Raw genomic sequence first — 72,089 nt, forward strand, 5'->3', positions numbered from 1 at the left:
AATATTCAGGGTAACTTAAGTCTGTCTTCCAGCCTGCAGTTCTCAACCTGGGCCCAAATAAACTGTACTTATGTTAATTTTGCCTCAGTTTCTTCCCTTAGGTTGACAATACCATGTGATTTTAATGTACAAAAATTTTAAAGCCACTGATATAAGACAAGGTTAGAAAGGTAGGCAAGGACTATGTCAGACAGAACTTTTGAGGACAAGATAAATACTTTTAATTTTCTTCTCAGTACAATGGAAGGCCATTGAAGGATCTTAAGAAGGCAGTAATAGGATTCAATTTATTTTTAATTTTTATATATGTGATGTCTGTCTGGAAAGCAGCCAGCCATTTTTAATATAACGAGAATGGTTTATGAGACATAGATGTAACCTGGCAGCCAAGGATAGTGGACTGTAGTGCTCATGCATGAACAATGACGACCTCACTGTTCTAGCCAGTGGGGCGCTAGACGCCGTTGAGTGAGCATGAGTACTGTGTGGCTACTGCATTCAAAACGACTGAGTGAGTACAGCAACAATTTGACATCAAATTTTGCATTAAGCTTGAACGTTCCTCTGTGTAAACTATTCAGATGATTCAGAAGGCTTTGGGGGACAATGCAATGAGTGCAGCACAAATAAAAGTATGGCACAAATGCTTCAAAGACGGTTGAGAATCAGTTTAAAGTGATCCACGTTCTGGAAGGCCTGTAACAAGCAGAACACCTGAGAATGTTGAATGTGTACGGGTTAGGATAAGAGAAGCTAGAACTGTGTGAGGTCCCCAGGTGCCTACCTTGAAGGGGACTGAGGCATCATTGTGCTCTGTAGGATGTTTCTTGTATTTTGTATCTTCTTCAGTAAATGTTTCTATTTTTCATATTACATGGCTGGATACTTTCTAGACATATATATAAATATATGTATGTGTCTGTGTATATATGTGTGTGTGTGTGTGTGTGTGTGTATCTACATATATGACTACTCTATGACACAAGATGAATGAGTATGGGAGAATAAAACCAATTAGGAGGGTTCTAAGAGTAAAACTCTGAAAACTTGCTTTATATCTCTTAAAGCTTAGGGAATATAGGAGACTTATGTCTAACCTAGACATGAGGAATTTAAAGACTTAAAGGTAGGTAAAGTGGATAATGGCAGCAGCAGAGAATATGGCTTCTGTGGAATAAAAATAAAAATCCTAAGCCTCCCAACCTCTTGGCCAAAGAGAAAATAGGAGGTTGGTCACACCTTAGTACATCCCCTTCCTCACTAACCATAACCAGACTTTTTTCCAAAGAGTTAGATAGAAACCAGCCATGGAAAAGAAAGTACAGAAGGCCCCTCGGCCTTTGACCAACCACCTGATGCCACAACCAGATTGCTCTCCCGTTTTGAGATTTCAACAATGCACTCCTTTCTGGTAAATGACCACTGACCATGGACTGGTTCTGGCCAATTTATAGAAGCTGTTCCCAAAGCACATTTGCATCCTTTGTTTCACCTTTTGACATATAGAGTCTAATTTTACTCCATTTTAAGATTGTCTCTATTCCAATGTGAACATGGGAAGTATGTATATATGTTCACCGCACATGTGTACAAACCCTCCTCATGAATATTCATAGTTCCACCTATAACATGTTAAATAGATATATTTAGCCAACTTGTTTATGCATACAACTCCTGTCTCGCCCACCCTCTGCTGAATCACCTGCTTTTGGTTTCAGCTAGGAGGCTCTGCTTCCCAGCCTGTAGGTTGCAACCCTTCATAAAAAAAAAAGTTCTCCTTTTAAAATTTATGGATATTATGATTTTAAGTCAGCACATCAATCTGGGATGTAACTCATTCTACAGACAAGTCAAATGTATGGGTTTCCTCTCAACTAAGAGAAAAGTGGGCTTGCATCAGATTTCAATTATCTAAAATTTCTTTGTCCAGGAACTGTAGTAGAGACCTTGGTGTAAGTAGACAATTAGGAGTTGTAAATAGTTGGTGGGAAAACATCAACAAATAGCCAATGAGCAATACACAGTAATGGAGGGACTAGCCAAAGTCCCTATGGAACATACCACAAGAGAAAATATCCATTTTAAAAGACTAGACAAACCAGAAAGTATTATGTCTACTCACAGTAGCACTAGTAAAGTAAGAACTTTCCTGCCCCTGACTTTTCCTTTCTCTTCCCTATTCTATCTGGGAGGATTGGTGGCAGCTTACCCTGATTTTAAGGCTTTCAGGGAAGAGAGGTAGGGACAGAAATATGAGGCAATAAAATAAAAAACTGACTGCATCTCCTATCCCGAGCAGACGCAAGCTGGGAGAGAGGTGTGGAACATAGTACTCATGCTCACCAATAGCACTGTATTTCCTTTTTCAGATTATGAAAGACTTATACTTTCCAGGCCCTTTCAGTTAGGTAGAGCATGTGGCTACTTGCTCTATTGAAATGTGGGTAGAAATGATGTGCGTCACTTCCAGGCTACAGCACTGAGAAGTCCCTAGACGACTCTTTGCTTTTCCCTCTTTCATAGGAACAAGGAGGCCCCATGGTAAGAAGACAGTACCCCAAGAGCAAAGTGGCTTTGATTGCTCAGTTATTACAGGAGGAAGTTACTGCCTTGGAGTAATTTGGTCCCTGGTCCTGAGAGGATTTAGGGTAAATAAATAACAACAACAACAAAAAAAATCAAGACTTATTTAGGGTTTTCTATAACCACAACATAACCTTATCTATCCTGATCAATGCAAGGAGAGAAGATTTACCCCAGAATAAAGTTTGGAGTTTTTATTACTACTTGGTACTGAACATGCTAATTATTAAACTAAAACTATTTTAGGGGTTAGAAAGCCTAGAGGATTTCTATTACCTATAGAACTTCTTTGAGGTTTCATCCAAGGGCAGGGAAAGAACTAGCCACATGAGAAGATTTGAGGAAAAATTTATATTGCTTTATTATTTCAGCTTCAAAATCGACTTTTCTTTTATTATGTTGATTATGGAACTTTCCTGAAAATGCTCAGTAGCCTAGGGAAACCTATTTAAGATGACTTCATGTAACAAAGAAATAAATGGTAGTATAGCAAAAAAGAAAAGTTCATTGCCTCTGATAAGGGTCATGATAAGGGATAAGGGTGATTCACAAAAGAATAGCAAGAACTGCCACCCTTCAGCAGCTAAGATTTTATGTCTCTGGAAGATTTTTATAACCTGAATGGACTATAATGCTATCAACTAATTAGAAAGGCAATTTTTACTACCTTGGATTACTACTGGTTGTCCCTGCCACGGCTTTCAGTAGAGAGCACCAACATTGCCTTCGAAATACAGCTATGCTATCTGAGCAATCTTATGTATACTTTAATTTTGGTAGATTGCAAAATGGTCACAGTACTTTGCCTTTTTCTCCAGCAAGAGGTGAGATGTTTCTCTGTCCTTTCAATCTGGCCTCGTCTTTTGACTTGCTTTAGCCAACAGACAAGGTGGAAGGAGCAGAATGCAGGTCCTGAGCCTGGGCCTAGTCTGGCTTCTTGGAATACTGGAATTGCCATATGAACAAGTCCAAGCCAGCCTCCTATAGCGTGAGAGACATGAAGCACAACCACCTTTGTTGTCCCTACTAATCACCAAATATGCTTCAGAAACAGATCTGCCAAGCCGGTGTTCAGATGACCACCAACCCATGAGGGAGACCAGCTAAGTACAGAAGAATTAGAAGACTAGAAGAACTTCCCAGCTAAGATCAGCATGCTGATCAACAAAATTCTGAGCGAAATAAATGGAAGTTGTTTTAATTCACTAAGTTTTGGAGTAATTAGTTAAATGGCAAAGGCTAATTAATAAAATAATGATAAAATAAGGAAGAAATGTTGATTGTAATAAACTATGCTAATGATATTGCTGATAGTGACAGAGAAGAAAAGGCCATTATTATGGAGCAGATAGCAGGCATCATAAATGTTGCATTTAGCCAGAGATGTTCAGCTTTTATAGCTATGCACTTTTAGTTCTTGTATTAGTCAGCTCAGGCTACTATAACAAAATATCATAGACCAGGTGGCTCAAATAACAAATTTATGTTGTCACAGTTCTTCTCACAGTTCTTGGCTTCTAAGTCCAAGATCAAGGTACAGCCAGTTTGGTTCCTGGTGAGGGCTCTCTTCCTGGCTTGCAGACAGCCACCTTCTCATTGTCCTCATATGGAGGAAAAAGCGAGAGCTCAAGTATCTCTTCCTCTTCATATAAAAACACCACTCCTATTGGGTTAGGGTCCCACCCTTACGACTTCATTTAACATTTATCACTCTTCACAGGGCCTATCTCTAAATATTGTCACATAGAGGATTAGGGTTTCAACATATGAACTGGAAAGGAGACACAAACATTAAGTCCATAACAGCTCTAAAAACATGATTACGGTTGAAATTCCTTAAAGTAAAATTCACTTTGTTATTGCAAGATTGAAACTCCCTAGTCTTTATCCTCCCTTTCCCCAATTAAAAATTGTTTTTGATGACACACAGTTTCTTAAGAATGCAACTTTTGTATCATTAATCTGCACATATTATAAAAATAATTATCTCTAAAATTTTTGCTACAAAGCCCAATATTTTATGAAGAAATAACTTGAACTCTGGTAGTCTTTTATAAGCGAAGGTAATCATTAAACCAAGTGAGTCATATTTGATGTTTTACTCCTTAGAAAATTCCCAAAGGTGCACAAACATCTCATTTGCCATTTTTATTATTTCTCATTCTTCCCACATATTTTTATTTTTAAATTTTAACAATAAAATGTCAACTTGTGATATTACTTGAATAATAAAATAGAAACCATTATATTAAGTAAAAAAACAAAGAGTGCTTAAAGATAAGCACTTAAAGATAAGCACAGGTATTTATATAAGTTTACCACTATGCATATAAAAAGGGATTTTTACAAATTTTGTATTTCTCACTAGACAACACAAAGAAAATATTGCTGCTATACTATTTTATATTTGAAGTACTTCATATTTTCTTAAGAAAAAAATGCTAAAGTATACCACATAGTGGCTGTATTTTAAAAAAAAAAGAACAACATTTAATTCAGTGATTATTATTATGTCTATTACAGTTTTTCCTTTCTTTATCTTCCAACTTGAAGTCTGTAGATATATATTATTCCTTACTCTGACATAATGAAGATATTTTTATGTGTTATCTTTAAAAACTTGACAGTTTTGCCTTTTCACATTTAGGTCTTTAAGTCAACCCGGATTGATTTTATGTATGATGTAAGGTAGGATTTCAGTTTGTCATTCATATATTCATGTGCTAACAATATTTATAGAAGAAACTTCACTAATCTGTCATGTCACCTCTGTCATATATATATACATATATATGTGTGTGTGTGTGTGTGTGTGTGTGTGTGTGTGTCTGTGTCTGTGTGTGGGTGCGTGTGCATTTTCTCCTGGGCTCTCCATTTTATTTCATTAACCTATCTCTGTGCCCATCCCACATTATCCATTATCTTAATTTTTAGAGCTTTGTAATAATTCTTGATATTCAATAGAGCAATTCTTTGCAACTAATTTTCCAGTTTCAAGACTGTCTTTAGTTATATGTACCCTCTTGAATTTACATGGAAGTTTTAGAATCAGCTTATCAATTTCTATGAAAAGAACATGCTGTGATTTTGACTAGGATTGTATTAAATCTAAAAGCATTTGGAGGTAAAATAAGTTAACCTAATTTATCTTTCCATTCATTTATGTATTGTTTAATGTCTTTCAGAAAATTTTTTAAATTTCCTCACAGAGTTCTTGAACATATTTTACTAGATATGTTTTTATATAGTTTGTATGTTTCGTGCTATTATAACTTATTTCTTTATATTTTTTGGTGTGTGTTCTTACTACTTATTACTGCTACATAGTGACATAACTATTTTACTGTGGAGGCTTTTATCCAGAAACTTTGCCTTACCCTTTAATTAATTCAAATAATTTATTTGTAGGTGCTTTTGGTTATTCCTTGTACACAACCATATCATGTTCAAATAATATTTTTTTTATTACTTTGTTTTCTCTACTCCTGATACACCTATTTCTTTTACTTGTCATACCTCACTATCTAAGACAAACACTAGTAAAATATTAAATAAAAGAAGTGGTGTGGGACGTTGATCTTCTTCCTAAACTTAGGAACTTCTGAGTATTGTCACTACATTTAAAATTCATTGTTGGTTTGGAGTCTCTCCTGTTTCTAATTTTCCAAGAATATCAATATCAATGAATATTACATTTTATCAAGTGTTTTATCTGCAATTGTTGAGGCAATCATATTATATGCTTTACCTATGGAAAATTATATTAATTTAATTTTTGAGATTAAAACAACCTTACCTCCTCAGATAAACCTTACTTTGCCATGGTAGAGTATAACATTATCATTTATATATGTTCTAAATTCTTCTTGTTACCATATTATTTATAATCTTTGTATCTATGTTTCATAAATCAAATATACCTATGTTTTTCTTTCCTTACTATCTTGCTGAATTTTAGTATTAAAATTATACTAGTCTTATAAATAAATGTTTAGTGTCCTGAAAGAATATGATTAAGATTAAAATTATTTGTTCCTTGAATGTAAATTTGAACTTGATAGGGAAGCTGTGCTTGGATTTTCCTTAGTGGGAATATCTCTGACTACTAATTTAAATTTAGTAATTATAGGATAATTCAGATCTACTAATTCTTCTTCAGGTAGATTTACTAATATATATACTTCTGGGAATTTGTCAATTTAGTTGAAATTTTTTAATTTTTAGCATAAAATTTTATAAAATTGTCATGTTAAAAATAAATAAATAAATACATAATGAGTTAAAAACATGTCCACACAAAAACCTGCTCATAAATGTTTACTGCAGCTTTATTTATAACTGCTAAAACTTGGAAGCAACCAAGACGTCCTTCGGTAGGTGAGTGAACAAATAAATTATGGTACATCTATACAGTGGAATGTTATTTGGCAATAAATAGAAATGAGTTTAGAAGTAAAAAGTAGAACAGAGGATACTACAGGTTAGGAAGGGTAAAAGGAAGGAGGAGATAGGGAGAGATTCGTTAAAGAATGCAAAATTACAGCTAGATAAGAGGATAAAAGGGCTACATACTATATGATTCCAACTATATGCCATCTGGAAAAAGGGAAACTATAGGGACAATAAAAAGATCAGTGATTGCAGGGGCTTTGGAAAAGGAATGGAGGGATGAATGGGGTTACAGGGCATTTTTAGGACAATTAAACTACTCAGTATGATACTGTAATGGTAGATACATGTCATTCTACATTTGTCAAAGCTGGTAGAATGTACCACATGAAGAGTAAACCCTAATATAATCTACAGACTTGAGTTCATAATAATGTATCACTATTGGTTCATCAATTGTAACAAATGTATCACATTAATGCAAGATGTTTATAATAAGGGAATCTATATGTAGGGGAAAGAGAAGTCATATGGGAATGTTGTGTACTTTGCATTTGATTTTCTGTAATCCTACAATTACTCTAAAACTATTCTATTAGTTTAAATAAATGAATAATCCTTATATTAATTTACTCCTTCTCATATAAAATTTTAAAGTTTCTGTTATAGTTCTGTCACCTTTAAACATATTTTTCCATTACTACATTTTTATAATGATGGAATACAAAACTGTCTAAGTCCTAGACCTACTTTCTTATTTTATAAACTATGTATCATTAAAACATTACATTTTTTCCTAATTGACTCATTTTCACACGCAGCTAATATTAGTTTGATAGACAATTTTGATAAATGCGCTCATTAATGTTGGCTTTCTTCCTGAAAATCTTTTTTTTAATTAGAGATCCATTGTTGTTGGCAAATTGTGATTTTTTTCAAGGTCAATAAAATTTGCTAAGTAATAGCTGCACTGACTCAGAGAGATAATTTTGGTTTTACCTCAATGCACATTTGCCTGAAATTGTCAATTTAATAAATTTATTTATTTATATTAACATAGTGGTCACATAAACCTGTCAGAGTAGATATTCCACAATTTTAGATAAGCTCCATGACCCTGACTGATTGATGATATTTTCCCAATAATCATGGAAAACAGAAAAAGAGCAGTTAAAACAATTAAACAAAGACATATGTCTCAGAACACACTGACTATTCCACGGTCTCTTGCAAGTTAAATGTAACCATCTACATAAAAATGAAAGCTTATACATGTTCCCTTATAATTGCCTAAGAGAATTTGGTTATGTTTTATTTAAGATGTTAGGTGAATATCATTTTCCTAAACTTCAGAATTAAATTTATCTTTTTTTTAATTTGGGAAGCTTTTCCTCCCTTGAACTACAGGTGATCTACAACATCAAAGAAAGTAATACGTTTGATTCTTGGTTCTTTTGCATTGACTTAAGCAGAAACTTGAAAATACCTATACCTCGCATATTTCATGAGATTCTCTATGATTAAGCAGAAAATTTATTTGTTGCTGCTATTAGCTGTACTTTTTAAAATTTTCGTTAGTATCTTAGTCCATGCAGGCTGCTATAATAAAAAAGGTCACTTATAAACAATACAAATTTATTTCTCACAGTTCTGAAAGCTGGAAAGCCCAAGATCAAGACACTAGATTTGATGTCTGGTGAGAGCCAATTTCCTGGTTCATAGAAAGCAACTTCTCACTGTCTTCACGTGGTACAAAGGGACAAGGCAGACCTCTGAGGCCTCTTTTTATTTTATTTATTTTTTTATTTTTTAATTTATTTCATCATATTATGGAGGTACAAATATTGTTAGGGTTACAAATATTGCCCCTGCCCCCCTCCTTCCCCCCATGTGTCCAATCCCCCGGTGGTGTGCATCACACACATTATGGAAGCATACACCCCTTTCCTCCTCCCCCCTCCCACCTGCCCACCACCCGATAAAAAGTTGGGTTTTGATTTTTTTTTTTTTTTACATTTTGGTTACATTTTATGTCTTTGCCTCTCCCTAAGAAAGGTTAGAGTTATGCCCTTCCCCTCCAAAATACTCACCACCACCCTAAGATTGGGCCCCCCCCAAATCCCTGGTGAGCATTGCCACCATTTGAAAACCATAGTTTTAATCAGTCAGTATCAATTTGATGGCGAGTAGATGTAGAGGCAAAGATGTAGAAGGCAAAGAAATAACCTGGCTCCCCTCTCCTAGTCCTCCACAAACCTGGTTTTGCCTCCCATTAGCCATATCTATGGAGAAAACAATTGGCAAAAGGAGCATAGAAAATCAAGTTTGCAAATGTTGGAGCCCTGAGACATTGACCAGAAGAGTAGGAAATAGATCTTTTCTCAGTGAAGTAGTCATGAGTTGGGGCATTTGGCTAAGGAGATAACTATATGTAGATTTATAGATAAAGTGAGGGGTAGGGGAAACATGAACTCTGTCATTTTTACTTTAGACTAAATTAGATAGGTATTTGGTTGAATATTTAACCATAAAAGACTTCATTAATTAATTCTTAACATCTGGCACACAATGTATAGTGTGGTGTGTGTGTGTGTGTTTAGAAGGGAGGGATACAGCAGGCTATTCCAGAATTCTTTTTCAAAATTGCATAAATCAGTGGTATTCTAGAGCCTCTTTTTTAACAGCCATCAGAATAATAAAATATATGTTATATATTAATTAATTTTTTTATTAGAGACAGGGTCTCACTATGTCGCCCAGGTTGGACTCAAATTCCTGAGCTTGAACAATCCACCCACCTCAGCCTCCCAAAATGCTGGGATTATAGGTGCAATCCACTGCACCTGGCAGACTAATGAAATGTAATTATTATGTATTCCTATATAATGCTACCTAGCTTATATTTGAAATGTTTCTCAAGAAAATGTACCTCAAAAACATAGTAAAGAATAGAGTAGCATTCTTCAGTTGCATTCATTGGGCATTAAAATATATTTTCTGTTGAACTGGGGCCAGCATCGCATTGAGTAAAGAGTGTTAGTCAGGGATTCAGGCTTCCCATCTGTGTTTTTCCTTTCCTCCTTAACCTTGGATGTGTCACTTAGCCTCTCTTGTTCATGGTTATTTCTCCATAGTGTGAGGCAGTTAATTCCTGCATTTCCAAACTCAAATACATGTGAGTGTAAAATGAGATGGTTGATGTTACAGAACTTTGCAAAATATAAAATTCTATATACATCTAAGTTATCATAAAATTTTTCTGAGTTATTATATGCTGGTCTAGATATATACACACATACACTTTCATACACACACAAGCACACACATATACAAGCAAAGGCCTGAGAACTAAGTGCTACACCATGTACGTGATGAACACTATGCACAGATCAAGAAAGCTATTGTAGGAATGGGGAAGGAAGACCCAACTGCTTGATAGACTGCAACAATTGCTTGGCCTCTGTCTTACTGGTAATCCCTCTTAGTATGTTAAGTGAATAGAACAGAAAGGGTAGAGTGTTACGCTATGTACTGCCAGGAAACGCATTTGTGATAGAAAATAAATTAAATCATCAAATTACCTTGTGGTCCTCTAAAGGTTTTTCTTGGTAGGATTGGAAAAAAACATTATCATCTCATCTCAATTTAGAAGAATCTGGGCTGGTACTTTGTCAGATAAATTACAAAAAGAACTTTCCCATGATTGACATCCAGAAAAATAATAAGAAATGACAAAATCTAACATAAAGAACAGAAATGCATTCACTATTATTTTAAACATTTCTCTATGCAAGAGAATTCTCCTAAGGAAAAGTGGAGAAATGTGAAATATTTTAGTTGGGGGATTTAATTTCAGCCTTTTTAACCAACACAAAAACTTAAAATGCCTTATCTTTGTGGTTGAATTACTGAACTATCTTTTCTGCTGCTGTTGCCAAACAACTTTATCATTACTAATTTTTCTTGTTTACTAGGTTTTTCTTCTTTTTAAACATGCTAGAGATCAGTCTTTCTTTTCTTTTTTTTTTTTTTTATTTCTTGGGCAAGAAATAGAGATCAGTCTTTCTGATTGTCTTTATTTCTGAAACTACTTGAAGGAAAATTGCAATCCCACTAATTTCTGTGTTCCGTGTTTTCTTAATTTTATTCCTGACTTTCTTAATGTTTGTTATTCAATCTTTTTCCTAAATTCTGAAATAAAATGTCACATACCAAGTAACTGGCACAGTGCCAGAATAAAAACTGCATGTGAATATACTTAAAATCTTGGACTTCAGAACGTCTTTTCTGCATAATATAGAAACAAAACTTAATAGATTTGGCCACAAGAATATAATAACTACTGATTTTGAGGTGCTGATTATCATATTTTATTCTGGCATATTTCCTAAAGCAGCAGAGGGTTGCATTTTTCTTTTGTAATCATCCTGAATTTGTCTTATAAATAAAAACTCACAAATCTTTGTGCAAAATAGCATTATTTATTTGGTACTTCTCCCAGGTTTCTTGATAGCGGGGCTGGGAGGTTAGGGACTGGTAACAGGGTGGGAGAAGAATTGAACATCTTTTAGTTTCAGATCACCAAGACTTCTGGGTTCACTGTGAAGCACAGATAAACTTGTACTAAAAACAGCTCTGTTCTCTAGGTAATTAGTAGAAAAAATGTTCACAGATCATAAGAATAATTTGTCAATTTTTATTTTAGGTATTTTTGTTTCAATCTTTTTAATATCTTCATATACATTTGTGTTGTTAAAATAATGACTAAGTTTAGATTCAAAGAAAAATTACAAGGCCGGGCGCGGTGGCTCACGCCTGTAATCCTAGCACTCCGGGAGGCCGAAGCGGGCGGATTGCTCGAGGTCAGGAGTTCGAAACCAGCCTGAGCAAGAGCAAGACCCCGTCTCTACTATAAATAGAAAGAAAATAATTGGCCAACTAATATATAGAGAAAAAATTAGCCGGGCATGGTGGCGCATGCCTGTAGTCCCAGCTACTCGGTAGGCTGAGGCAGTAGGATCGCTTGAGCCCAGGAGTTTGAGGTTGCTGTGAGCTAGGCTGACGCCACGGCACTCACTCTAGCCTGGGCAACAAAGTAAGACCCTGTCTCAAAAAAAAAAAAAAAGAAAAAAGAAAAATTACAAAAGAACAGAAAACACTGTTAAAGAATGCAAAATTTCAATTATTGAGATATTGAGGCAATGATTTAACTTTAAAATTTAAAATTAGTGATTAGTGTCTGTGTTATCTGCTGTGGCAAAGGAATAAAACTGAGGCTCAAAACAACATTTATTTGTTCCCAATTCTGCAATTTTAGTTGTGCTTAGCTGGGTAGTTCTGCTGCTAAGCTCACCTGGGGTCACTCATGTAGTTGCTGGCATTGAGATCTCTATTAAAAAAAAATTGTTAATGGGAGGTGAACAGGTGGAAGGGGGGAGAAGGGGAAGGGTATGCACTTTCATGGTGGGTGCAGGGCGCACCACTTGAAGTCTGGACATGCTTGAAGCTCTGGCAGAGTGGGGTAGAGAGGGGGGAAGGGGCAAGATATGTAACCCTAACAATATTTGTACCCACAGAATTTGGGAAAAAATAAATAAATAAATTTAAAAAAATAAAATAAAAAAGAATAGATTGTACAAAATGGCTTTAATCATGTTTCTGGTGGTTATCCAGAACAACCACCCAGGGCACCTCAGTTATCCTATATGGCAGGATTTCCCAAATTTCCTGTAGCATGAAAGTAGGTGTCTTTAGGCCTCTTGAAACCCAATTTACTAAACACACAAGGTCACTTCTATCATTCTATTGGTCAAGTCAAATACAAGTCCACTTAATCCAAGAGATGGAAAAATGGATTCTACCTCTTGATTCACATTGCAAAGGGGACGGTCACAGGGAACTATGATTCACTGGAGGGTCTTATTACAACAATCCATCAGTCTAGATATAAAACTATTCTTGCAGGGGAAAGACTGTAACAGCTAATACGTATTGAAACATCTACATGTATCAAGCAATTATTCAATATATTTAGCGTGCATTAATTTTCAAACAACTCTCTAAGATAGGTACTATTATTTTCACACTTTTATAGATGAGAAAACAGGATCATACAAATGTATTTAATCTGTTTCAATAATTAAAAAGTAATAGTATAATTATGATTCACAGTAGACAGACTTACTAGAACCAAATAGAGAAGTCAGAGTTACTTCTAATTATATATGGGAAATCAATCTAACATGAAGAAACATATACTAAGCAATAAATTATTAAATTATCTGGCAATTTTATAGTAAAATTTGTTATAAACAAAATGAGCCATTTGTAAAAACATAAACACTTGATATATATCTCACTCGCCAAAATGAAATCAAAATCAATTAAATATGTAAGTCTATGAATATTAACACTATAGAAATACTGGAATAAAGTATGGGTAAACATGTTTAAAATCTTATAGCAACCAAGTACATTTAGCATATCACAAAATTTTAGGGTGAGGCTGGCTGTGAAAAACCAGAGCTAAAAAGTAATTAAGATGTTATTATATAATAACAATAATTGCTAAGATTCATTAAGAATCTTAAGCATTAAGATTAAGGAAAGCATTAAGCATTCCAAAGCCTATGCTCTACCATAACAATAAAATAGTTTTCTTTTTTAAAAAAATCATGAATAAAAGGAAAAACATTATAAAGTTGAAGACATAAATAATGGGAAAAGTTTACAATGGAGATAATAGATAAAATATTAATATGACAAATGGCAAAATCCTAACAAATACGAAAAATCTCAATGGACAAAAAGAAGCAAAAAATAAAAATGAGAAAAAGAGATAGAGATAGTCAATAAATACAAAGGAACATGTTCAATAGTTCTAGTGATCAAATACATTCAAACAAAAATAGGAATACATTATCAATGCCAATTGTTTTGCCTAGGAAACACGAACGTAATTAATGATGCCCCATGCTTGTGAAAATATGGGGAAATGCCAACCCTATGCATTGATGGATATCTTATAAATTGGAGAGCAATTTGACAAAATACTCCCAAAGTCAAAATGATCACACCCTGAGAACTGGTATTATTTGCTGTAGAAATTTACTCTAACGAGATACCTTCACAAATGTCTACAGATGTACTTTTATCATATTGTTGTTTATGAAATGAGGGAAAAAAGAGGAAATCATCTTAAAACTCCTCAATAAGGGATGGGTAATGAATTTTAGAACAACTGTGTCATAAAATGGATCTTCTTCAGGCATCAAAATGGATGATATAAATCTATTCATACTGATATTGAAATTGTCAGTATGGAAATCGTTGAATACAAAAAGCAGGTTGTAAAACGCCCTATAACATGTGGTCCTCTTAATATAAAATTGTATGGTAATAAATTGAAAGAGTCTGAAAGGATATTCACATTGAAATTAGCAGTGGTTATAGCTGGATATTGAGATACAGAAGAATTGACTTTTATTCTTGATTCCACTATTTATTATTTAACTTTGTTACAAGAAAAAAAGTGCTCTTCATCAGTTATTTATAGTTCTCTTTGTAGAGATCTTTCACTTCCTTGGTTAAATATATCCCCAGGTATTTTCTTTGTAGCTATTGTGAAAGGTATTGAGCCTGTGATTTGATTCTCAGTTTGACTATTGTTGGTATATAGGAATGCTACTAATTTGTATACACTGACTTTATAACCTGAAACTCTGCTGAAATTATTTATCAATTCCAGGAGACTCTTGGCAGAATCTTTGTGATTTCCTCGATATAAGCTAATATTATCAGCAAAGAGCAATAGTTAGACCTCCTCTTTCCCCATTTGGATACCCATAATTTCCTTCTCTTGTTCTGGCTAAGTCTTCCAGCACTATGTTGAATAGAAGTGGTGACAGTGGGTATTCCTGTCTTATTCCAGATCTGAGTGGGAATGCTTTCAACTTTTCCCCATACAACTGTATGCTGACAAATTTCATAAATTAGACAAAGTGGATAAAATCCAATAAGGATACAAAGTATTTAAACTGACTCAGAACAACAACAACAAAAAAAAACTGAATAGACTTATGAGGGCTGTCCGGAAAGTAACCAGCCATTGATAATAAGATTTTTCATATTACATGGGTGGATACTTTCCAGACAGCCCTTATTTAAGAAGAGACTGAATAGATAAATTAAAACTACTCACAAAGAAAAGCCCAGGCCCAGATGGCTTCTCTGGTAAAGTCTACCAAACACTTAAGAAAGAATTAATGCCAATTCTTTACAAACCCTTCTAAAAATTTGAAAGACAGAAAATACTTCCCAACTCATTCTATGAGGCCAGTATTATCCTAATCCCAAAATCAGAAAAACATACCACAAAGAAAGAAAACTACCGGCTCTTGTGAAGATAAATATAAAATCCTCAACAAAATGCTATCAAATTGAGCCTGGCAACATATAAAAAAGTATTATATATCAGTACCAAGTAGGATTTATTTCAGAAATACAAAGTTTAACATCTCAAAATCAATTAGTGTAAATAGTAATAGACTAAAAAACAAAAATCACATGATCATCTCAATAGATATAAAAAATGCATTTGACAAAACTTACTCTTCTTAGTGAAGACATTTAAGAAGTTAGAAGAGAACTTCCCCAACTTGATTTAGGGCATCTGTGAAAAATCCACACCTAACATAATACTTACTGGTGAAAAAATAACTACTTTCCTCCTAAGGTAAAAAATGAGACAATGTTTACTCTTCCCAGAATAAGGAAGTCTGTAGAGACAGAAAATAGATTAGTAGTCTCCTAGGTCTAGGGCAGGGAGAGTTTTAGGGGAAATGAAGAGAGTTTGCTAATGAGTACAGGGGTTCTTTTGGGGGTGATGAAAATTTTCTAAAATTGATTGTGATGATGGCTGTCCAACTCTGTGAATATATTAAAACTACTGAATTTTACACTTTAAATGGGGAAATTGCATGGTATATGAATTATTTGAATAAAACTGTTATTTAAGAAAACAGATAAAATAAAATGGTACATTAAAATATTTGTTCAATGCAAAAAATCCAGTAAAGGAAGGACAGAAGAACAAAAAAGACATGAGACATATGAAAAACAAAGAGCAAAATGGCAGATACAAATCTAACTATATCAATAGTATCTTTAAAAATATATGAATTAAACACTCCAGTGAAAAAGCAGAGTCTGTCAAATAGAATAAAAAGGCAATATCTAACTATATGTTGTTTACAGGAGATACAATTTGGATTTAAAGACACAATTAGGCTGAAAGTAAAAGGATGAGAAAAAATATACCAGGCACATAGCAGCCATAAAAGACCTAGAGTGGCTATAATTATATGAGACAAAATATAGATTAAGACAAGAAATATTACTAGTGTTGAGCTTTTAGAAATAGAAAGTAGAATTGTGGTTATTATAGGATAGGAAAGGCAGGGGGAGGGGAGGATAGGGAGAATGGCTGACAGATACACAATGACAGCTGGATAGGAGGAATAAATGCTAGTGTTCTATAACACTGTAAAGTGACTATAGTTAACAATAATTAATTATATATTTTCAAATAGTTAGAAGACAGAATTTTGAATATTCACCATATAAAGAAATGATAAATGTTTGAGGCAATAAACATGCTAATTACCCTGATTTGATTATTATACATTGTATACATGTATCAAGATATCACTCTGTATCCAATAAAGATGTACAATTATTACATGTATATTAAAAATAAAAACTAAAAAGAGAAAATATTTAAAAAAGAAATATTACTAGTGACAAAGAAGGAAATTTTATGATACTAGGATCAAATATATGGAAGTGATAAATGGATACTCATGAAATATAAGAGGCCCCAAATATGTGAACCAAACACAAACAGAATTGAAAGGAGAAATCAACAGGTCAACAATTATAGATGGAGATGTGAATACCTCATTTTCAGTCATTGATAAAATAACTAGGCAGAAAACCAATACAGATATAGAAAACTTGAACAATATTACCAATCAATTTACCTAACTGACATTTATTTATAGGACACTCCACCTAAGAACAGCAGAATACACATTATTTTCAAGGACAAAAAGAATATTCCCCAGAATAGACCACATTCTAGGCCCAAAAATGTTTCAGTAAACTTGAAAGAATTGAAATCACTTTAAATATGTTTTCTCAGACCAACAAAATTAAATTAGAAATTGTTCATTATAATTAATTCTAATGTAGTTTTAAGTAAATTAAAAATTATTAATTTTTAGTGGTTAACAGAAAGAAATTTGGGAGAATCCAAATATTTGGAAATTAAGTAACACAAATAATCCAAAGGTCAATTAAGAAACCACAGTGAAAATAGAAAGTATTGAATTGCATGAAATAGAAAACATAAAAGTTCAGCTAAAGCAGTATTCAGAGGAAAGTTAATTGTTTTGAATACATATTAGAAAGGAAAAAAAAAAAGTTGTCTAAGTTTCCTCCACCTCAAGGAAAAAGAAAAAAAACAAATCAAACTCAAATTAAGCAGAAAGAAAGGAAATAAAGATCAGTGCTGAAATAACTGAATAAGAAAACAATAAAGGGGAAAAAAATAGAACCAAAAGCTGGTCCTTTGAAAAGTCAACAAAATTGATAAGAGTTAGACTAACAAAGAAAAAAGGCAGGGAGACACAAATTAATGAAATCAGGAATGAAAATAGAGCATTAGTAACTTCTAAAGAAATTAAAATGATTATGAGAAAATATTATAATCTAATTTATGCCAACAAATTAAATAATTTAGATAAAATGGGCAAATTGATATAAAGATACTCATTACCAAAAAAAAGTTAAGAAAAAATAAAAAGTCTGTAGAGAACTATAGCAGGTAAAAAATTAAATGAGCAATTAAATACTTTCCCTCAAAGAAAAGCTCAGATTCTGATGACTTCACTAATGTATTCTACCTAATATTTAAATAAGAAAGGATACCATTCCTGCTCAAACTCTTCCAAAAAATAGAGTAGGAAGAAACACTTTCCAACTCACTCTGTGAAGCCAGTATTACTCTGATACCAAAGCCAGAAAAAGACATGAAATAAAACTGTAGACTAAATCACTTAAGATTAAATAGATACAAAATCCTCAACAAAATATTACAAACCAAATATAGTTAACAGATCAAAAGGATTATATATCTTATCCAAGTGAAATTTACTCACTTGGATGTGATGGTACAAAGTTTTTTTAACATCCAAAAATCAAACAGTATAATACACAATATCAATAGAATAGAAAACGAAACCATATGGTCACTTCAGTAGGCTCAGAGAAGCATTTTTAAAAATCCAACATCCATTTGTGACTTAAAAAAAAAATTCAACCAATGAGAAATAGAAGAAAATTTCCTCAATTTCATAAAGGACATCTAAGAAACACTTGCAACTATCATACTTAATAAGGAAAGATCAAATGCTTTCACACTTAGAAATAAAGCCAAGATATTTGCTCTCATCACTTCTATTCAATACTGTGCTAGAGGCTCTAGACAGTGCAATCAGGACAGAAAAATAAATTAAAGGAATATGATTAGATAAAAAGAAATAAAACTGTCTTTATTTGCAGACAACATGATCCTATATATAGAAAATCTTAGGGAAACATTTTTAAAAATTTTTAAAAATCTAGAATTAGTAAATACATTTCAAAGGTTGCAGGATACAAAACCAAAATTGAGAAATCAATTATATTATTTAATACTAGCAACAAACAATAAAAACTTAAAATTAAGAAAACAATTTTATTCACAATAGCATCAAAAAGAAATACTATACACATGGAAAAAATTAACAAAAAAATGGAAGACTTGTACACAGAAACCTACAAAATATTGCTGACAGAAATCAGTTCTCTAACAAAATGGAAAACCATCCCATATTCACATATTATAAGACTCAATATTTTTAAGATGTCAGTTCTCCCCGGTTGATGTATATATTTATTTACTCTAATGCCTCTTAAAATCTCTGCAGTTTCTTTTTGTAAAAATTGACAAGGTAATTAAAAAATAAATGGCAATGCAAAGGAACTGAAATACCAAAAAATCTTTGAAAAAGAACAGAGTTGGAGGACCTATACTACTCAATTTCAAAATGTACTATAAAGTTAAATAATTAAGATAGTATGATATTGCATAAGAAGACATCTAGATCATGGATCAGATAGAAAGTCTAAAAATAAACTCTTTTTTGTATGGCCAGTTATTTTATTTTGGGGGCATAGGTATTTGTGTAAATGCTTATTTTCCTGATTATATTACCTTCTCTCAAACATCTTTTTAAAAAAAATATTTTGTTTTAGAAAAAAATTTATTGTTACATGGGTATACTGTATAGTGGTTAAGTCTGGGCTTTTAATATAACCATCACCCAAATAGTGTACATTGTACCCATTAAATAACTACTCATACCTCACCTTCCTTCCACCCTCCACCTTTCCAAGTCTTCAATGACTGTCATTCCACATTCTATGTCCATGTGTACACATTATTTTGCTCCCACTTATAAGTAAGGATATGCAGTGTTTGCCTTTCTGTCTGAGTTGTTTCACTTAATATAGTGAACATATATAAGTGAACATGTTTCATTTAGTATAGTGAACTAGCCTCCAGTTCCATCTATTTTGCTGCAAAAGATATAATTCCATTCTTTTTATGGCTGAATAGTATTCTGTGTGTGTGTGTGTGTGTGTGTGTGCGTGTGTGTGTGTGTGTGTACACACACACCACACACCCCAAATTTTCTTTAATCATCCATTGATGGACACTTAGGTTGACTCCATATCTTTGCTATTGTGAACAGTGTTGTGATAAACATATGAGTGCAGGTATCTTTTTGACATAATTATTTCTTTTCCTTTGGGTATATACCCAGTAGTAGGATTGCTGGATTGAATGGTAGTCTTATTTTTAGTTATTTGAAAAATCTCCATACTGTTTTCTATAGAGGTTCCACTAATTTAAATTTCCACCAACAGTGTATAAGTGTTCTCTTTTTTCCACATCCACATCAACATCTGTTATTTCTTGACTTTTAAATAATCGCCATTTTGAATGGTATAAGGTAATATCTCATTGTGGTTTTAATTTACATTTCTCTGATGATTAGAGATATTGAGCATTTTTTCATATACCTGTTACCATTTGTATGTCTTCTTTTGAAAATTTCTATTCATATCCTTTGGCCCCTTTTTAATGGGGTTATTTTGTTTTTTTGTAGTTGATGTTGTTGAGTTGTTTGAATTCCTTATAAATTCTGGATATAAATCACCTATTGGATGCATAGATTGCTAACATTTTCTCCCATTCTACAGATTGTTTGTTCACTCCATTGATTGTTTCTTTTGCTGTGCACGAGCTTTTTAGTTTAATTAAGTCCCATTTGTCTATTTTTGGTTTTGTTGACTGTGCTTTTGAGGTCTTAGTTATGAATTCTTTGCCAAGACCAATGTCCAGAAGACTTTTCCCTAGGATTTCTTCTAGCATTTTTATAGTTTCAGGTCTTACACTTAAGTATTTGATCCATCTTGAGTTGATCTTTGCATATAGTGAAAGATAGGAGGTCCAGTTTCATTCTTCTGCAATGCAATTTTCCCAGCACCATTTATTGAAAAGGGTGTCCTTTCTCCACTGTATGTTTTTTTTGACGTAGTCAAAGATCAGTTGGCTATAGCTATGTGGATTTATTTCTGGGTTCTCTATTCCATTCTATTCATCTATGTGTCTACTTTTATACCAGTACAATGCTGTTTTGGGTACTATAGCCTTGTAGTATAGTTTGAGATCAGATAATGTGATACTTCCAGTTTAGTTCTTTTATTTTTTTTATTTATTTATTTTTTTAGTTATTATTATTATTTTTTTTTTTGAGACAAAGTCTCACTTTGTTGCCCAGGCTAGAGTGAGTGCCATGGTGTCAGCCTAGCTCACAGCAACCTCAAACTCCTCAAATGATCCTCCTGCATCAGCCTCCTGAGTAGCTGGGACTACAGGCATGCGCTACCATGCCTGGCTAATTTTTCCGATATATTTTTTAGTTGACCAATTAATTTCTTTCTTTTTTTATTTTTTTTATTATTTTATTTTTTGAGACACAGTCTCGCTTTGTTGCCCAGGCTAGAGTGAGTGCCATAGCGTCTACCTAGCTCACAGCAACCTCAAACTCCTGGGCTCAAGCGATCCTACTGCCTCAGCCTCCCGAGTAGCTGGGACTACAGGCATGCGCCACCATGCCCGGCTAATTTTTTCTCTATATATTAGTTGGACAATTAATTTCTTTCTATTTATAGTAGAGACAGGGTCTCGCTCTTGCTCAGGCTGGTTTTGAACTCCTGACCTCGAGCAATCCACCCACCTCGGTCTCCCAGAGTGCTAGAATTATAGGCGTGAGCCACTGCGCCCGGCCCAGTTTAGTTCTTTTAGCTAGGGTTGTTTTGGCCATTAAGACTCTTTTATGGCTCCAAGTGAATTTTAGATTTGTTTTTTCTAATTCTGTGAAAAATGACATTGGTATCTTGATAGGAATTGCATTAAATTTAGAGATTGCTTGGGCAGTATGGTCATTTTTAACAACATTTATTTTTTTAATCCATGAGCAAGAGATTTTTTCTATTTGTATATCTATATAATTTTTTTCATTCATGTTTTTATTTTATTTTATTTTAGTTTTTTTGGAGAGCTTGAATCTCCTTGGCTAAATGTATTCCTAGGTTTTTGTGTTTTGTTTTGTTTTTGTAGCTATTGTAAATGGGATTGCCCTCTTGATTTTGCTCTCAGCTTGATTATTATTGGTATACAAAAATGCTACTGATTTTCATATGTTGATTTTGTATTCTGAAACCTTACTAAATTTATTTATAAAATTTAAGAGTTTTTGAAGATTTTTGTAGGGTTTTCTGGATATATGATCATATCATAACTAAATAGAGATAACTTGACTTTATCTTTTCCAATTTGCCTGATTTCATTGTCTAGGACTTCTGGTAATATGTTGAATAGGAGTGGTGACAAATAGTACAGAGAGTTTCCATATACCCTACACCATGTTTCTCTTATTATTGACAGCTTACATTACTATGTTACATCTGTCACAACTAATGAACCAATATTAACACATTATTAGTAGCCAAATTCCATACTTTATTTGGATATGATTAGGTTGTACCTAATGTATCTTTTCTGTCACAGGATCCCATCCAGGATATCATATTATATTTAGTTACTATGTTTTCTTAGGCTCCCCTAGACTGTGACAGTTTGTCAATCTTCCCTTGTTTCTTTGCTTTTGACCTTGAAAATTTTGAGGATTACTGGTCAGGTATTTTGTAGAATGGCCCTTGCAGTGGGTTTTTCTAAGTCTGCTTCTCATAGTTAGACTATGGTTGCACATTTTGTGAAGGAAGACGGCAAAGGTAAAGGGTTCTTCTCATTACATCGTATCAAAGGAACATTCTATCAATGTGACAACATTGAGTATTTTGACCTTGAATGCCTAAAATGTTTGTCAGATTTCTCTAGTGTAAATTTGCTCTTCTAGATCTCCCCAATCACATCCATATTGTACTCTTTGGAAGAAAGTCACTTAAGGTGTGAGTTGTTCTCCACTTCCTCAAGGAAGCTGTATCTACATAAATTATATGTAATTCTTCAGTATGAGATATTTGTCTCTTATTATTTATTTACTTGATCATTTATTTATATCACTATGAACTTGTGGGTATTTATTTTTTATTTGGGGTTACAATCCAATACTAGATTATTTATTCTGTTGCTCAAATTGTCCCAGATTTGCCCACTGGGATTTTTTCAAGTTGGTTCCTGTGTCACTTTGATAGACCCACATCATTTTGTCTTCAGAGTGCTTCCTTACTTTCTTTCCCTTTAAGATCTCTAAGTTATTCTTGTATTTTTCATGAATCAGCCCTATAATCAGCCATTTCTCCAAGAAGACCTGGTTTCTTTTATTGGAGAATGGCAAGAGAAATCAAGATGTCAATGCTGGGTGTGCTAGTTTATTCTGCAGTGTCATTATTTATAGGCCCTTTCAGAGGTCAGAGCCAGAAAAATATATGTGTATATACTAACCTGTGTATACACACATATCTATAATTACACACATATATTTATATATAATGATATCATATAATACATATTAGTTCATATTTATTAGTGTGCATATATATTAACATGTGTTAGTTTATTTAGTTTTTCAAAATTCCTTTAGGACAATGCAAACAAAAATGTATGAAGATCACTAGGAAGAAGATGATCATATCCTTTTACTAAACAATTGCATTCTGACACATTGCTTCATGCACAAGGAGCCATGTACTAGGTCACGACATTCATCAGAGCACTGTTTGAGATAGCAAAAACTATAAACAAATATTTACCAAAAGAGTAATTAATAAATAAAGGCACAATTGCAGACCACAAAATAACATATAGCAATAAAACTAGATGTTTACAGACCACTTTTAGCCAAAGTGTGTTCTGTGGACCAGTGTCATTTGGCAAATTATTTGTTACTAGTCTATGTCAAGAAAAGAACTAAAATTGAGTGGAAACATGTAGAAATGTTCATAGTAATTTGAAGTAGTTTTTATCTGTTAAATGTAATAATAAAAGTGGGACTTGTGCTTTAGTATATCTTTGTTTTATTACATGTTTCTAATAATTCATATTTATATTTTAATAAAACATTGGTTTATGATAGATTAAAATTATAAAAATAAAACCTTTTATAAAGTGGGAGAAGTAATGATCTTTAGATGAATAGGCATGGATAAATCTCAAAAATATAATATTGAGTAAAAAGAGAAAATTTGAAAATTATATATTCAGTGTTATAAATAATTTTATAGGTAAATATATATAGTAAAATATATATTATTTATATAGTCAATGAAATATATGTGCAGCATATACAGTAAAAGCTTATGTATGTAATAATGAGCCATGAGTGAGAATGAGATGCACCAACTTCTTAGTAGCAGCACCCACTGAGAAAGGGAGGGAATGAAAGAAAAGAGACTCATGCAGGGGTAGGGGCTTTAACTGCATCTACAATATTTTGCTTCTTTTTAAAAGGATATCTAAAACAAACATGGCACAAAGTTGATTTCTTTTTACTGCTTGGTTGGGGGTATGTCGGTATTTGTTATTATATTATTGTCTATCTTCTTTTACATTTGAAATACTTCATAATAAAATACATAAAAGTAAACCAAAGTTTTTTTCCAGATATGATACAAACTACTGGATATTTCTTATAAGAAAAAAAAAAAAAGAGGGAAAGAGATCTAAGAGAAGATCAAAGCTTTTTAAAATTTACCTGACAATTTTTAACAGATCAGGTGTCTTTTAAAAGTCATTTATTGAACATTAACTGTGTATGCATAACTAAGCCAGGTACCGGGAATAGGAAAAACTATTACTTGAGGGAATAGAAAGACTGGAAGAAACCTGAGACTAAATCAAGAGCCTATTAGTCCAGATGGTTTGATGTATACCCCTAAACACAACTGTATCTGTCACAGACAGACTGGATTTTACCTTGAAAGAGACAAGATTTCTATTTTTATTGCTTTGTTTTCCCTTATTATCATTATCACACATTACAATGGTCTCAGCAGTATCACCTGGTGAACTGACATTTCTAGAAGCAGACAATTGGAGGTTTGAACAAGACAGAAAGTTTCTAACAACATATGCTGAGCAGATGCTTCCCCTCCCACTTTCTTTTTCTTTTTCCTTTTCTTCTTTTCTTAAATTCAGAAGTTGGACAAGCGTGATCTTTATGCTTTTGTTTAACTCTGCAGGCCAGCTGCCTCCACAGCAGCCTCAGAATAAGTGGATTTCCTTTGTGTCTGAAATCATCCAACACCAGATGTCAGCCTGGAAATTTCTGTCACTCAAGGGTGCTGGGCAGCCATATTACCCAGTGCTGGGAGTGATGCTTCAGAAAGAGTGATTTCCCATCCTGTTTCATCAAATTGAATGTGAAGCAAAAGGGAAGTTGACCTCCTTGAGAAGATGCTTTATTTGACCTGTGAGAAGTTTGCTGTTATAAAATGGAAATGCAATCACTAGAGAGATGTAAAAGACAAAGCTAAGCTGGCAGCTTGTAAATCATTTAACAGTGTACATGTGATTTAATAGAAATAGGGTCAAGGTTTCTAGAGAAAATGATTCCATGCTGATTATATGATACCAAAAAGTAGAGATGCTTCTGTGTGTCACTGAACAATGAGGACATGAGAATATCGATAAATATTCTTCATTATGACTCTGACCCTCTGGGCTCTGGTCACTTTAGATATTCTTCAATGGAAGCTTGAGCAATTAAGATGGCTGATTTCCCAGGGAGAGAGCTTTGTGTTAGCTAAGCATGACTGAGCACAAAAGCTTAGAAGACTCCTAAAATAGCAAACTCTGTAGAAGAGGCAGAGACGTGTCTTAATTCACAGCCTCAGTTAAAGTTGACTGTTTATCACAACCCGATATTCAACTGTTAAATTAATCTAAAAAAAAATTAAGATTTTTTTGAGATGTTTGCATGTATTTAGAAATTTCCCTGCAGAATTTTGCAGGGGTCATTTAGAGTGGTTTTTCTGATGTAAAGAAAAAAAAATCAGAACTATATGACCAAAAAGAAAAATGAAATCATCTGCAGGTAAAAGTGTTTAGTTATATGTGAAATTCTCTCTTTTCTCCTTGGTTGTGTTTAAGGAATAAAAGCTGAGGTGAAAACCCAGCCTGACAGATACAGTGAGATCAAGGGTTCCTAAAATGAATCTGTAGCACCACAGGATGTCTCCAACAAACCTAAAGATTTCCTAATTAATTTTCCACTGCTTAAATGTTTATGTTGAAATGGAAAGGCAGGAGGGGGAGGGTTAGGCAATTGCAACTTCCCATGCACATCTTGTCCCCTCATCCTTTCGGTGGACCCTCCATAGCTGCTGAGAGCAACAATACTGCAGCAGGGCTGGAACTTGGCTTCTGCTACTTGGTAGTTACAAAATCACTCAAATGCTCTACCTCCATTCCTCATCAATAAAGTGGGAAATAACATAGTCCCTACCTCACTCTTCTGACAAGTAAAAGCTTTTACATGTGTCAAGCACATAGTGCCTCTTATAAGCAACATACGATTTTCAACAACTCTAGTATTTAATTCAATTGGATCATTGTTTAATTGAGTCATCTTTTACAACAGTGGTATCACATAAAGAAATTCATACAATTATTGGACTTAAAATTTTGTATATAAATATAGACATGCATATTTTAGTACAGAAGGGAAATATTGCAAAATATTAAGTGATTATGGGTATGGTAAATATATTTTCTTTTGCTATCTTTATTATTTTTCAGTTTTTAAAATATTTTTCTATTTTCTGAATTGCATTTTTGTAATAAGAAAATAGAGTTTCATAAAAAATAAATAAAAGAATAGTAAGTTAAAATTCTAGCATTTGGTAACTTGTCCCCTAGGACATCTTCATTCCATGCCTCTTTCATAGGCTAGATACTGATCTCTCTTTGCTATTCCCTAATTGAAGGACAAATTTCAATTTGTATAACTAAATTTGATTCCACTAAGAGGCGATTTCCAGCTACTTCTGAGACTGAATGTTCACAACAGCTTCAGGAGTGAATTTCCCATTTAGCATAATTGTTTTGGTTCTTCTTTCATCTGTGTTAGTTAAAAATACCTAAAAATATAATTACAAATACCAGAGATTAGTCTTACAGCATCCCACCCTAGAATTTGGTACATAAGCAGAGTATTCACCTATTCACTCCATCTCCAAAGGAGCTGAAGTACCCAGCTACCAGGTGATTTAAGTAAGAAGATCTGAAATTTGGTTTATCTTCAAAACCACCCAGAGATCTTTTTTAAAACATGATTTCCTGGGACACTTTTCAATCCTGTTGAATCAGAAACTCTTAAGAAGGAAGTGAGGGAAACAGACCTGGATTTTGGAATACCACCTAAATCATGCTAGTAATTGGGCAGTTTTATAAATAGTTAATTGTTAATTGGACAGTTTGGGACCAGGAACCATTAAGGGAAAGTATCAGTCTGAGATTTAAAATACTATATAGCTCTACTTTATATCATGTATATTATGTACTATAACATATATATACATCTATAAATGTTCTAAATATTTGATGAATTTATAGATCTGCATTATCAGTTCTCTCTCACCTTTAGAAATCCAGAATATTCGCAATTGCTAGTAAGCAAAATAATAATCAGCATTCAATATGTTTATCTTAAGTTCATTCATTTAGTCCAATATTTATACAAGTCCTCTACAATTTCCCTTAGACTATTTCTTTGTTTTAAGTCTATTGGTTCCCCATAGCAGAAATACAAAGAGATTTTCTGGCAGTACACGCTGTATCTCTGCTTCCTTGCACTTGGGCCAATTCTGACATCAAAAGGTGCTTGGAAAATGATTTGGGTAAGTAGAAAGTGACTCTCCAGCAAGTCATCAGGCTTCAGGTTGGTGTGAACGTCAAAGGAGTGCTCAATTATTTGTACGTCAATTGTCTGGCTACCTTTCTAGTCCAACTATAACATCAAGGTGTTATAAAACTACACTTTGATCCAACTTTGCTGATTTTAGGTGCTTCAATTTTGGCTAAAAATGATTCCTTTCAAGCAAGTCACAGACATTTTTCTAAGTGGGATAAAATAATAGAAATTCCTAAATATTTTGCAAATCCCTTTTCAAAACAAGTCATCCGGTTTTTCCACTTAAGTTATGTAAATTTCATGTGGCTTAGGGAATAAATATAAAATTAAAATAAAAACAATATTTCTTTCCACTGAGGAAGAAAGATGTGATGGGAATAGACTGTGCTAGTTCCCCACACTCCATTTTTACCATAAGAAGGATTTGATCAGGAAGGTGACCTGCTGGGTTTCATCTCTCCAACATTGGAACTTGAGCAGTATCAATCCTAAGTCATTCAAGTGAGGGGTATTTTTATCAAATCTCCATAAAAAATTTATGTTCATTAAACTCAAGAGAAAATTTCTTGAAGAATTTTATCATCTACCAAAATGAAGTCCAGGGTGATATCACTGTTTTACAGGTTGAGACTGCTCTTTAACTAAGCTAAAGTATTGCCAAGATTTAAATTTTAACATCCAATTTTTCAAGTAACCTGTCAGTGCACACTCCAATGTCACATTCTCAAAGTTTAAATGCCAAAATTTTAAATGGTGATCTATAGTGCTCAGGTATGCCAGTTTTGATTGTGGTATCTTAAAAGTGTTTTGAAGATAAAAGTTCGGTTTTTAATTACAAGATAATTTATAATGTCACAAAGGCCTTATCCATAGGATGATCCAGATACGAAGAGATTCCAAGTCAATAGTTGAAAAACCCATGTCTGAATCCAAAGGTAGTCTGAGTTAAAAGGGCACTCACTGCTTTGCTGAATCTTACTTGAGAACGCTTTAGAGTCAGAGGGTCTTGGGAGAAAGCAGCAGAGTGGATTGTAATTCTTTTCCAAATCACTTTAACTGAGGACTGAGTGATCATACAGTCTGGGAAAGACCACAAAGGGGACCCTAATAGCTTCAAGGCAAAGGAAGAAAGGAACAGATCAAAGGAAATAATATGTTCCTTCCCTTGATAAAAAGCTGTTACTTTTCAAAGTTACTCCAAACCAATGGCCACTTGTGTTCCAATTTCTTTACTATTCTTTTTAATTTCCATGTATTCAAAGAGTCCTTTCCTTCTCAGGGAAATTCAGAAAAAAATATATTTAATTAACCAGCCAAACGAATGAAAATTTCATTTGAAGTAAAATATTCTTGAAATATTTGGCTTAGTCCCACAATGCAATGCCCAAAGTGCCTTCAGATTTTTATTCCTAAGTGAGTTTTCATATTCAATTAAATTCTCTGGCATCAAAGCTACTTAAGAAACATTCTAGACCAAAGATATTTCAGTTACCTTTAAGCCCTCTGGGGAATGCCTCTCCAAAAAGATCAGGTCATTCATTCTTGAAACTCATAAATGTCAATGGAAACATACCCTGAAGGTTCATTTATCACACAGAGGTCGAGTGAACCTATGATTGGAAATAGAATGAATAGTAATAACTTCTGAATATGTTCCATATTTTTGCATGCTCTGTTGTCTCCAGTATCAGTTTTCCTTTGTTATTCCAGAGCTGGAATTTATTAAGGTATATTAAGGATAAGACTGAGATTCATATTTCAAATATTTTTGCCAGTCTCCCATGCAATAGCAAAAAAATAAGTATTCATTGATATTGATAATTCCCACCACTGCTGACAAGTTTCACTGGTTTTTTTTCTTTTTCCTTCTTTTTCCCAGCTGAGAAAATATTTGCTGCTGAACATCTGGCTAAGGAATGTTGAAAGTCCAAAAAGGTCTTGTGTATCATCTGAGTGGACTTTCTGAGGAAAAGTAATATGGAGTAATTAAGCATTTTCAAAGAAAATCCCCTGCAACATTTCATCAAAGTCAGAATATCCTAAAAATGGAAAGGTAGAATAAAGGACTTTGATCACTATTATGAATTTATTGTTGTGTGGACATTGAAATGTGTCATCATAGGAGGTTCAACTTAAAGCCATAGAATCTACTGACAGATCTAGACAGTGAATGTACTAGGCTGGTACTGAGCATAGCACCATCTACCCACACCTGTGCCTGGTGGGGAACAAACAGGTAAAGCTCTCAGACTTGGAATAAGAATGGTCTTCACTATCTATGTCAGTGCTTCACTTGAGAACCAGGAAAAACAGACATAAATTTTGTCTTATTGAATCATCCAGGTAGGGCACTTGGCCATCCAAGGTCAAGTTCAATTTTTGTGCTGAAAATATGTGTGTAGGTGGAAGGAGTGGTTGTGAGTACAGTTCAGCCTCGGGAGACCTAGAACCAAATTAAAGAGTGAATTTGTATGTGTTTATGTATATATGTACAAATGAGCTTCCAGAAATTAGTGTCCCTGGAGTTACCCTGAAAATCTACTGCCAGCTGTACATGAACACAGGCTGAAGAGACACTTATAAACTCACATCCACGACAAAAACCACCAACAGACCATGTAGATTTACACCTACTTCTATTTCACTGGAAAGCCTTTGTATTAATTATATGTCTTTCAGAAACAAATAGCAAAAATGCTACTCATTTTGCACATCTGAACAGAAGTGAGCACCTCATGCAGTATAATGCTGCAAAGGTGGGGGACATAACCTATTCATCTTGGGCTCCCCAAAGCCTGGCAATAAAATATTTACTGTCTGGAATAAAAGTATCCACCTAATATAATGAATTTTAGATCTGAAAAAGGCCAGAGAGATAATCTAGTCCAAACTTCTCATCTGGCAGAGTAAAGAATTGTGATAGGAAGTGGAATACTTTTCTAAAATTACACAACTAATAAATAGCAGATTCAGATCCCCTGCCTCTTTCTACTACACTATAAAGATTCCTTTATGATCATTGTTATAATATTTCTTACCCTGATGGTTAGGGAGTGGTTTTATTTTAGGTTTTCTATTAATTTCTGAAATTGTTAAATTCTTTGGCAATGCATTCTAGGAGACATTTATTTTTTAAATCCAGAAATGCTGATAGGGAGATCATGAAATGTATATTAGAAAACTCTGGCCATAAAAGGGGGTCAGTACTGGTGTGATACAATATGAACAGCTCAGCCCTGAAAGTAATGATCATAGACAGTGTCACCAGACGAAGCTCGCATGTATGTTCTCCATTTCTTTCCCCCTTTCTCGTTTTCTTTCTTTCTTTTTTTTTTTTTCTTGGTAATAATTTGACAAAGACAGTCATTATTATGACTAAGGAAAATAATTCTTCCAGAAATGGATAGCCAGACCCATTATATTAGAAATAGCAATTTTAACACTTTCTCTTGAAACATGATCATTTCTATCAGAATGGTGATAATTTTCCTATTTAGTTACTGGTAAATTGTTATTGTTTTTGTTTTGGCTAGGTGAATTTTTTTTTTTTTTTTTTTTTTTTTTTTTGAGACAGAGTCTCACTCTGTTGCCCAGGCTACAGTGCCGTGGCATCAGCCTAGCTCACAGCAACCTCAAACTCCTGGGCTCAAGCGATCCTTCTGCCTCAGCCTCCCAGATAGCTGGGACTACAGGCACGTGCAACCATGCCCGGATAATTTTTTCTATTTTTAGCTGCTTGGCTAATTTATTTCTATTTATAATAGAGACGGGGTCTTGCTCTTGCTCAGGCTGGTCTGGAACTCCTGTGCTGAGGCAATCCTCCCTCCTCAGTCTCCCAGAGTGCTAGGATTACAGGCGTGAGCCACCATGCCCGGCCTGTGAATTTTTTTTTTTTTTTTGGTCTTATTTTATAAGGGCAGAAAATAAAAGTTCTCCTTAGCAGTTTGTGTTTGCGTTGTAAACTCTTCTGAGGGGGATAAGCTCCAGCCTTAGAAGCCCAATTTTGGTTGCTGTTTCCCTAAAGATCCTAGAGGTTTACACGCAAGCAGTAGAGTGGCAGCAGGCTGAACCATTTCCTGTGTTAGTGATAACTTTAATTCCCAGGTCCAATTTTCCCTGGTGAACCCTGTTTGAAAGCCAGCATTCCCACACAGTGTTTGCATTATCTCTTTCAAAATGGAAAAGAATGGGCTACTAACAGAACCAAAGAACTGAGAACAATATTAGCCTCAGTCTCGGAACAAAACCAAAAACAAATAAACAAACAGAGGCCCGGGTCTGCTGGGAAGAGAGTTCCTAACACTCCAAGAGATGACTGCCTTTTATTCCCTAGTGTCTCCTATTATTCAGAAACCTCCTTGGACTATAATAAATTAGTTTGACAAATTATTCCTCTCACTAGACTTATTCATTATCAACCTTTCTGAGAAGGGTTTTAGCAAAGAAAGCTTTGTCTGCAAGTGACATGTTGAAGGCATCTGTTTAACAGATTCATTTCTGTAAGAGTCTGTGAAGGTTGCTTTCATCAGGGAAGAGTATGGGGTGTGCTGGGCTCTTTATTCTCCCAGAGTTCATACTCCATTTATCATTGTCAATCTTTCTGTTGCATCTCTGACATGTCCTTTCCCTACCCTCTGGAGCCCCCACCTCTGCTGCAAGAGGGATGGCTCAACCTGTATTGCATCCTATTCTGCAGAACACATGCTTGCCACCTAGATATTTCATGGATGAATTTTTCTTCTATTTTGGGGAAATCTATTCCCCAAAGATCATAAAACAAAAGTCAGTGCTTTTTAATCAATAAATTTGTGTTACCAACTATTCCCCTCAGCATAATAATCATTAAGATTTATTTTCCATCCTACAAACATCAAACACGTGTATTCAAGGAGGCATTGCCACAAATACTGGAAAAATAAAAGGACTGCTCTCTATATTTCAGCCTTGATCTCTCCAATCCATTATTCACGCTGCAACTAGAGTCATCTTTCAAAAATGTAAGTCTGAGCACATCACAGACCCCTGAATAAGTCACCACTTCTTTTAGAATAAGCCTTCATTCCCTAGGGTGATGTTCAATACCCTTTATGATCTTGCTTCTGCCTCCCTCAAGACGAGCTTCATCTTTCAGTGCACTATCTGCCTCCCTTGCAACCTGTACACCAACCATCCAAAGTGCCCTTGGTTCATCTACTGGATGCCTTATGTAATCTCTCTCTCATCTCCAGGTCTTTATACCTATAGTCCCCTTTGCTTTCAACATTCTTTCCTTTTGCCTCTTCTTTTGAATGACTACTAATTTTTACATCTTGTCTTAGTTACCAATGCAGTGGGCAGGAGCCTTGGTCCTCCATGGCTGGGCTAACTACTCATAGTCCTAATATTCCCGGGTCACAGCTTCAACCAATTCAATTGCAATGGCCTATTTTCCGCTTTTTTTCTTCTCAGTAGCCAGTAAGTATACTTCTTCAGGGTAAGAAGTGAATTAAATAGATCATTATAGTCCTAGCATCTAGTACAAAAATGGCAAAATGTAATAATTTGTATGGGGAGTCTACCACTGTGAAATGAGAGCTTTACTTACCACCCTGCTGGTGGTGGTGGTGATTACAGCACTTATTCCCAAGGTGCTTGCAGTTTAGGTAAAGTAATGATTATTTACCGTAAAAAATCATTAATAAAACAAATTAAGTACATGAGTATTGGATATAAATGCAGTATTAGTAGAAAATAATTACTATAGTAGTTGTTAGGGCAAGAGCCTCAGAAACTGCATATCAAGGAGGGAATGGAAGAGAGATTGAGCCTAAACTGCAAAAGATTGGACAACCTTAATAAAAATAGACAAAGAATTGAAGGATCAAAGGAAGGAAAGATCCAGATGGAAAAGTATACATGTAAAGCATGCACACTATTCAATAAACCATCATCAGTTAATTAAATCTGGAAAGGAGGAAAGGAAGAATTGCGTGACAAATTCTTTCATTCCAGCAACATACCTGGAGCATTTACTCTGTGCCAGGCACTGTTCTCAGCCCTTGGGCTATGCCAGTGAACACTGCCCTCAAGGAGTTTGTCCTCCAGTGGAGGGATAAACACAACAAATAATTATATGCTTGTCCATGGATCCCTCATCTACAAAACCAAAGTCTGAAAAGATCTAAAGTTTGGAATTTTTCCTTAAGTTGTCAAGAAAAGTGACCTAATTTTAACTGATGAGCAGCTAATCTTTATTCTAGTTAATGTACATATTTCTGTGTTTTGCTTCAGAAATATCAATGTGTTTGAATGCAAGATTCCCCAAAATGTAATACATGGTGTAGGCATGGAATTCTCTATTAAAATATGAAAAGACTAAATTCTGAAGTGCATCTGGTCCCAGGGTTTTGGATGGAAATTATTGACCTAAAGTGTTGTCAGGAACAGGGCCAAGGGGAAAAGAAAGAGGAGCAGGGTTAGGAAAATCTGGAGGAAAGGAAAGCAGGCAGGGGAGCAGGTGCAGCATTGCATAGGGTAGGCAGGATAGGCCTCCCTGGGAAGGTGAGATTTAAGCACTTTCACGTACAGAGGTGGGGAAGTTAGCCAGGCAGATATCCATGGCAAGAGTGTTTCAAGCAACAGAAACAGGAGAGCAAAGGCCCTGGAAGCAGCAGAGACATGAACAAGGACAAGAATGGGAAAGGTCATCAGAGGAGTAATAGGTGGTCAAACCAGACAGATCTCTAGGCCACTTCAGGATTTTGAGTAAAGGAATGGCATGAACTGACTTACATTTTAAAAGCATCATTCCACCTGCAGTGTTGAAAATAAACTATAGGAAAGTAAGGGTAGAATTATGAACACCTATCAGGAGGACTTTAGAATAATCCATGAGATGAGATGGCTCAGACCAGGGTGATGGTAATGGAAACAGTGAAAAGTAGTCAGATTCTGAATAGCTTTGAAGATAGAATCAATAGCATTTTTTAACAAATTGGATGTAGGTATGAAAGAGAAGAGTCACTGATGACTTCCAGATTTGGGACCTTAACTGTAAGAAGGGTGGAAACACCACCATCTGAAATGGGAGAGCAACATCAGGAGTGGTTTTGCTTACATTAATTTTGAGACATTTACTGGACTTTCAAGAAGTGAGGTGGAGTAGGCAGTTGAATAATCAAGTCTGGAATACAGAAGAGAAATCCAGCCTGGACTTAAATTTGAGAATTATTAGCATAGTGTTGCTATTTAAAGTTATGTGACTGGATTATAACTAGAAAACAGATGTGATAGAGTAGAGAAGGCATCCAGGGATTGAATGCTAAGAAAGGCAGAAGATAAATACAGGACAAATAAATACTAAGGAAGGCACAAGTGTGTATCTGCAGAATTAAGAATTCCCCCTTACTACCAGCCCTCTCAAATAGTATAGAACTCAGGAGAGTAGAGTAGATAGAACTCTATAAATCCAGTAATCCCTAGATATGGATTGGGAGATATAAATAAAACACCTTAGAAAAAGAATATACATTTCCTGGTCCTTAAGGTATTGGCTGGGAACGAAAACAAGAACTTACTAGAGTAATGTAGCCTAATGTATTCCAATGCCTAATGTATTCCTGGCAGGATTCAAATCAACATTAAAAGCATGCCATTCAGAACTAATTTTTATTCCCACAGAGCTGGAAGAAATGTAATAAATGCTTTTCATTACTGCTATAATAAGCATCAATTATGGTAACAATGGTGTTTGCTGTTGTGGTTAGAACTAATAGGCAGTCTGTAAAAGGTGCCAGGCAGTGTTCTAAGTGCTTTATGCTTGTTAACTCATTAACTCCCTCACAGCAACTCTATGAAGTAAAGAACATTGCTAACAAAGAAGTTAGGACTATTGCCCAAGGTCACACCACCGTGAATGACTAAGGCTTGGATTTGAACACTCGCTTTTTGACTCGAGTCTACTCACTTTACCATCATGCCAAACTTCTTAGAATAAGCTTTTGTTATTTAGTACCAGGTTGTTGTAACAAAGTCTAAAAGTGAATCTATTTCTCTAGGGTGTTAAAACGTCAAGTCAGACAACTAACATTAACTGGGATTGGCATCACAGAACACAGACTCAAGTTTGTGCTCTTCTTTTCTCTAGTCATGTGCCCCTGAGCAAACGACTGAACCTTGAGCCCAATTTCTCCTATGCGAACCAGGATGACAATGCCACCTACCTCAATCTAGTTTTGAGAGATTAAGACAAGTGTATATGGAAATAGTACTCTGTAAGTTATAAAGCACAGATCTAAGTTATCTTCTAGTACCTGATATATAGGAGGAAACTCTCTGGGGAGAAAATGTCTTTTGTTACAATAACACTGGCCCTACACTACCAAGTGACAAGAAGCATGCCCAGTCCTAGAGTGGGGAAGCCTCACTTTATTATAGTTTTCCCCACAGGCCAGATCTTAGTCACTTCTTTCACAATATGCTCTCATTATTTATATGACTCTGACCTGAAATTGCAGCAAGGGCCAATTACCCCCATATGCCCACTTTCCCCTTCATCCTGATAGAGACTTAGAAGATGGCCTCAACAACAAGTCTCTGAGCTGGAATTGTGGAATCCTGTAGTACTAAACTACTTGCCTGGATTATGTGTCTTAATGTCTTCCAGAGCAACAAGAGCACAATTATTTTTGAGAAAGTGGAACAGTAACAAAGAGTTTCTTGACATAATCTCTATAAGGCGATTTTATGCATCAAAGAATTTCCTCTTCCTTAATAATTCCATCTATAGACAATTCCCTATTTGTGCTAGTTACAAGGTCATTTGGGAAGCTGTATGCCTTCACTTCAAGGTAGGAGCTGGAAGCAATAATTTCCTCCCATTGAGGTCTGGGCTGTTTAATAAAGAGCCTTAAGAAGCTACTCCACTGGGTTAAAGAACTAACTTTACTCTCAATCTTACACCATGACCCTAAATTCCGCATTATTTTTCTTTATGGAATGCCATTATGGAAATTTTCAGATGAAGAAATGAAGGATACAAGATCATGACTACTGAAGCCACCACCAGCTTTTGGTATTTTCTAAAGCTGTACTCCACATGTGGTGAAATCACTACCTTTGCCATGAGCATCTGTTTCAAGTCTTATTGATACTACTGGTATGCATTTATGAGAAATAATCCATAGGAATAAGAGAAATAATACAGAAAAGAAACATCTTTTTCTCTATAAAATTTGTTGGAAAAAAAAAGTAGAAGTAGAGTTCTGCTCTCTGCTGATGGTGCTTTGAAGCAGGCTAGTACATTGAAGTGCTCTTTCTCTTAGAAAAGCTTCTAAATATTGTGTTTGAGAAAAACAAATGATCCAATTATCCCAACCAAAGCTTTAAGATACCATCTGGCTCAGCTGGTGGTAAGACATTAAAGAATCCTACAAAAAGCTGCATGTAATAAAATGCAATCCTACCACGAAGAAAGTGGGCTGTTAAAAACTTGTAAGCCCCTTTTCTGTATTGATGAAAATCAAAGGAAACAAATTACAAATAATCTTTAAAAAGGTCCTCAGAAATCCATCTGCCAACCTCTCCAATAGCCACCAAATACGTCCTTCCTCAAATACAAACTCAGAGTGTGCTTTTAATTAACCAACAACAAGCAGAACACACTAAAGTGTTTGCCCAATGGTATATCAGTAGGAGCAAAGGCCTGATTTCAGTAAAATAATTGGCACTTGTAGGCCCTTCTTTGTTTAAATGATATATATAGACTTGGATCTCTAAAAAACTGAAAATACTCTTCAGCTCCCTACCCACACCTTTCAGTCCACTTTCTACTGATAAATTTGCAAAGAAGTATATGGTAGTCCACTTACCCGCCAAAAGAGAATCAAAAGTCTGTGACATTCTGCTCTTAAGTTTTTACTTTTTAAAGCAGCTTTATTCAGATACAGTTGACATACAATCAACTGCACATAAAGTGTACAATTTGATATGTTTTCAAATGCATATACACTGATAAACTCATCACAAGGGTCAAGATAAGGAAAATTCTCATTGTCCCCAAAAGTTACCTCATATTTCTCTTCTATTCCTTCCTTCCTCCTTACTCTGCCCATCTGTAGCCTCAGGAAATCAATGATCTGTTTTCTATCACTACAGATTAGTTTTCAATTTCTAGAATGTTATATAAGTGAAATCATAAAGCATATAATATATTTTTTGCCTGGCTTCTTTCACACAGTATAATTATTTTGAATTTATTCACATTGCATAAATCATTACTTTTTATTGCTGAGTAATATTCCATTATATGGATACACAACAATTTATTTATCCATTCATCTATTTCTAGACATTTAGTTTCCTTCCAGTTTTTGACTGTTTGAAATAAAACTGCTGTAAATATTTGTGTACAAGTCATTGTATGGTCACACGTTTTTATTTCATTGGATAAATACCTAAAAGTGGAATGGCTGAGTCATATGATAAGCATTCAATTAGATTTTTAAGAAACTGTCAAGCTATCCATCAAAGTGATTGTACCATTTTATATTCCCACAAGTATTATATGAGAGTTCCAGTTGCTCCACATTCTCACCAACACTTGTTCAGTATTTTTAATTGTAGCCATTCAAATAAGTGTATCCTGGTGTCTCATTATGGAGAAGTGTGAATATAATACTCCACCAGACCTACTTTTTTTAAAATCTTTGAAAAACTTGTATTCTGATAATGTAAAATCTGGACAAAGAATATTGGACTTCAGAAAATGCCTACACAAATTTTGTTGCTTCTCCCCTAATACATTAAACAATCCAATAATAAGGAGGGGAAAAAAACTTTAAAAGCAGTGTTGCTCTAGTTTGTCTGCAGTTATGTGATTTAAAATACCCCTGTTCTATTGAGATATGAACTGCAAACTTTGGTAAAGTTAGAAAAATTAGCCATTTCAAAAAATACAGGTAGGCAGAGAAGAAACAGTAGTGGGGAACTCGGTGATAAACTCACAAAACACAAACAAGAAAATCATCATACCACTCTGCAAGTGCTATATACATCACAGTCTGTGAATGTCCAGTTTAACACACTGACTGCCACACTGGGAAAAAAATTTTTTTCCTTGGGATCATGACGTTTTGTTATGAAAATAGAATAAAAACTTTGAAAATAAAATGATCCTTTCAACTTTAATGATAAATTTGTTATTTTTTATTCTTTTATGTGGGTGAGTTATATGCAACTTGAGAAACAATTCCAGTGGCTCCCAAGGTGAAGACAGACAAATGTGAGTTACATATGCTTCAAGAGGCCCCAGGCTCAAAACTAGCATGAGTTAAATACAACTTGCATGACAGTTAATGTGTTAAAACCTACTGGTACCAGGAAAACTGTGTTCACATTTCTTCTTTTACATTGTCTATGTCCTCAAAAAGTTAAATCAAGGCACACACACCAGAGCCTACAGGTGACCCTGAGACTGTCAGGATGGGGTTGCTTCCTTCATCATTATGGTTGTAGGGACACAGTCAATAGCAAAGTTACCAGAATGGAAGCAAACTGGGTGGTTTTCTTCATCTAACTAGCTCTGGCAATGCTTTTATTACAATCATTTTATCATTGCAAGGTGTCTTGCCCTCATTCCCAGAAACTGGTAGACTGCTTTGAACATCTCTTGCTTCTTTAATTAGGCACGTTTCTTACTTCAGGGCTAATGTTGGCTCCCATTGTTTCAGCTAATAGGTTTTTAATATTTTAAATTCTCAGCTGGATTTGTTTTCCTTGGCCATGTTCCATTAAAATTAATCTTTCCTTGTGATGTGCTTGCTGTTGCAGTCGAAGCTAAGGCAAGACCCAGGTCACCACAGAAAGATGAGCCAACCCCAGGATGTGGGCTCTGGCCAAAGGAGTCCAGGTGTTTTGAATTAGAAGTGAGATGTACTATGTTCCTGGCATGGGATTCCTGGATCAAAATGAACTGCAGGCTAATGAAGTGAGAAATGACTGTGTCTAGAAAGGTTAACTGAGTGGTTTCTGCCTCCAAAATTGCTAAGCTTGACTATAGCGGCCCTCAGAGTTACACATCTAAATAACTTGCTGCTTTTCTAGCTCCTATGAAAGTGATTCTCCAGGCCTCCCTCTCTCAACCCCTTTCCTAGTTCTCAGTTCACACAACCTAAAGGATGGGAATGCAATAGGAAGTTGGCTATTCTCTAGACATCTCAAAGACCAGAGAGGGACAAAACGTTTTCAGGCACTTTCAAGATACAAAACATGAACTTAATTGGTCTTTAACGACAAGAACATATTGAATATAAGCATATACATTTTATCAGCAATATTGTCATACCCAATTTCATAAGGGAACCAAGATACAAGAGATTAAGTGATATCCCCAAAGATGATATAGCTAATTAGTGACCAGTCTTAGAATACAGGTTTCCTTGCTGCAAAACTATATTCTCTCATATTTTTTCCCCTTCTACAGCTTTTTAAAAACTCTTCCAATTTTTCTATTCTGTCATTCTGAAAAAAAATAACAATATGAAAGTTGTAGATTTAAAAGTCATCCTCATTTCTTTGTGACAATTTTTATAAACGCTTTTGTAAAAAGTTAAGACTATATATAGCACACAATTATATAAAAGATTGGCAATTGGCATGTCGATGATAAATATGACCCACACCAAAGTATAGACAGTAGAATGCCTTCAACCCAGATCATACAATTTTGAAATTTATTGAAGTCCTATGATGTGACAGGCACTTTTCTAAAGGCTTACACTAATTCAGTCTTAACGCAACCCTATAGAGTAGGTACTCATTTTATCCTGATTTTACATTACATTGCTAGTAAGTAGTAGAGCTGGGATTTGAACCCAGGCAGACCAATACCCAAGTTCGTGTATCAAGAACGCTGTTTTATGCAAGTTCTTAATATTTAGTAAATTAAAATCAGTGTCAATATCCTTTGCCCACAGATACAGTTTCTTCACTTTCCATCCAACCAAAAAATGTTGGATAAAATTATAAAATATAATGTATGAGATTATTTCTGAATCTTTACCTCCTCAAATTCCATCTATTATCTACCTCTCAGAAGCATTTAAAATGGATACATAAACTAATACTTGATCTTGAACCACAGCTGAAGTCAACTTTGGCTAAAATTCTTGAATGCACTTGAGCTGAATTCCTTGAATAAAATATGAGAGATTACAGAGATGTCAGCAATTCTACATTGTTAGCATTTCAGAAATCAAAAGTTATTCTCATTCTTTATCAAATTGATTCTAAGTCACTCTATTGAATAACATACAGAATTTAACATTAGCTTGAATAAAATTTCAGTCATTAGCTAAATAATTGGTTCTCACACTTGGAACCATGTTGTTTCTGTATCTTATCACTGTTAATATTAACCGATTTATTAAGAAGAACAAATTCTGAATTATAAACTTTGGGAATTTGCCCAAAGTTTTTAAAAAATAGGTCACTCCATTCAGAAGTTAAATGATTTAGTTAGGGAATTAGTCAACAAAACCATCCTCAATTACTCAATTAATTAAAACAGTATCCTAGAAGAACAGAACCATGAGTGTATTCTCATATTTCCAGACTATGGCTCTCATGGTATTTAAGGAAAATTATTTCATATCTGATGAAAGCCTATAAAAGTGAGATTAGCTTTCAATTGTTCCTGCAAACAGCTATTATTGCATTTCAGTTTTACTATATAGTTATCATACAGTAACTGGTCAATAGAAAAGCATACTCCATATATATATATATATATATATATATCAAAATATTAAGAGGGTACAATGACAATCACTGGTGCTCATAAAGAAGGAAAAACAACTTAATTATTTTTCAAGAAAATTTATTTTTCTTTTAGGCAATTTGTAAAAGTTTTTCAAGATGCAAACATAGATATCCTATTATTGGTTGGGACCGTAACAAACTAATAATGATGACCTTCTTCTGGAGATGCTAGTTTGTAATGCTAATTTGGATTTTAATGATGATGTATGCAATAAAGGAGAATTAAATACATGATTAACATAATGAAACTATTGTTCTATTTGTCAATTATTTGAACTTATGCTACTTAAGTCCACAGATAATTCTTCTGCTCTTTGTCTGTATAAAGTGTATTCATCACCATATAAACAATACAGCCTTTTACATTATATTTTTTATTGTGATTATTTTTTATAAAACAAATGGATGAGTCCACATAGACTAGATTAGAGAAGACATTGCAAATATAATTACACTCCTCATCTCCAATGATAGGAGCCATCACAACGCATCATGGAAAGAATAAACCTTTTGAAGTTATATATGAGTTCCAGTCCAGGCTTTGAAACTTCCTACCTGTGTGACTTCTAACAAAGTGCCTAGTCTCTCTGAGCCTCAGTTCCTATGCTACATACCTTCTACTTGTCCTCCCAGATGCACTGTCCATTCATGTCCACCCTTCTGTCCGTCACAAGACATTGACCTGCAAGAACTATATTTTTAGGAATCCTTGCTCACTGGCTTCCCTTCAAGTTCAGCTATGGAGAACCTGTAAGGAGATTGGAGGGGGGAAGTAAGATCGGTACTCACTTCCTTCCAGAAAAGTCACCTCTGGCCAATTCTGTCTCTTGATTAAAGGTCACAACCTCTCTCAAGGTATCCTTCTCTCTCAGTCTCTCCCCTTTTAGGATCCAGAGACCACTCCCACTTTCTCCTCTTGTCCTTGGCGCCAGGGTGTGGTGAGAGCTCTATTACAACTAGCCCTGGGAGATTGCAATATCCCCTGTGGGTTCCTCATCCTGAGGACATCTTTGTAGAGTCCATTTATTTAGCCATCCTTCATTTGCCTAATTCAAGGGTACCATCAGCCTCCTGCTTAAACCCTAACTGATATAGTTCCCAAGGCCTGTAAAAATGGGGACAAAGTCACCCACCTCACATGGTTATTGTAAAGAAAGATAAACATGGGCAGAGACAGGTAATTCCTTGGCAATCATTATGTTTGTTGTCCTTATAATTCTTTCGTTCAATTATGAAATTTCATTACATGCAAAAGTGAATTTGTTATATGCTAACAAGTGGCTTGTCAGAAACCTAGGTTTAAAAATTGTTGTAATATCTCTGTGTTACAAAGACTTCAATAATAAAGTGTTGGAGATTCAAAAGGAATCCTACTTTACCAGTAGGCAGGTGTTTTTGTTGTTGTTGTTGTTGTTTTCTAGTCACACAATACCTTGTTAGATATATAGATATTCTTATTCACACAAGCAGTCTATGAGCTATACTGAATCCAGGTATTGGTAATATCTTACTACAGATCATAAATTAAATAAAAAACTTCTACTGTTCTGTATGTTCAAGAAATATTATATGAATTTTAAGCTAATATTCTAGCTTTGGAATCCAACTGTAATAGTTACATTTTATTTCAAACCAAGTTAAGCATATATGTATGTTGATTTACAACTTTATAGCAAAATAAATACAAAATTTTTCCTTTATATATAACATAATTTGTTCAAACAGTTTGCCCAGGTTTTAAAAATACTACTACCCATTTATATTTATTGAGCCTACTTATGTACAAAATACCTTTATATGTTTAGAATTCACCTAGCATATTTGATAATCACTTTGGTAACTTTATAAATCATCCTACTCTTAGAACAGCAATTATTCACCAACCATGACTTGGTTACATTAGTTCAAGAAACCTATTTACTATCTTCATTTTAAATATGGGGCTGATTATAATAATCACTGGAAGGAATTATGTTTAAATAGATGAAATATTTGAAGAAATCTGAATTTCCTCAGCTGAAAAAGAATATTTTAAAAGGGAATTACAAAAAAGAAGAAAATATCCATTCTATTTCTAGGTCAAAGGAAAAGTACATTCCTTCTCTCTCTCTCTCTCTCTCTCTCTCTCTCTCTCTCTCTCTCTCTATATATATATATATATATATATATATATATATATATGGAGTACAAATGTTTTAGGTTACATGGATCACTTTGTAATGCTTGAGTCCTGGCTAAAAGTATGCCTGTCACACAAATAGTGTTCATAGTACATGTTAAGTAGGTTTTGGCCCCTTCCATCCTCTCCCTCTGCCCCTGGTTGATTTCTACTGATTTTTACTTCCCTCTGTGCACATATGTGCTCATCGGTTAGTTCCAACTTTACAGTTAGTATACGTGGTGTTTGTTTTTTCATTCTTAAGACACTACACTTAGGAGAATGGTCTCCAGTGCCACCCAGATTGTTGCAAAAAGTATTAACTCATCTTTTTATGGCCAAGTAGTATTCCATGGTATACATATATCACATATTAATCCACTCATGAATTGAGGCACTTGGTTGTTTCCACATCTTTGCAATTGTGAATTGTGCAACAATACACATGTCTGTGCAAGTGTCTTTTTGATGAACAGTCTTTTTTCCTTTGGGTGAATACCTAATAGTGGGATTGCTGAAATGAATAGTAGGTCTACTTTCAGTTCTTTGAGGAATCTCCATACTGTTTTCTACAGAGGTTGCACTAATTTGCAATCCCACCAACAGTGTATAAAGCATTCCATTCTCTCTGCATCCACGCCAGCATCTATTGCTTTTGGACTTTTTGATAAAGTCCAAATGCTATCCTAACTGGGATACGGTGGTATCTCACTGTGGGTTTAATCTGAATTTCCTTGATGATTAGTGACATGGAGGATTTTTTCATATGTTTATTGGCCTTTTGTATTTCTTCTTTTGAGAAGCTTTTCCTCATGCCTTTGCCCATTTATTAATGGGGTTGTTTGGTTTTTTCTTGGTGATTTGCTAGAATTCTGTGTGAATTCTGGATATTAGCCCTTTATTGGAGGTGTAGCTTGAGAATATTTTCTCCCATTCTATGGGTTGTCTATTTGCTCTGGCAATTATTTCCTTCATTGTGCAGAAGCTTTTTAGTTTAATCAGATCCCATTTATTAATTTTTGTTGCTGCCATGATTGCCATTGGGGTCTTTTTCATAACTCTTTGCCTCGGCCAATATCCTGAAGAGTTTTATCTACATTTCCCTCTAGAATTCTTAGTTTCATTCCTTAGATATAAGTCTGCTATCCACCCTGAATTAATTTTTGTGAGTAATGAGAGGACGGGGTCTTGTTTCATTCTTCTGTATATGGCTATCCAATTTTCGCAGCACCATTTATTGACTAGGGCTTCTTTTCCCTGGTGTACCTTGTTGTTTGCTTGGTCAAAGATCAGTCAACTGTAGATAGATGATTTTATATCTGGATTCTCTGTTCTTTCCCATTGGTTTATGTCTTTATTTTTGTACCAATACAATGCTGCTTTGGTTACTACACCCTTGTAGTATAGTTTGAAGTCTGGTAATGTAATGCCTCCATATTTGTTTTTTGTTTGTTTTTTGCTTAACATTGCTTTGGCTATTGGGGCTCTTTTCTGGTTCCAGACAAAGGATAGAATTATTTTTTCTAGATCTGTAAAGAATGACTTTGTTAATTTAATGGAGATTGCACTGAATTTGTAAATCCCTTCATTTTAACAATATTTATTCTACTTATCCATGAGCATGCTGTGCTTTTCCATTAGTTTGTATCCTCTGCAATTTCTTTCCTCAGAGTTTTGTAGTTCTCCTTCTAGAGATCTTTCACCTCCTTGGTTAAGTATATTCCAAGGCATTTTATTTTCATTGTAGCTATTATGAATGGTACTGAGTCTTTGATTTGACTCTTGGCTTGACTTTTATTAGTATATAGCAATGCTACTGATTCATGTGCATTGATTTTATATATTGACACTTTTCTGAATTTATCTATCAATTTCAGGAAACTCTTGGTAGAATCTTTGGGGTTTTCTAGATACAAGATCATATCATCAGCAAAAAGTAATATTTTGACCCCTTCTTTCTCAATTTTTATACCCTTAATATTCTTCTCTTGTCTGATTGCTCTGGCTTCTATCACTATGCTGGATATAAGTAGACTTTCTTGTCTTGTTCCAGTTCTTAGGGTGAATGCTTTCAACTTTTCCCTACTCAGTGTGATGTTGTCTGTTGGTTTGTTATATATGGCTTTTATAATCTTGAGATATGTTCCTTCTATGCCTAGGTCTGTTGAGGGTCTTTATCATGAAAGGGTGCTGGATTTTGTCAAATGTTTTTTCTGCATCTACTTAGAGAATTATATGGTCTCTGTTTTTGCTTTTGTTTATGTGGTGAATTGCATTTATTGATTTAAGTATGTTTAACCATCCTTGCATCCCTGGGATAAAGCCCACTTGGTTGTGGTGGATTTTTTTTTTTTATATGCTGTTGAATTTGGTTTGCTAGTATTTTATTGAGGACTTGTACATCTATATTCATAAGGGATATTGGTCTGTAGTTTTCTTTTTTTTGTAGTGCCCTTTCCTGGCTTTGGTATCAGGGTGATACTGACTTTGTAGAATGAGTTGGGGAGGATTCCCTCCTTGAAATAATAGAATGATTTCTGTATTATGAGTACCAGGTCTTCTTTGTAGTTCTGATAGAATTCAACAGTGAATGCATCTGGTCCAGGGTTTTTTGTTGTTATTGTTGGTGGGGAGGGGTTTTATTATTGTTTTGATCTCACTGTTTCCTTCTTTATACTACACAGATAAAATAGTCGAATATTCATCAAGGCTTTTTGTGTTTTATCAACAGTACTAAGCACTTTACATGTATTACCAAATTCAATCTTCATGACTTTCTAAGATGGGGTGTAAATGAGGAATTGCATTTGATTTTATTTAATAACCTAAATAATATTGACAACTAAATAATGATATGGTTTTTGCATGTAACAGGAGGTCCAAAGGTATGGTCCAAAGCTGGTGTTCCATGATGCCCACAGTGACTCCATCTCCTTCCAGATGTATACTTGATCCACAACTTCATATTTATAAGAACTTAAAGTTACAACCATTACATCCATCTTCTAGGCAGTAACAAGAAGAAGAGAAAAGAGTAAGGGCTAAAAGGCACCAGTCAGCTAATTTTCCCCACCATCAAAACCCAAAGTGACAACTTCTGCTTACATCTCTATTCCATTCTGCAAAGAATTCTGGGAAAGGTAGTTATATAGCCAGGCACATTGCCAATGTTATCAAATTTATGGTTCTTTTAATAAGAATGAATGGGAGAATAGATGGTGGTTAGGCAGCCAGCTGCTTCTGCCATAGGGTCAGTTCTATTGTTCATCTCTATTTTATAGATGAAGAATTTAAGCAACTTTCCTTTGGATGCACCACTAATAAACAGAGCTGTGGTACTGCTAAGACTAGTCTCCTTCGTGGCCATACTATCATATGTATGCTTTTTATTGTGCTTATTAAAATATATTTACAAATCATAATGTGCTAAATATAGTTAACACCAAATTACTTTATTTGCCATAGAAAAAGATAATATACTTTTCTATTCCCCTCATGCCAAGAGTTAAGCCTCAAAGCTTTCTCTAGCTTTATTTTAAACATTTTCAAACCTACAGAAAAGTTGTAAGAATACTACAAGAAATATCCTTATACCCTTCACTCAGATTTACCAACCATTAAAATTTTGTCATATTTGTTTTTGTCTCTATTTATATATACATACATTTATACATGCATACATATATACACATATATGTACACAAGCATACACATGACAGAGTCACTACCTTGCCCAGGCTGGGTTCAAACCCCTTAGCAGTCCTCCCACCTTAGCCTTCTAACTATGTATATATTTTAGCCTGAACCATCTAAGAGTTACTAGCAAACAAACAAAATTACTCATTGTGGCAAAAACTTCTGATCATATCTGCTAATAACAAGGGCATTATCCTGCATCACTACATAAAATTTTCATCAGGAAATACAAAACATTTTAATTACCACAATATTATCTATTATATAATCTATATTCAATTGTCCCCACTGTCCCAATACTGACCCAGGACTTAATCAAAGATCCCATACTGCATTTTGTTTCCCTGTCTCATGAGTCTTTTTTAATCAAGAATAGTTTCTCTACCTTCTTTACCTTTCATGACATTGATGTTTGAAGAGTCCAGGAAGTAGTTCTATGGAATGCTACTCAAATTGAACTTGTCTGATTTATCCTCATGAAGAGATGTAGATTAAACATTTTTTAGAAGAATAGCTCCATCTTGGTACATTACACTGGAGATTTTTTTTGCCTTCCTTGATGATATTTTGATCACTTGGCTACAGCAATATCTGCCAGATGTCTAGAATCTCAAAAAAAGTAACTTTTCCCTTTTGTAATTAGTAAGCAATATGAGGGTTAATATTTTGATTCTATTGAAAGTATTACTCCTTAATAGTCTTTATTAATTCATGATTTTAGCATATGGGATGATTCTTGCCTAAATCAAATTATTACTATAGTGGTTGCAAAATAATGATTTTTCTATTTATACTATTCATTTCTTCCACATTTATATTTGGCATCCTTCTGTACAGATGAGATTTCTATTTTTGTTTTTTTAAATTTTGTTTAGTACCATCATAAACTCATCAAATTCATCCTTGTTATTATTGATTTTGATGCTCAAATTTTCCCAAATTTGGCCAATGGGAACACCTTTAAGGTAATTCTTGTATCCCTTTGACATGTCCCCATCATTTTTTGAGCAATTTATTTCTTCTGTACTCACCTTATACTTCCCTTATTTTAGCCCTATAATTGGTCATTTTCCAAAGACCTCATTTTACTGGGGAATGGTACTAGAAGGCAAAATATGGTCACCAGATGTGCTTATCAACAAAGGATGTTCTTGCTTCTAGACCCCTTTCTTAGTCAGAGTTGTTTTGTTTTGTTTTATTTTGCTTTGTTTTAAATCACTAATACCTCTAATTCCAACCCAACACTACAGGATTCTTCCTCTTGTTATTTCATTCCCACTGAAGGTATACAAGTAATTGTGTTCAAAAATTAGTTGGATTCTCATATGCAATGGCTTCAATGTAGAAAATAAGAAAATAAAATAGAAAAAAATTTAATAAAATAAAAAAATAAAAATTAGTTAGACTTCTTTTTATTCTATTCTGTGGTTATGTTATCTATTTGATATCTAATTTTTTTTTGTTTATTTGGTTTATTTGTTTACATTTATATTCAAATTGAGAGCTTTTCCCATCATTATTGATGTAAGATCATTTTATAAGATATTATACCACTTAGAAAACCAAATAATAATCTGATATAGTAAGCCTATTAGTATTACCTCTTTTTAAAAATTTGTTTTATTTTGTTTTTAATTGACAATAATTGCATACATTTATAAGTTACAGCGTGATATTTCAATTAGTAAGTCTTTTAACAAGTAATTTTGCTTCCTTAAAATGGAAAGAATTTCTTCATTGATAGATATTTGATTAGATCAAGACTGAAAAAAATCTGGAGAGTTCATTATAATCAATGAGGTAGTTTCTGTTCGTGTGTGTTGTTGCTTGAAGAATAAAATAAATGGTAACAATGAACTGAATTAAAACAAAACAAGTGTTTGCAATACAGGAAAAAGATAGAGTGCAAAAATTTGTATGCAAATGACTTTCCTTTAATTTACATGCAACATACATCAATCAACTTACAAACTTAGATAAGCAAGAAATGTAACTTTATTTTTTAGCCAGACCTGATACCGAGCTAGTATGTGCCAGCATTAGGCATGACAGATGTTAAATACTAAAATCTTTCATTATTAGTTCAAGCATATCCTTCTTCACTGTCACTGCCACTTTAGGCCTACTCCACAAACCCGCAGCCCTCTAAATGTCCCAGCAATTTAAAAGATGATGTCAGGCAAAGCAGGAAACCCACAGGATTTTTCAGCCAACATCTGTTTTAATTCGTTGGTACCAATCAGACGGCTATATTACCCTTGTCTTTATTTAAACTTAATTTCAATTTTTAGTGCCCATTCCACTGAGTGGCAGAAAAAATGTCACTTATGCCAAGGTTCTCATCCTCTTTCTCAGGGGTTATACCTAAGGTTCTTAGGTTATATATAAGAAAGCTTAATTAGGACAAAAAGAACACTGGACAGGGGGCTCTTAATAAAAGTGGCAGAATCTTAACCTTGGTATTGTTTTCTGTCTATGTGGCAGCCACCAAGACATCCCCACAGCTGTTAGGATGCTTGGTTACTAATTATTGGTGTCAACAGGTCCCTGCTGCCTCCCCTCTTTTTCCCAGTCTACATCTGCAGACTCCAGGGCCTCACCTGAACTGCTCTTAGGAACACAGAAAGTATCTTCCATCTACACAAAGCAGGGATATGCAGAGCTCATGAGGCCTGTTGTCATCCCATTGGTTTACATCAACACTGTCCAGCAGAAATATAATGCAAGCCGCAAACATAATTTAAAATTTTCTAATGTGCACATTTAACACATTGACTGTTACACTGGAAAAATCATTTTAACTTGGGGCCATGGTGGGGTTTTTTTGTGTTTGAGACAGAGTCTCCCATTGTTGCCCAGGCTAGCGTGAGTGCCGTGGCATCAGCCTAGCTCACAGCAACCTCAAACTTCTGGGCTCAAGCAATCCTGCTGCCTCAGCCTCCCAAGTAGCTGGGACTACAGGCATGCACCACCATGCCCGGCTAATTTTTTCTATATATTTTAGTTGGCCAATTAATTTCTTTCTATTTATAATAGAGATGGGGTCTCACTCTTGCTCAGGCTGGTTTCGAACTCCTGACCTCGAGCAATCTGCCCGCCTCGGCCTCCCAGATTGCTAGGATTATAGGCGTGAGCACTGTGCCTGGCTGGGGCCATGGTGTTTTATTATAAAAACAGAATAAAAACTTCTAAAACAAAATTATCCTTTCTAATGAAAAATTTGTTATTTTTTATTGTTTTCTGTGAGTTATATGAAGCTTGAAAAATAGTTCTCACAGCTCCCAAGGTGAAGTTACATATGCTTCACAAGGCTCTAGGCTCAAAATTAGCATGAGTTAAATATAACCCATATGGCAGTTAATGTGTTAAAAAGTATAATAAGATCCTTTTGTAGTTCATAAGCGTGATGATTGGGTTTTCACGCGCATGCGTGAGATGTGCCTCCCTCAAACCTTGTTACGACATCGGCACATTACCCGTCTGACGTGAAAAAAAAAAAAAAAAAAAAAAAAAGTATAATAAAAGAGTTAAAATTTAATTTTAATATTTTATCTAATCTATTATCATTTCAACATGTAATCAATATAAAAAATTATTGATAAGATCTTTTACATTCTTTTTTGTGCTAAGTTTTAAAATCCGGGGTTTATTTTATACATTACAGCACAATTTGGACTACCCACATTTCAAGTACTCAAAAGCCACACATACATTTCAAGTCAAAAAAAGCCCATGCAAATGTTGCTTCTATTCCCACTGAGTGCTGGGAACAGGATTTCTCTGGAGTCTTACTTCTTTCCTGGGTAATACCTCATCTGCTGGGCCTCTCTGCTCTTGTATTCTCTGAACTTACCTGGAGTTTCTATATTTTTTCCCTCAACCACTCCCAAACACAGCTTGCAGTCTGGAAGGCATGGAGCCCTTTCTGAAAGATATTCTGTTATTCTTTTTTCTTATGCAATGTCATTCTTTCTCTGAAACACACTATGAATCAAGGGAGAAGAGTACGAGATAAAAGGAAACAGCTCTGTTAATTTTTCAAAGTATTTATTTAGTTCCTACTCTAAGCCAGAATTCACTTAAATGTATCACAGCATCTGCACCTAAGGAAATTATAGTGACTGCAACTGAACATCCCAGATTCCCTGTGAAAGCTCCAATTTATGTCTCTTCCTGGCCTAATTAATAGCTCTCCCTTTCTCTTTCAAAACTGTCATGGTTTGGATAATAAAAGATAGTCATCTAATTATAGTCTGTATATATTGTTAGATTATTCCTCATACAACCCTATAAAATAAATAATTTTGTCCAAGTTTGGAAATAAGGAAACTGAGCAGCAGGAGGAATTAAGCATTTGCCCACAATCACAAAGGCAATACAGGGCTAAAATTCATTCAGTCTCCCTGACACGAAAGCCCATGAACTTTCTCTTCCATTACACCTAGCAGTAGGTCGTCTTTTGGCCCTGTAAGATTGAAAAACGTTCTTTGGGGATTTTCCACTTAAACTCCAACTTCACTGCCGCTCAGCTGTCAGCTGGTGGAAACTAGTCCCTGAAATGTTAACAGCAAGTCTACCCCGTTCCAAAGAGGTTTTCTAGGCCAAGTAAACCAGTTTAATAGTTTACAAAACAACACTAATAACTCTAAACTTTAGAGTGCCAGGTTCACTCAGGGAGAAAATTAAGAGAATTTTGATGACTTCCACACATCGTTGGTCACTAAGGTTTGGAACTCAATATCAGGGAGCCGCAAAACTGAGCAGGCCAATTAAATAAAAGAGCTATAAGCAAACTGCCTAACGCCTAGCCTCAGAAGTGCCTGCAGGTCCTTCAGAAACTGGCCGCGGTGTCTAGAGGTAGATGTGGAGGCCACAGGAGCATCAGTGGGCCACCGATTTGTCAGATGGAGATCTACTACTTGTACAGACAGGCAGCAGTGGTCCCAAATAAGGGACTTTGTGGAACAAAGAATGTTTTTTTCAGTTGAAGAGGTAATGAGAGGCAGAGAAGAAACGAAAACAGAAAAAGTACTCACACCAGAGGCGCCGACTAGGCAGGAGGAGCTGTGCAGGACCGACCCGGAAGTCGACGGTGTTTCCGGCCTTTGACCCGGACGACGCAGGTTCAGACTGGTCCGCGAAGTCTCGGCTGTCTTTGCGCCCTCATAGCTCTCGCAGCCAACGGCAGTCTCCACCTTCTGGTAAGATTTACTTTGGGCACAGTGGTTGGAATGTATCTGGCTTATATATATGATATACTAAACATACGCATCTGGCTAAAAAACTTGGAGAAATTAAAAAGGACTCGGTTGCCAAGAAGAAACCCCCTAGTTCCTGAGGCCAACCCCAGCACTGCCTCCGGGTTACCCTGATTCTACCGCTCTTGAGGACATACTTTATCATCTGAACCAAAAGCTTTTGTTTTCATCTCCAGCAATTAAATTTGTTAGATGCTGTGTTACCTTAGACCCAAAACGGGGCCCCAGGTTAACACATTAACTGCCATGTGAGTTGTATTTAACTCATGCTAGTTTTGAGCCCGAGCCTCGTGAAGCATGAAGTATGAAGACTCAGTTCTCCAACACGAATTCAGTAAGTTTGTTGTGAGTCACATACAACTCAGTTGGTATGCAGTGTAAAAATTGATTCTAACGCCATATGAGTTGCATATAACTTACAGAAAACAATAAAAAATAACAAATTTGTCATTAAATTAAAATGAATCGTTTTGTTTTTGACGCTTTTATTCTATTTCCGTAATAAAACACTTTGGCCCCGGGAACAAATTTTCTTTTCTAGTGTGGCAATCAAGGTGTTAAGAACTATCCTTAGCATTTCCAACATCCTCACCTCTTTCCATATCCTCTTTCCAGCTGCTTCGGAGGTTCTAAGGCTGGATTTAGGGTGCTAGATTATTAAATATAGCCTTTAATGTGTAGTCGATCTTCTTTGGGATTTCTGCTACCTTTTGTCAAAAGAAAAATTGAGTTTTGTGTAAATGATCAGGTAGAAATAATGCTGATTTCACAGTTTACCAATTATAATGGGTGCTTGTTAAATATTTGGTATTAAATTATGTTGTTTTAAAGTAATTAAAATTAATATCTATAAGCCAGTTTCTGACAAATTATTTTATACTGTTTTCACACAGCTCCATAGTTGCTAATTTAATCAGTAAATCAATTTGCTCTTCATTAACTGAGAAACTATATTCTGAAAATCCTGTAAGGAATGGGGAAATTTAAATATATGAAAAATAATTGTCTTTGTCCCAGTAGAGTTTATAGTCTAGTATGCATGTTTTTCCTTAATGATGTATTTGATCTGACTCTTTTCCCTCAAAAGAATCATACTGGAGATTACAGGTACATTTGACATTACGTAAACAGGTGTGCATGGGGTTTTTTTTTACACAAATGGTAACAAAATATACAAAGAGGTCACCCCTTGCCCTTTTTTAAAAATTGTGACCATTCCATATCAGTATGTAAGGAAAAGGAACTCCATTCCTATTTTGGCTGCATAAGATTTTATGGAATGTATATAAATGAGCAGTTGTCTATAAAGAAAATGTTATGCCTTTCACATTTTAAAAATGTATTTACATCATGAATGTAATCCTAGCACTATGGGAGGCCGAGACTGGCGGATCATTTGAGCTCTGGAGTTCGAGACCAGCCTGAGCAAGAGCGAGACCCCCATCTCTATTAAAAAAATAGACATAGCTGGGCAACTAAAAATACATATATATATAAATTAGCCGGGCATGGTGGCACATGTCTGTAGTCCCAGCTACTCGGGAGGCTGAGGCAGGAGGATCACTTGAGCCCAGGAGTTTGAGGTTGCTGTGAGCTAGGCTGATGCCACAGCACTCTAGCTCAGGCAACAGAGTGATACTCTGTCTCAAAAAAAATGTATTTACATTATAACTTTATAGTGATTCTCATAAGAAAAGTGTGACCCAAATGTATAATAAAATCAGCATCTCAAGAAGGATAATTCCTGCTTCTCTTCTCAACTGATGCTTTGTTTTTTACTATAGTCAGAAATTATCCTTGTAATTTGTCAAATGTATAATCAGCTCATATTTTTTTAATTAGAAAAATATTTGAATAGGTAACCTTTACCATAGATCAAGATACAAAAGTGATTTCATGTAAAGGGCCTCTCTCAACCCTATCCTCCAGCTCTTAGCTCCTTTTGGCAGTCATTATTACCATTTTCCTGTATACTTTTGAGAAAGAGCCTGTGCCTAAATAAACAGGTGTGCATGGGGGTTTTTTTACACAAATGGTAACAAAATATACAAAGAGGTCACCCCTTGCCCTTTTTTAAAAAATGTGACCATTCCATATCAGTATGTAAGGAAAAGGAACTCCATTCCTGTTTTGGCTGCATAAGATTTTATGGAATGTATATACCATATTTGTTTAATCTGCTACTGATGAATGTTTAGGTTGTTCTTTTGCTATTATAGTGATAGCCTTAAACCTAAATTTGCACTAAATGTAGCTAAATACCCATTTCCTTGGGGGTTTTGTTTCAGAGAGCCTGTTGGGCAGCTTCAGTGGTAGTGCCATTTCTGAAGACATTTTAGCAGAACCAACAAACTGGGAGAATTATTTAGAGAACCTTTTTTCAGATGGTGATGGAAATGATTCTAAATGTGGTTATAAAATTATTCTGCTTCTCTTTCAAAAAAAAAAAAAAAGAATGCAGAGAAAAATCCCGACTGTTGAAAATTCCATAAAATAGTACTAAAGAGAGAAATTTTGAAAGACTAAATGTAACCTGGGCTTGCAGGAGGTTAAATACAGCATCACCAGCTTCAGTAGTGTGGAATAAATAAGGTTAAGTACTGACCAGTTTTTCTCTGTCCCCAGTGGAGACAAAGAGAGAAGGAATGAGATTCAGTGTAAGCAACAGGGAAAGGTTGGGTGTAATAAATAACTTCTGTGTAGTAAGGACCAGGCTGGATTTTAAATACCTCCTAATCATTGAGGATCCTCCTGTTCCAGGTCAGAAAACAGACAGGAAGGAAGTGACCAAGGTGCTATTTAGTCACCCTGAGAACTATTATTCACTGCAGGAATCTGGATAGTGGAAAAAAAAAAAAGTGTTTATAAATGTTATTACTACATGTGTGCTCCATTTCTTCCAATTATATTAAAAACAGCTGCTATCAAGGAACAAACATTTGGGTCGTTCTGGGGCTGTGATTTTCAATTCCAGAATGTACCAATAAATATGACATTTAAACAGTGCTTTCAAAGCCTTAAATAGAATGTTTAAATTAAGAGAAGGTTTGTTCTCCCACATTTTTCTTCTCATTCTGGCATCACCTTTGACCCTTTATGTTCCCCTCAAGACAAGACTTAAAAACCTGAATTATGAGGAGACTCTTTTCCCAACCCAAAGCTACACCTCTACCCCTCCACCCCCAGAGCCCCATAAGTCTACTAAGATTGAAATTTGCTTACAATGACATGCTGGTAAATCAAGTGGGCACCAGGGAGCTCAGATTTGTAGCATTTGCTGGTTTTCGTAGTGTAAATACTCCCACCATGGCCGATTTCAAGGACAGTTGTGTTTAACAAACAGCTTGCAAAATTCCTGAAAACTTCAGGGTGGGTTTTCATGAGCTTGTGGGGACAAATCCATCACATCACTGGCAAGGGAAGTTTTGTGAATCCAGTTCTCTGCCCCCCACACACAAAAATATGCCAAACCTTTGAGTATAGTCTTATACAAAAACAACAACAATAAAAATAACAGCTGCCCCTTGGTAATTGCTATGTGCCAAGCTTTGAAGTACTTTAGATAATATATATAGATTATTGATCCCCACAAGGACTGTGTGAAGCCATTATCATTATGTCCAGGAATAAAGGCTCAGGAGGCTAATAATCTGAGCAAGGTCACAGATATTGGAAGTTATAGTGGCAGAATTCGAACTCAAGCCTATCTGATTCAAAATCCATGGTTTAACCTCTTCCCTATCCCACTTCTTTTACTGTGAATCCAGTTATCCCAATGGCCTTTCAGAATCCCTGCTCACCTCTTTGTAGTACTTTCCTGCTACTTTTTCTTCACCTGCGTGTGGCCCCAGTTACTTTTTCTCTTATTCCCTATCAAAGAATGTTTGCTAATGGAGGGCAAGGCTGTGTGCCAGGCATCTTTATATACAAATAGTGCCCTGTGAGTACTCTATTAATGTAATAATGAGTTAATTAATTCAAAGATTCAAACAGAGTCCATGTCAGCTTTATTCCTGTTGTTTAGAACACTCAGCATGTCACATTCCCTGGGCACTCAATCCCTGGGATTAAGGTAACAAGAAGATACATTGGAGCCTTAAATTGCAGTTTGATTATAAGACACTGCTACCACCTTCATTGGGTTTAAGATAGATAGATAGATAATTTTAAGGTTAGAAGAAACAAAAGACTTAATATTCCTAGTTCATAGGTAACCTGGGTCTGTCACCTATATTTATCTCTCATACTCTTTAAAATGCAAAAGTTTCAAATAGTCATTTATTGCTTCTCTGCCCCCTAAATGATTAAATGTCACCTCTCCAGACTTGAGGCTATAACTAGTCACCCTGACTCCCAGCTCTTTGACCTATAAAATAGGCTCATAAAAATTACAGCCTGGAAAGCAACATCTGGAACAACCCATGGACAAGGCTGATAAATCATTTTATAAATTCATAAAACTTAAGAGGGTTTTCATTTGAATAATAATAATCACACTTCAAAAGAATCTCAGTAAGTACTTTTAAAAATGAGGCACAGTGGGGTTTTTAAGTAGCAGTGTCTAATAGGGTATTGCTAAGTATTTGGCTTCCTTTCACAATGTGTAAATTAGTTGGGCAAGTTAGCCTGAACTTTTAATGCCTATGACACATGTGAAATCCATGAGATGTTAAGTTGGATGTTGGTTAGAATGTAGAAATCTGATTTATATCACTTATTCTACAGATACTTCCACCTATAGATGAGCATCTCTTTTGCAGTATACATTCTATGTCCTCTTTGGTGGACTCCAATGGCCAAGATAAGGATTTTATGGATATCCCAATTAGATATTTTTATGGCATGCCTAGGAATGACTATTAAACCAGGAGATATTCTTTCCACATATACCTTTCTTGCAATATATGGTACGGAAGTATTTTAGCAAGTTTCTTATAAAAAAACTTTATTTGCTTCTCTCAATTAATCAAAGTGCCTTGCACATAGAAGGCCATCAACAGTATTGTCTGACTAACTTATTGACCTTTACTTCTGATCAGACAACTGAGGTAAGAGGCAGGGGTGCAGATTTTATTAACTTAGAATATCTTTTCTGCCAATGGAGAATTGAGCATATCACCTTTAAATACAAAAGATAGTACATTATTCTTTAGCTTAGAACTCGTATCAGATAGAAGGATCCTAATTTAATATGTATCTCAATATTTCTTTTCTGCCCTCATAGATACATTAAAACAGAATTTTCCCTTTATAATAATTTATAAAATTACAGCTTCCTGAGATAAGTATTCCTAGACAATACATACCATATATGTCATTTCAAATACCTTGTGATTTAGAACTCTACCCAGTTTTCCACTCTTAAAGTGAAGAACAACTTTGAGTGTATGGTGATAAGCTATTTTTAATTAAAATGCTTTATTCATTCTTCCCATCAATTTCATAGTCATAAAGTATCAGCAATTTTTCAAGTATTAAAGCATTTACAGAAGAAGAAAAAAATTGTATATGGGCTTCTTGTCCTTCCTAGAGTATTGTTTATATGGCATTTCTTTTTTTATTATTTCAGAATATTACAGGGGCGCAAATGTTTAGGTTACATATATTACCTTTGGACCACCAGAGTCAGAGCTATAAGCATGTCCATCCCCCACAAAGTGCGCACTGCACCCATTAGGTGTGAATATATCCCTCCCCTCTTCCCCCCTCCCACCTGCCTGACACCCAGTGAATGTTACTACTATATGTGTACATAAGTGTTGATCAGTTAATACCAATTTGATGGTGAGTGCATGTGATGCTTGTTTTTCCATTCTTGTGATACTTCACTTAGTAGAATGGGTTCCCCCTCTATCCAGGGTAATACAAGAAGTTCTAGATAATCATTGTTTTATGTGGCTGAGTAGAACTCCATGATACACATATATCAATTTTATTAATCTATTCATGCATTGATGGGCACTTGGGTTGTTTCCACATCTTTGCAGTTGTGCTGCTATAAACATTCTAGTGCAAATGCTTTTTTTATAGAGTGCCTTTTTTTTCCTTTGGGTAGATGCCCAGTAATGGGATTGCTGGATCAAACAGTAGTTCTACTTTTAGCTGTTTGAGGTATCTCTATATTTCTTTCCATAGAGGTTGTACTAGTTTGCAGTCCCACCAGCAGTATATGAGTGTTCTTATCTCTCCACATCCACATCAACATTTGTTGTTTGGGGACTTTTTGATAAAGACCATTCTCACTGGAGTTAAGTGATATCTCATTGTGGTCTTGATTTTTATTTCCTTGATGATTAAAGATGTCAAGCATTTTTTCCTATGTTTGTTGGCCATTAGTCTTTCTTCTTTTGAAAAGTTTCTGTTCATGCTCTTTACCCACTTGTTAATAAGGCTGTTTGACTTTTTTCTTACTGATTTTCCTGAGTTCTATATGAATTCTAGTTATCAGCCCTTTATCAGATGTGTAGCATGCGAATGTGTAGCATTTCTCCCATTCTGTAGGTTGTCAGTTTGTTCTCGTGATAGTTTCCTTGGCTGTGCAGAAGCTTTTTAATTTGATATGGTCCCATTTATTTATTTTTCTTGATGCTGTGATTGCCTACAAGGCATTTCATTTCCCCAAAAATGAGAAACTGGAGTTTTCCATACCATGACTAGATCCAGCCTAAGATGTTTTCTAAGTAGTAATATGATACTTTACAATGATCATAAATTCCATTTATGGTTTCTATAAAATTAGATTCATATTCATGCAAATAAAATAGCTTAAAACCTCTTTTCCCTTTTTGAGATTTTTCTTTTCTCAGTATGAAGTGAGGAGAGATCGATCAGGCCACTGGTGGCAAAGCTACTTCACTGTCTTTTAAGGGTGAAATTAATGGTCAGGTTGGTGCTAGTGGGTAGGCATCTCCCAAAGATGTCCACATCCTAATCTTGGGACCTGTGAATATGTTAGGTTACATAGTAAAGGGGAATGAAGGTTGTAGATATAATTAAGGTTGCTAATCATGTGACCTTAAAATAGAGAGATTATCCTGGATAATCTGAGTGGGCCCAGTGGAACCACAAAAGTCCTTAAAAGTGAAGGAGGGAGGCCAAGGAGGAGAGTCAGAGAAAGAAATGTGATGATGAAAGCAGGGTCAGAAAAACGCCAAGTTATGGGATTTAAAGAGGGAGGAACGGGGACCACAAGTCAAAGAATGTGGGTGACCACTCAGAGCTGGAAAACACAAGGAAATGGATCTTTCCTAGAGCATGTTTCTCCTAGAAAGAAACACAGTTCCGCCAATACCTTGATGTTAACCCAGTGAGACACATGTCAGACTTCTGACCTCCAGAACTATAAGATAATAAATTGTTATTTAAAGTCACTGAACTTGTGATAATTGTTACAGCAGCCATGGAAAGCTACTACCATGCTAAATGAGTAGAAAGAGCCCACTCTCCAGGGCATCAGAGAGAATTCAGTTAGAGCAGGTCCTGCCAAAGCCAAATGGCTAAACACAGCTGCTTGCAGCAAGTGCTGAGACTCTGATAAAATGAGCCAGTTCTGGAGATTGGTTGCTCAATGATATGATGTACATAATACTACTGAACTTAACATTTGAAAATGCTTAAGATAGTAAATATTATGTATATTTTATCACAATTAAAAAAACAGACAAACAAAAATAAATAAGCCAATCTCAGAAAAATTTCATATATCCTGAGTACTGTATGTACAGGGTTGTTATTTCACAATGGAAAAATTAAATAGAGGAAATATTATTTCCTCATATAGGACCAGAGGAAAAAAACAAAAAACAAAATGACACTATTCTCTTTGGTAACATGTGCTTTATTTTTAGATAAGGAAAGAAAAATCTACAACCCCTACTTATGTAGATTGTGGAGCCCAGACCATTACATTCACTCACCCCTTTGCCTTGAGAATCAGCAAACATGAAATGCAGAGAGGCATTATTATTATCTGCCCAAAGCCTAAAGTCCTCTAGTCCTCAATTCACAAGACTAGACAAAAGGAACAGATCAAACTCCTCCTGTAAGAACATGTACAATTAAACAATGAGGAAGGGGAGAGGCTAGATACAGAGATGGGGAGTAAGAGAGTGTCTTTGCTGGACAACATCCTTTCAGGGATGCAATGTCCAACACTTTCTTCCAAAGGAATCGGGTAACTTTGTCACATTTCAGTCTTTATCCTCTACGCTGTATGGAAATCTCTGACTTGGCAGAAAAAGAATGTGGTAGAGCTACAATTAGATGCAAGTGCCTGATCTCTGCAGGACTAGTCCCTCAGGAGGCAGGAAGGACTTAGGCAAAGGACAGTAGCTTCTCTCCAGTCATTGTGTGGGCTCCAGGAGAGATGCACTTAGAGGCCTGTATCAGTCAGGGGTTTCTATATTTATATATGCATATTTATACACTACATATATGTTATACACTACCATATATTTATACACTACTATATATGTTATATCTATTGTACCTATTTATTATAAATATGAGAGGGAGATTAAGATTTTAAGGTATTGGCTCACCTAATTATGGGAGCTAGCAAATGTGTAGGGCAGGCCAGCAGGCTGGAAAGTCAGGCAGAATTTCTATGGAAAACCTCTTGAGGCTTTTAATTGATTGAATGAGACCTACCTACATTATGGAGGGTAATCTCCTTTACTGAAAGTCAAATGATTGTAAATGTTAATCAAATCAGACAAAATATCTCCTCCACGGAAACACCTAGATTAGTGTTTGAAGAAACAACTGGACACCATAGCCTAGTCAAGTGGACATCTATAGGTAGCCCTCTCAAGGGGCTCCAGTTTCCTGTGCTTTTCCTACTGGGAGGGAGTGGGGTAGAAAGCAGAGAAACCTATAAGCTGCAGTGACAGAAATGACCTCATGAGTTCAAGGGCAGGGGGACATATTTCCCTGATTACCTCTGCCCCTCAGTGTGCCAGAAAGGAGAACATTTTGAAACAGAAAGGTTGTACATTCCCTAGTTACCCTCACCAAATACAAATTTTCATGAGTGCATATGGCATTTTGCCAAAAGAAGATGATGCACTGTTTCTTCAACTTTTCCACAATAAAATAAAATGTTATATCTTCTTGTCATTGTTCATTTTGATTTTTTCTGATTGTAAAAGTAATGTATACTCATTGTAGAATATTTGGAAACTTCATAAAAGTTAAAATAAAATAAAAATCACCCTCATAATCCTGCTACCAGAGACAACTGCTAACATTTAATATATTCTTACTAGATAATTATTTTTAATTGCATTTATCTAATGTACCCACAAAAACATTTCTCCCAAGAATAAATATTTTCACCAAAGGACTAAGATAAAAGATCTCCAATTGCCTAATAAATATATCTCAGTTCCATTTATCTTTCTTTTTAAAACTCTGGTTGATATGTTTCAAAGCAGTGGTTTTTCATTTCATTTTCAATTTCATCTTATGTGCTTTTATGAACAACTAAGCATCTAGTTGTAATCATCATAGGCATAATCTCAAGGTATATTTGCTGCAGCATTAATTGACTCTATGCCTTTGTAATTTCTGCAAGGGTCTGAAAGAATCATCAGATGAAAGTGAAACATTTAGAATATCCTTCTCAGATTGACAAAATATTAAATATTCTATTTATGAAAAAAATTTCAAGTGAATCTCATAAAAAGTTTTTAAATGTCTAAAGCATATCTTGTTTCTTATTCCCTCTCCTTTTCTGTTTTTCATTTTTGAAAAATATCTCAAAGTTATCTTCCTTTTTCTCCTATATTTCTATACTACTTGTGGAAAGAGAATCATGTAATTTATATATGTAGTATTTATGTTTATATACACTTCAATTCTTTTTGTCTCACTTTCTGGTCTCACTTTTGTCTTCTGTTTTCAGTGTCATACTGATAACAGAAAATATGAGACCCAGTACCCAAGAATAATAGAATTAAAAACAACTTGTGTTGTGTGCAGCTCTGCAGTTTACAGAAGCTGTCAATTTGAATAGGAACTCTTCATTCTCCCCTGACACCTTCTCCTGTTTCCTTCTTCCATCTCAGGCACAACCACTCACCTGTTATGAGAACATAACCTTCAAGAGCTCCTTCCCCTGAGGGAAAGAGCAAAAAGTTCCTGGATCTTTCTCCCAGTGTCTCAAGGAATCTCTTCAGACTCTGCCTGATCCTTAATCCAAACCCATCTTCTCTAACTGCTATCTCAGGTGCTTCCTTCTATAACCACTTCTTTGGCTTGATGCTTTTGGTTTGGACTTTTTGATTGGTTTCATTCTGGCTTTAGCCCTGGATACTACTGCCTTTTCCAGAGCTTTAAGCTCCTTAGACCAGGAGGCAGTCCCACTCCCAAACCTAACACCCAGCCAGACTAGGAAAGCCCCACCCAGGAGGGTGCTCAGGCACCACATATGTCCGGAGAAGCAGACCAGCCAGTTGCCTAAATCATAAATGAGGAAGTTGCCCCGGACTCCATTCTCACCAGCACTGCTTGCCAGTCTCATACTGCCTATCCCCATTCAACACACACAAATACACACACACACTCGCACACTCTCTCTCTCTGTCTCTCTCTCTCCTCTCTCTCTCTCTCAAAGGCTAAGTTCCATTGGCTCTACCTCTTGATTATTTCTGGAATTTATCTTTACATCCTCACATGCCAGTCGCTAGATTTAAGCCCTCATCATTTCTTACTTAAAATTTTGCTGTTATCTATGTTAGGTCAGGTTGCCTGGAAACAATCTCTGAAACTGAGATTTCTGTGTAGGAAGTTTGTTAGGGAATGCACTAACAATGATACCCAGAAGGAATGATACCCAATGTTTTGTGTTGTAAACATGAGCAATGATGCATGTACAACACCTGGCAGACTCTAGCTGGTAAAGATGTACCAGATAACTGACATTGTTGCTTTAGCTAATAATTCTTGAAGGTTTTACTTGATAACCATAGGTGCAGGAGAAGCCAGACTGTCAAGCAAATACAAGAAAGGCCTCAGCTCATCCCACAAGAGCTCTGAAGCTAAGATGGCTCCCAGAATTGCCAGATTGAGGAAAAGGGGCTGGTTGCTATGGAGAAACCAGTCATTGTATGTGGGCTCTCCCTAGACAGGAGCCTCATCCTGAAGGGGTAATTTGGGCAGTATACAATAACATCCACTATAGCTTACTCTCTGGACAAGGGGTCAACCAGTGTTCCAGGTCTAGTCGCCACATTGTTGCCATAGTAATAATTTTTAAACACCGGTAAGATCATGCCATTATCCATTGAAAAATGTTTCAATTCTTGACTGTGCTTCTCAGAGAAATCCCAATTCTTGACATGGTTGACAAACCCAATGAGATCTAGCCTTGCAAACCTTACAGTTGCATATCCTACCACATCCCTAAGGCAGCCCAAGATCCAGTCACACCATTTACATAATCTGTTTTACCCCCATGCATTTGCCCCTTCTCTTTCATCTGTCTAGAGCAATAGCTCATCTTTTATTCTAAGTCAAATTTTCAAACGATAGAAATTTTAACCTGTTTGTTTCTAAATGAAAAAAGACTAAGCAATTTCTAAGACTAGGATTGGGGAGAAATATTCAATCAGATTATACTTCCTTGGTTTAAAAAGAACAGAATAAATGCTAGTTTAAAAAAGAAAATGTTAATGAATAGAAAGTTCTATCTTTATGTGGAACATATGGTTATCAAATAAAACCTTCAAGAATTACTAGCTAAAGCAACAATTTCAGTTATCTGGTACATCTTTACCATCTAGAGTCTGTCAGGTGTTGTACATTCATCATTGCTCATATTCACAACACTAAATATTTGCACTATATTAGCCATCTTACAAGGAAAGAAACTGAGATTCAATGAAGTTAAATAACTTCTCCATCTTTATAGAAATAAGTGGCAAACTGAGATTTGACCCCAAGTTGACCAACTCCAAAGCCCATGTTCTTGAAATTTCTTTCATCTAGTTCATTGGTATTAGGGCTTTGGCCAAGAAAAATAATTTTTTAAAGGCCATTTATGATTTGGTCATAAATATGTCAGGTAATATTTTTGTCAAATTTTAAAATGTAATGCTTATTCAATTCTGACAGATCAGAGAGTTTTCTCTTTTGATGATCACCTACCATGAAGCCGTACTACACAAACAAGAATCACTTAGCATGAAGAAGAAAAAAGACTAAGGAAAGAAATAAATATGCTCTTTGCTGATAAAAGTCATAGTACATAGAATGAAACAAAAAAGTGTGAGCTGAATTCACAGCACTTAAGATTTAGATTTATTAAAACTAGTAAACCCATCAAGGAAAAATGCAGCCTCATATGAATTACATGGGTATGCTCTATCACTCCTCTGGAAAAGCTAAACACTGAGCAAAAGGCCTTTGAAAACAATGGTGCCTTTATACAAAAGCAGCTGGAATTGTGGTGTGTTAAGCTGTACCAAAAAATATTTAGGCAAGTCCAATCAAATAAATATAAAAACAAAGAATCTAAATTCTTTCAAAAAGCAGTAGAAAATCAATGAGGCAATATAGTCCTTCCTTAAAGATGAATGAAGCAAAAGTAATTATTTTGAATCTATAAATGTTGATTAATTTTGCCTTCCCAGCCCCTCCTCACTCTTTAGACTCTATTAAGATCACCAAAAAGAATGGGATTTATTCATTTATACATGATTCATGCAAGAAATATGTATTGAATACCTACTGTATGCCAGGCATTATGGTAATCACTGGGAAAGTTGTGATAAATACAGCAAATCCGTTGACATCATGTGCTTAGTGGGGGAAACAGAAAATAACTATTTAAAAAAATAATTAGTGATTAAGTTTAATGAATTAAAATAAGAAAGGATAATGGGGTTAGCGGAGGACAAGTTTATATAAAATGGTTGGGTAAGGCTTCCTTGAGGAAGGACAGTGAACAGGGACCTGAATAACAAAAAACAAGCTGATAGGAGATATAGGATACAAATATTCCAGGAAAAGAAAAAATCAAGAGAAAACTGTAAATGTAGGAAAAGCATGTTGCGCTTAAGTAAAATCCAGAGTACTCTGCCAGGATGGGAAGAAGTGAAAGAGAGATGGGAGATTACATAACAGGAGAGGCTGGCATCCAATCAGAGTCTCATATGATTTCAGATTTGTAATGTTGATTCTAAGTGAAAGTATAAACTAATAGTTTTCAGCAGGACAGTGACAGGATATGGCTGCTAGTGGAGCAACTGTAGATGAGCAGGAGATGGTAGTGGCTTGGATCAAAGTGAAAGCAGTGGGCATGGTGAGATCTAAACGTAAGACCTAAATATAAGACCTAAAACTATAAAACTTCTAGAATAAAACAGAGGAAATGCTTCAGGACATTGGTCTGGGAAAAGATTTTATGAAAAAGACCTCAAAGGCACAGGCAACAAAAGCAAAAATAAACAAATGGGATTATATCAAACTAAAAAGCTTCTGTACAGTAAAGAAAACAACAGAGTGAAAAGAAAACCTACAGAATGGGAAAAATATTTGTAAACTATTCATCTGAGGGGGATTAATATCTAGAATATACAAAGAACTCAAAACAACTCAACAGCAAAAAAAAATCTGATTTATAAGATGGGCAAATGATCTGAACCGACATTTCTCAAAAGAAGACGTACATAGAGACAACAAATATATGAAAAAATGATCAACATCAATAATCATCAGAAAAATGCAAATTAAAGCCACAAGGAGGTATCATCTCACTTTAGTTAGGATAGCTATCATCAAAAAGACAAAAAATCACAAATGCTGACAAGAAACAAGGATGCAGATAAAAGAGAGCTCTTATGCACAGTTGGTGGGAATGTAAACTGTCATAGCCACTATGAAGAACAGTATGGAGGTTTCTCAGAAAACTACAAATAGAACTACCATGTGATCCAGCAATCCCACTACTGAGTACATATCCAAAGAAAAGGAAATAGGTATATTAAAGAAACATTTGTACCCTCATGTTCATTCCAGCACTAGTCACAATAGCCAAGATTTGGAATCAACCTAGGTGTCCAAAAACAAATGACTGAATAAAGAAAATGTGATATATATATATTCAATGGGATACTATTCAGCCATAAAAAATGAAATCCTGTCATTCATGGTAACATGGATAGGACTAGAGGACATTATGTTAAGTGCAATAAGCCAGAAACAGAAAGTTGAACACCACATGTTCACATTCATATGTGGAAGCTTAAAAAAAACGTTGATATTATGGAGGTAGAAAGAACAGAGAATACTAGAGTCTGGGAAGGGTAGGGGGAAAGCGGAGATAGGGAAAAATTTGCTAAAGGATACAAAAGCTAGGTATGGGGAATAAGTCCTAGTGTTCTATACAACTGTAGGATGACTATAGTTAAAAATAACATATAGTTTAAAACACCTCTCACAAAAACCAACTCACGCTGGATAACAGACTTAAACCTAAGATATGAAACTATTAGAACTCTAGAGGAAAAAGTTGGAAACACTCTCCTAGACATCGGCCTGGGCAAAGAGTTTATGAAGAAGTCCCCAAAGGCAATCACAGCAGCAACAAAAATAAATAAATGGGACATGATCAAACTACAAAGCTTCTGCACAGCCAAAGAAATAGTCATGAAAGTAAACAGACAACCTACAGAATGGGAGAAAATTTTTGCATCCTATGCATCCGATAAGGGACTGATAACTAGAATATACTTAGAACTCACGAAAATTAGGAAGAAAAAATCAAATAACCCCATTAAAAAGTGGGCAAAGGACTTGAACAGAAATTTTTCTAAAGAAGACAGAAGAATGGCCAACAAACATATGAAGAAATGCTCAACATCTCTAATCATCAGGGAAATGCAAATCAAAACCACAATGAGATATCACTTAACCCCAGTGAGAATGGCCTTTATCAAAAAATCTCCAAACAATAAATGCTGGCGTGGTTGCGGAGAGAGAGGAACACTCCTACACTGCTGGTGGGACTGCAAACTAGTTCAACCTCTGTGGAAAGCAATATGGAGATACCTTAAAGCGATACAAGTGAATCTACCATTTGATCCAGCAATCCCATTGCTGGGCATCTACCCAAATGATCCAGTGACACTCTACAAAAAAGACACCTGCACTCGAATGTTTATAGCAGCACAATTCATAATTGCAAGGCTGTGGAAACAGCCCAAGTGCCCATCAATCAAAGAATGGATTAATAAAATGTGGTATATGTACACCATGGAGTACTATTTAGCTCTAAGAAACAATGGTGATATAGCACACCTTATATTTTCCTGGTTAGAGCTGGAACCCATACTACTAAGTGAAGTATCCCAAGAATGGAAAAACAAGCACCAGATATATTCTCCAGCAAACTGGTATTAACTGAGTAGCACCTAAGTGGACACATAGGTGCTACAGTAATAGGGTATTGGGCAGGTGGGAGGGGGGAGGGGGGCGGGTATATACATACATAGTGAGTGAGATGTGCACCATCTGGGGGATGGTCATGATGGAGACTCAGACTTTTGGGGGGGGGGGAAATGGGCATTTATTGAAACCTTAAAATCTGTACCCCCATAATATGCCAAAATAAAAAAAAAATAATTTAAAAAAAAAAAAAAAAAACAGCTAGAATGGGAATATTGAATATTCCCAGCACAAGGAAATGATAAATGTTTGATATCTTGGATATATTAATTACTCTGATCTGATCACTGTACATTATATTAACATATATCAAAATATTGCTATATACTCCTATAAATATGTACAATTATGTGTCAAGTTAAAAAAATAAAATTTAAGAGCATTTGGTGATTCCACTTCACACCCACTAGGATAGCTATTTTTCAAAAAGCAATGGACGATAACAAGTGTTACTGTTGGAGAAATTAGAACACTCATACATTGCTGGGGACAATGTAGAATGATGCAGCTGCTTTGAAAAACAGTTTGGCAGTTCCTCAATAGGTTAAACACAGAACTACCATGTGACCCTGTAATTCTATTCCTAGCTATATACTCAAAAGAACTAAAAACAGAAGTTCAAATAAAAGCTTGTACATGAATGTTTATAGTAGCAGCATTCACAAGAACCAAAGGTAGAAACAGTCCAAACATCCATCAAATGATAAGTAGATAAATTGTAGCATATTTATACAATAGAATAGTATTCAGCCATAAAAAAGGAATAAAGTACTGCTACGTGCTACAACATGAATGGACCTTGAAAACATGCTAAGTGAAAAAAGCCAGACACAAAAGACCAAATATTGTGATTCCATTTATACAAAATGTCCAGAACAGGCAAATCCATAGAGAGAAAAAGCAAATTAGTGATTGCCAGCGTCTGGAGGAAGGGGAGAATGGTCACTGCTTAATGATAGTTTTTCCTTTGGGGTGATGAAAATGTTCCAAAACTAGAGAGTGGCAATAGTTACACATTTTGAATGCACTAAATGTCACCAAATCATATACTTTCAAATGGTTTAAAAGGTGAATTTTATGTTATATGAATTTTACCACTATTTAAAAAAGAGCATTTGATGCACACACGCACAAAAAAACAAAATCCCATAACAAAAGTTCTGCCCAACAGGAATTGGGGGATGGTTTAGCCCCATTAAAGTATCTTTCTCGGGAAGTTTTTGTTTCTTTGTTTGTTTTTATTGAGACAGAGTCTCGCTTTGTTGCCCAGGCTAGAGTGAGTGCCATGGCATCAGCCTAGCTCACAGCAACTTCAAACTCCTGGGCTCAAGCAATCCTGCTGCCTCAGCCTCCCGAGTAGCTGGGACTACAGGCATGCGCCACCATGCCCGACTAATTTTTTCTATATGTATTAGTTGGCCAATTAATTTCTTTCTATTTATAGTAAAGACAGGGTCTTGCTCTTGCTCAGGCTGGTTTCGAACTCCTGACCTCGAGCAATCCACCCGCCTCAGGAAGTTTAATGTAGTAGAAAGTTTTGTGTGAAATACATAAAAAGATGTAATTAGTAGCAAGAGATTAATAGACCAGTAACAACAGACATAAAGCAGGGGAACCATAAAGGAGCCAAATTATAAGCAAGCAGAAACTTTGAGGAAGCAAAAATTCACCAGAGAGTAAAGCTATGAGTAGAATGTGGCAGAAGTGTGGTATTTAGGCAGAAGTCATAAAATCAGAGGGAAGCCAGCAGAAAATTAAGGAACGGAAAGGGCCCCATGAAGCCCAGTTCCCCAGAACAGCCTTGAATTCTGAGTGACCCTTCCTTCTATCCTGGGCTCTGTCAGTTATGGCTGAAGCATGGTTCCTGTTTCTTGTGTATGAACCAGCTCTTCTTAGTCTTTGTGAAACCCCATCTCCCTTACTGTCACCCAGGTAACCTCATAATAAATACCCATTATTTGAGATAACCTCGTGATCTTACAACCAAACATCCTAACTGTACACTCAATCTATTTTGAATGCCTTCCACTTTTCCATCAACAATTAATTAGCAAGTGCAAATGTCTGATAATCTTCTATTTTATGGGGGTGGGGAGTGCAGAAATGGAGGAAAGTTTTATAAAAGAAGAGGAATAATGTTGGGGAGTGTGGATGATGGAGCTTAAGGGTTTGGGATTGTAGGGGACTGGTAGGTGTTGCAGTAGGTTTAGGGGATTGTGTTGTATCATATTTCTACTAGGCGACTTTTTATTTTCACAGTTAATTAATCCCTAGATATTGGTACAAGTTGCCCCTAGTATAAAGAGAGCAGTCCAGGTTTAAAATGGATCCTGTGTGTTCCCAAAGTAGAATTCTGACAATGAATGAGGCATGAAGGATCTTCCTCATTTCTTTCAGCCCTGCAGGTTTGCTTGGTATCCCAGTTTACATAAATCAGATTGTCTTCTCAGTGTATTTCCATTGGCCTCACGAGGAAAAGTCTTCACAGATTTATCTTCACAAAGTCTAGCAGTAAATTGATTGACAGTTCTAGTTTTCTGTGTGGTGAAATTGAATATTAAAATTTGTTTTTGTATAGATTCATATGTCAACCATGCAAATATCTTTCTCTGCTTCTTTCTTTTTTTATCCTTCCTTTCTTCCTTCTCTTTCTTTCGTTGAGTTGGGTAGAGTGGGGTGGGCTGGAAGTAGTAATGAAAGCAGTCAGTGAAATCAGTTTTATTAACTAGTCTTAGTAGTAATCTGTTCACTTGGCAGACGGTGGGGTATAGACCACCTAATTCTCATTACAAGCAGTGCCTGAGGCACATTTGGCACAGTCAAAAGAAAGTGAAGAGATTCAGAATGGAAGCAAGCTACTGAGACACTGCAGAATGCTCCAAAATCCAGCGATGGAGTGGAGATGGAACAACAGACCCAGGTCCTTCCTCTGCTGGAGGTTCTGGGACAGCCAGTAGCACTCTGCAAATGAAGACTCATGGCTACTTGGCTTTCAACTGAGGTATGTAACAGCCAGGAAAACACCACCAAGGCAGAGTCTTAGGGTACCTTTTTCTCCTGGAGGAGTGGCTGACTCACCATAGCAGGTTGTTACTGTGGACCTCAAGTCTGTGGAACAGTGGACCTTCATCTCATTCAGTGTCGGGGCTCTCCAGGGCTCCTGCCCTCCAGTAGGGACCCTGGCCTACATTTGGTAACTTAGAGTTAAATTGGAGAAAAGCTTGGAAATTTTGGCATAGTTATTTACAAATCACTTACATGACTTATTAAAATCTAAAAATGTTGTAGTCCCCTGAATTTAATAGAACAAGGCCAGTAGTGAGGGCAAAAATCTTTAAGGGAATGCTTACCCCTCCTAATATTTACTCCACTTATTTCTCTGGCATTGCACATTAGTCCTTTAAAAAGGTAATGTTTGGGCTCCTCCAAAGCCATGATGAGTACGAATATATGGTCAAAATTCACTGTCCTTTCCATACGTTCCATAATCCTGGGCACCCTCTCAGTCAGACACAAAGTTGGGACCCTGGAAATACTTTAAGGCATCATTTCATCTACACCTATTTGGGTCAAATATCTAATAATACCCACTCCTAAAACTTAATTCTGAAGCCACTATCATCTTTCTATTACATGGTCAAGAGCATCCCACACTTGACAAAACAGTGCAATGATACATCTGCATGTATTTAGTAAGCCTAGGTTAATACTCATTCAGCCTCATTTCACCTAGTTTCTTTCACATCTTTACAACAAGGTGTGCACAGGGGCTTGAGACACAGTTTTAAATAATTATTAAATATAGACTTCAGATTATTTATCTCTTCACCAACCACTTCCTCTGGAATGCTTTCTCTACTGTCTGGAATATTATGACTTCATTTGAAGTCTCTCAGCTTTAACACAGCTCACATCCCACCCTTGGAGGCAAGTCATGTGACTAGTAGCTCATAGCATCTCTTTTAGTCCCTTTTGCTGTCCCCTGGACACCATGAAGCTACTAAAGTTAAAGCTACAACAGAACAGTAGAAGGTACTTCCACATTTCTATTCTCACACTCATCTTCTGCCTCATCCCTAAATGTTTTAAATTTCAATGATTTTAATGTGAGTCGAAATGAATAAGGCCCTAATGACTCTATCATCTACATTTATATTAGACAAGTATACAATTCCATCTACATAAATATGCATGCATTCTTAATGTATCACACTA

General features: G+C 35.4%; 1 long non-coding RNA gene and 1 other non-coding gene across 2 annotated transcripts; one reads left to right on the plus strand and one right to left on the minus strand.

Moving 5' to 3' along the window:
- Positions 1–26,223: 26,223 nt before the first annotated feature.
- Positions 26,224–52,257, minus strand: LOC142870890 (uncharacterized). The gene is made up of 3 exons (XR_012919215.1): positions 52,206–52,257; positions 29,011–29,128; positions 26,224–26,745 (listed from the first exon to the last, which is right to left on the minus strand). It is a non-coding gene; the product is annotated as an uncharacterized LOC142870890 (long non-coding RNA).
- On the plus strand, positions 50,552–50,655 carry LOC142871312 (small nucleolar RNA U13). Its single transcript, XR_012919562.1, has one exon. It is a non-coding gene; the product is annotated as a small nucleolar RNA U13 (small nucleolar RNA).
- Positions 52,258–72,089: the final 19,832 nt, after the last annotated feature.

Source organism: Microcebus murinus, chromosome 5 (assembly GCF_040939455.1).
Source record: "Microcebus murinus isolate Inina chromosome 5, M.murinus_Inina_mat1.0, whole genome shotgun sequence".
Classification (NCBI taxonomy): domain Eukaryota; kingdom Metazoa; phylum Chordata; class Mammalia; order Primates; family Cheirogaleidae; genus Microcebus; species Microcebus murinus.